We start from the raw sequence: 72,089 nt of genomic DNA, 5'->3' as shown, positions 1-72,089 counted from the left end.
GGGGCACCCGGGTCCTTAAGCTTAGGAGGTGTGTCATTCAACAAGATGGAGCTTACTTGCTCCGTGAGTAAGACCTTTTGAGACACATGTGTCCTAGATTTACGCTTTTACGTACAAAGGTCCTTCAGAAATTTGACATATGATGGTACTTGCTTAATCGCCTCCAACAGGGGGAGGTTGATTTTTACCTGTTTAAAGACATCCATCATTGCCTCCATAGATGCCGCCTTCTTATTAAAAGAAGGCGGTGTATCGAGGCATTGGGGAAAGGGTGCCTTAGGCACATATGGAGTGCTAGGGACTAACTCATCCCTCTTAAGTGTTTCCCCCTCACCCTTGCTCTCATTAGGTGTACCCCCATGGTCACCCTTCTTAACTCTAGTTGCATCTGGCGCAACTGACTGAGGCTCTAACTCCCTACCACTTCTCAAAGCAACCACCGCCTGCACTTGCTCATGTTGCTTACCATTCCCACCCGAACTCTCTACCCCGTATTGTCCCTTAGGGTTGGCCACAGTTTGACTTGGTAATTTTCCCTCCTCTCTCCGATTCATGTAGTTAGCTATTTGACCCAATTGGGTCTCTATCTTGGCACTAGAGTGAGTGTGGGAGTGAACTATCGGTGCTAACCCCTTAAGTTCTGAGAGAACTTCCAACACCTGAGTCTCAAAGACAGAGTTGCCTTGAGGAACAAGCGGGGGTTGTGGTTGCCAGTACAATTGTGGGGGTCAATAAGGTTGCGCTGTTTGGTAGGATGATTGGTTGGCAAAATTATTGAAATTCTGCCTTGGTGGAGGAGGATTATAAGAAGTGCCTTGTGAAGGGGGTCTCCATGAGAAGTTAGGGTGATTTTTCTATCCCGGATTATATGTGTTAGAGTCTGGGTCATTACTCGGGTTGGAGAATCCTTGAGCCACATTCACATGCTCTTGGACTAACTCTGGAAATTGTGATGCCGAAGGGCACTCACTCAAGTCATGAGCAGGGCTCGCACACATAACACATGCCTCACGGAATTGAGGCTGATCTTGCTGGGTAGGGGCATGTCCCGTAGCTAATAAGTGGTCTATCTTGAACTAAAAATTAAAATAAGAATGTAACTTTAAATTAACTAATTTCGCCAGAAGTCCCCGGCAACGGCGCCAAAATTTGATGGGTCATTGAACACACCAAAATTAAATACTAAACTATACCAAATTCTATCAGAATAATGGCAAGTCCAGGTATCGATCCACAGGGACTATTGTGAAATTAAACTAATTTAATTGTCAAATTCCTAAATTAATTTTGATGAAAAGATTGGTTTTTTATAACCTAATTTAATAACGAATAAATTAAACTAAAGAATTAAATTATCAATAATAAATGAAATTGGGTTTACTGAATTAGGGAAAAATCCTAGGGTAGAGAATTCACTACTAACCACATAATTAGGGTTTCCAATTGAAATCAATTATGCTATGGTTTGAACAGATTAATGCTTCGCAACTACAAGTTCAAAGCATTTAACAAGAAGATCATCACATTCAATGTACGAGCACGAACCATCTCAAGTAATACGAACCGTTCACTCTAAACTAAGGTAGTGATACGACTCGTTCCTCGTAGTATGGTTCGTCCCATACCTTGAATGTGAAGGAAAAGAAAACAATTGTATGGATAACATTTAGCAATCACAGAAAGTCAAATATTCGAAAGAATAATGAAAATTATATAAAACAAACTTCTAAATCACCATACAAATGTTCAAACCTTTACATAATTAAAAATCAAAAAGAAAACTAAATAATTACATGGCTAGGGTTTCATCAAAACCCTAGAAAAATGAGACTAGCCACTCATGGAGGAGTGAAAGGAGGTAGATGGAGAAGAAACCACCATGGGAGACATCCTTGAAGTTTTTTGTTTCTCTTCCCTTCAAAACCCTAGCCTTTCTCTTTTGGTCAAAACAACTTCCGACCCTAATCCAGCCTTTTACTTGCCTTTTTAAACTTCCAAGCTCATCCAAACAGGTTTAAAACGTCAGTTTGACTTTCCCAGAAAAAGTCAACGCACGTGCGGGAAAGTCAACGCACGTGCGAAAAAAGTCAACGCACATGCGGGAAAGTCAACTCTGCCCAAATTCTGTCTTTTTTCTCATTTTATGCTCCGACGATGTACAATCTGATTGACACTCAACACACATAAAATATACAGTTTGACCAGCAAGTGAAGTTAAGAGATTCTAATTAACGGCCTCAATGATGTACATTTCGGCCTTAATCAACAGCCCGCAAGTGTTCCTCGTGCTCCTCCTCAGAAGGTGAGTAAATAAGGATGTCATCAATGAAGATGACCACAAAGCAGTCTAGGAACTCTCGAAAGATCCGGTTCATCAAGTCCATAAACAAGGCCAGTGCATTAGTTAACCCAAAAGGCATCACTAGGAACTCGTAATGGCCATACCGCATACAGAATGTCGTCTTCTGGATATCCTCCTCCCTTACTCTCAACTGATGATAGCTCGACCTCAAGTCTATCTTAGAGAAATAACAAGACCCCTTCAACTGATCAAATAAACCATCTATACGATGCAATGGGTACTTGTTCTTAATAGTTACTCGGTTCAAATTTCGGTAATCGATAGAAAGTCGCAATGCACCATCTTTCTTCTTGGCAAAGAGAGTCGGCGCTTCCCAAGGCAAAGTTCTAGGGTGAATAAAACCCTTATCTAACAATTCTTGGAGTTGAATCTTCAACTCACTCAACTCGGTATGTGCAAATCTATATGGTGCCATAGAAATCGATGTCGTGCTAGGCACTAAATCAATAGAGAACTCAATCTCACGGTGAGGTGGTAAACTAGTGAGATCCTCGGGAAAGACATCCAGGTATTCATACACTACCCTCGGTAACTCAACTCGGACCACATCACTTTCAACACCCAAGAATGTAGCAAGAAGAAGACTAAGCTCACCCCAACCGGATCGAAAACAGGTAATGCGGCTCTATCAACTCTTTCCCCCATGAAATAAAAACAATCACCACTCAAGGTACATACAGTAAACCTTTGGCGGTAATAATCTATGACAGCCCAATACGATGACAACTAGTCCATACCCAATATAACATCAATACTCGACATGTCAATCAACACAAATGCAAAAGGAAATCGATGACCGGCAACCTCTATCTCAAAACCGTCACACCCCTGTAACAATACAATCTCACCACCAACAGGTGATTCTACACTGAGTAGAGATGCTAACTGAGCCAATTCTAATCCCAATGCCGATGCAAATGCAGACGAGATGAATGAATGGGATGTACCCGTATCAATTAATACATTGGCAATAGAATTACACAACAACAAGTTACCTCGCACTACCGAAGGCACTGGCACTAAGTCTAGCATGGTAACAGCATACACATGCCCTATAGGTCTTTGCTCTACCTATCCACCCCTCGGAGCATAAGTCTGATGCACTAACTAAGCCAAAGAGGCCCCCTGATTGGCTCTCAAGGCCTATGCTAACTGTGTAGGCTGGTGGTTTTGTGTCTATCCCAAACTAGACACACCAGGTGTGCCACCTGACTGAGGGCAAAACCTCATCACATACCCTGACTGCCCATACTGATAACAGGTAGGCATCTGCCTTGTCACAACCCAAACTCGCCCCTATAGGTTTAGTGTCGTAACTGGCCAGTAATCCGTGATTACCAAATGCCTGCTTAACAGTAATAATAATAATGCAATAATAGGGGCCGGTGAAAGCCTGTAAATAATAAATATTTCGTCCAATGAGTTGTGAGGACTTAAATGAACAACTTTAATATCTACATAAGCACTTAAGTCCATAACATACTTATATACAAAAGAAAAACAACAGTTAGGGAATTCAATTCCCTTACCAAAACAGTAGTAACAAAAGTTATGCAACATTCACATTATCTTAAGACAGTGTCAAAAGGGTGAAGTTAGAAACCACCCAAAAGCCCTTAGAACATGATGGTTCGGAACCTCATAGTGAGGCACAATAGTAGGCTTGACAAAACAAGGTTCAAGTTGATGTTGTTGAGATCGATCTGGCGCTTGATCACCTACATACATATATAAAATAATAAGCTAGAGCCCAGTGAATAGTCGCAATGTAAAGAGGTTAAATGAATGAGATTCATAACTTATAAAATCAAACAATGTTCTCAATATGAGCAAGGTATTTTCCGGATACATGTGACAATAAATAAAATTCCTCAAACCTTTAGAGAACCTTGCATAGTTTAACTCATAGGTCATAGCACAGTACATTTCCAAAAGCGTTATTACACCTTTGCCAAAAGATCATACAAAACGTCTACGACGAAACGTCACATTTATCAGCTCTCTCTCTCTCTTTATATATATATATATATATATGTAGAATTCATAAGGTTCATCAAAGCATTCCAAGTTACTTACATTTCATGCTATATCCCAATAGTACTAAACAGAATATTAGTAAAACGACCACAATGGATCGAGGACATAGGCATAACGACCACGATGGATCGACATATACACAACGATCACAACAGATTGACATATACATAACGATCACAACGGATCGACAAAGACATAATAACCACAATTGATCGACTTAGACAAAACAACCACGACGGGTCAACGTAGACATAACGACCACTATGGATCGACATAATCATAACAGAGATTTCTGAACATTCAAGCATATGTTCATGGGTGTCACATTTGATAATCAAAAAGGGGATCTCATTCATTCTTATCAAATATATCGTATCGTACACGATTCAAAGTTTCAAAGCATATCTTAACAGTTATAAAGCTCTTAATCAAAACTTTATCGTATCAAACATTTCATAATAAAACATAGGTTTCACATATTATCGGATAACATGGTACATATACGACAATATCTTTACAAAGAAATTACTCACAATGTTTCGCCGAATGGTACTCCCCGTGCAAGCGACCTACACAGCCATATTTAAGTACAAGAACTCAATAATTACATTCACTTTGGTTAGTCAGTTAATTGTTACTTATTCTTTTGTTTCAAACTATTCAGTCTCTAATTTCTTTCATGCTTATGATATGTCCATGATATGCATTTGAAGTTCATGAAGTTGAAATACACATAAAAACCATACAAACGGAGGCCCAGAAGTTGGAAAAACAGAGCGACAACGAAACCAAGAACTTCTTGAAAATCGCACGTGCGGGAGCACTGGCCGCACATGCAGGAATGCCACCGCACGTGCACTCCACATGTGCAATTAAAACAGTGTGTGCAACTCTGTGTGCCCTGTTTTCCGCATGTGCAGTGCCCCAGGCAGCACGTGCGATGCTGCTCCAAAAACATTCTGAAATCTGCTCTTGTTTTGGCAATGCATTCCCTTGCAAAATTAACCTTATTTTTATGCAATTCACTCCCAAAACTCATATAAACATGCTGGACTTTGAGCCTTAAACACCAAACACAATTCATGGCTTTAAATTAAACTCAATTTTCCTTTTAAACAAATCAAATTGTGAAATGAATGTAAAGTTAGAAAACTTGTAATCTTGAGCTTCAAAGTCTCAATTCCCATGAAATTTCCCTTCACTTTTGAAAACCCATGCAAGAAAATAAATGTATGATCATGAAGTTCAAGAAAGTATGCCATGCAAGATGAATTTAAGAGTTAATTCACTCATTCCTTTCATATGAAGCCATGCATGTAGTAAACTTCTAATTATATGAACCAAACTTTATATTTCTCTGGCTAGTTTTGAATTCCATATGTCATGAGCACAATTCTTCAATTACATGAGATTAGAGAGGAGAATTCTTACCTAGAGTGAGTGAATTATGAAGAATAAAATGTAGTTACAATGTTTTCTTAAGCTTCTCATTTACCGTCTTTTTCTTCTCTTCGTTCCCTTTGTTGAGCTCTCACTCTCAAAGTCTCTCCATCTCTCTCTACGTGTATAATGTAAGACTACTCAACAAGATCCACTAGTTCTCTCTTCTATATTCATTTAATGAGTAAAACACTACTTCTTTTAGTTTAGATGCATTAGGCTTAAATTAAATAGGCTAATAAATCATATTAACTAATTTAGATCAAATCCACTCAAATTAAATTAATCCTCATCATTTTATAACTTAAATTAAACTAAAATTAGTTGTACTAATTTGAATTAGGCTCTAATTGCCTATCCCAATATTTAATTTTACCTTGTTAAAATTACTGAATTAGGCAGGTTTATTTCATCTCTTTACATATATGTTCACAATAACACTATAATACAATCAATTTAATGCATAAAACACATGGCATATAATTCACAATTAACACATAATCACGTAATTAACACTAAGCACACAATTAATATAATTAATTTACTTAATTAAGGAGGCGGTTGTCACATGCCCTCTCCCTTGAGTCTGCCTCTGAGAACGAGCCGCAGACTGTTGCCCTTCTTCTCCCTAAGGGCAAGCTAGAGACTTGTGACCCAACTGGCCACACTTAAAACAAGAGAAGTCTCCCTGATTACCTCTTCCTAAACCCGAACTTAGCACAGGAAAGGTGGATCTTGACTGTGCAATCTGGGACTGCTATGGAGTGGAACCCCTCTGCCTCTTACTGTCTCAATTCTCCCCCTGAACCTCTTGACTCCACCTGGAGCCCCTCATCCGCTCTTCATCTGCCTAAACCACGGTCTCCAGATGAGCTGTCGCCTCTACAAGGCATCTGTAGTCCCTAATCATCGACCAGGCTACTTTGAAAAGAAGTTCGGTCTTTAATCACTTCTCGAACTCAATACAACGACATTCTTCTACAGCCACGAGTTGCGATGCAAATCTAGAGAGGCTAGTGAAAGCTGCCTCAAACTCAGCTTGTAACAACCCTCATACTGTTTACTGATTAATGACTGATTGATTACCGTTAATCACCGATTGCCGTTAAACTGAATTGATTATGACTGATAACTGACTGATAATTGAACTGATTAAAGTACTGAAACGACCGACTGAAATTGGAAACCAAATTGATTGAGTATATGTTAGTTAAATTTCATTCTATCTGTTTGACTGTATGATTATCTGTGCATGCTTATATGTTTAAACTGCTAATTGAATGCCTTATCGGCGGCCGAATTAGAAACCGATTGATGTTCCATGACCCTCGTAATTAATGTGATTTTATGGTGTATTTACCTGAAAACTGATTAGGTATGATTAAATTAGATTAAAATAAGTTAATTAAAGAGTTGGACTTAATTACCGAATTGCCACCCTTAGTGGTCCACTCAAATACACACACTTGAGCCTTGTATATACTTTAATCAGAGCATTTCATCAGCTCATTTCTTGAGCTTGACCGACCAAGAGAGGGAAAGGGAGAGGAATTGAGTTTTATCATGTGAATTGCTTGGAAATTGAAGGAATTGGAACATAGGTTGCAAATTTAGCTTCCTCACCTTGTAACTAAAGCTCTAGGTAAGGAATTCAACCCCTCTTTGTTGTGTTTAAGCTCATTCATGTAAGATTCTTGAGCCTCTAGTGATTCAAGTCTAGAATTGGTTCATTGTTGTTGATTTGGAACTCATTTCATGCATGCATGTTTGTAATGTAGATGTTTGAGTTGTTTTCATGGCAAAAGGTTACATGCATGTCCATCTTTTGGTCATACTCCATGAATTCATCATGTTCTTGAAGAAATGAGCCCATTTGAACAAGCTTTGAAGATTGAATTTGGTTTTGAATCCATGCATGTTTGCATGTTTTTCATATTTTTGAAAATGGGTTTGAATGTGGTTTTAATTGACTCACCTTTGGGGCTTGAATTCATAAATTGAGCTTTGAAACTTGTTATACATTGAATTTAGTTATGTTTTCCAGAATTTGGGCCCAAGAGGTCGAGTTTGGAGTGGTAGAATGCTTGGTTTGAGCTTGGGAGGCAGATCTGGAAATTCCAGATTTGGCTTCCTCGCTCGAGCGAAGGATTCCCCGCTCGAGCGAGCACCTTTGTCCAGGGCTCCGCTCGAGCGACCATCGAGCGACCATCGCGCGTAAAATCTCAGCATCCAGTATTTTTACTGTTTTGCAGACCGCTCGAGCGAAGGATTCCTCGCTCGAGCGAAGCCTTTGATTTTGGACTTACGCTCGAGCGGAGAAAGTCTCGCTCGAGCGAGGCTCCTAGTTTCAGCAAACTTTGCAAAATGTTTTCTAAGCGTGTTTCTGCATCCTCATCCCATCCTAGGCATCTTTAGGCCTAGTTTAAGACATTTAGATGAGGATATCGTTGTAGAACACACCAAGGCAAATCAGGGATTAAGTTATGTTATTTCCCAACTGTGTAGCTTAGTGTGTTCAACCTGTGAACTGTGTAGGGTTGGCAACTGGGGAGACACGCTCTAGCATACTGTAGCCCAGAACTCTGTGAGTAACAATTGTGTAAAGATATGTTCAACTGATTATCTTTTGAATACTGAACTGAACTGTTTACTGAACTGGTATTATTTACTAAATGAATGTATGTCCTTTATTTCTGAACTGTACTGTGGCATCCTTAATACTCACTGTTTACTGTTACTGTTACTGCGACAGAATTCTCTGTCGGTTCCCTCGTGGAACCACTACTGTTTACTGACTGATGGCCATCATTACTGTTCGGTCTTTTAAGACCTACTGTTACTGTTATGCTAATGGATGTACCACATATGACTGTTTACCGTACTGAACAACTGAGATACTGATTGAATTGAACTGTTTTCATTACTGTAAGGACATTCATTCTAAACCCCTTTACGCATTGTGTTATTCACTGGGCTTTAGCTCACTGCTCATATATATATGTAGGTGTACAGGCACCAGATCGGAGCTAGGAGCGTCAGGGTAACTCCAGTTTTGTCAAGCCAGCCTATGTGCCTCACTGCGAGGTTCCGAGCCTATTGTGTTAAGGCTTAGGGGTGTTTTACAATTCCCCCTTCTGTACTGTTTTACCGTTCTGTATAGACTGTATGTTACTGTACCGTTAGATAGGGTCGAGTCCCTAATCTGAATGCTTGTAAATATCGTGCATACTGTTCTGTACTGTTATGTATAAATGTATGAAAAATCTTTTTGGCATACAGACTGTCACAGCTCAATGGACATTATTTATTTACTGTATTGGCTTCCGCCAGGCCCTGTACTCTGTTTTATTGTATTACTGTTCTGCAGGCCTTCGGTAATCTCGGATTACTGGCCGGTTATGGTACTAAACCCATAGGGCCGGGTTTGGGTCGTGACACAGCTACTGGCAAATTAAGCGGCTTGAGCTTCAAGAATTGGTCACTCAACTTCTCCCTAACAGTGGGAGGCAAAAATTTGTCCTAGAAGGCATTAACAAAGGCCTTCCAAGTTACTCCAATGCGCCCACACGTATATTTCCACCATTGACCCGCATCTCCCTTTAACTAGAAGGATGCCAAGGTCATCCTTAACCCGTCGTCTTTGATGTCAAGCATCTCAAACGTCTTTACCATATGCTCTAACCACTCATCCGCCTTCAGTGGCTGCTTCGGATCTCCGAAAAACTCATCTGGATTAGACCGAAAGAACTCCCTCTTCAAGAATGATGGCCCCGCTTTAGCAACTTAGGCCTGGACTTGATTCTTAACCCTGAGAATGTCCATGGATTTCTCGCAAAGCCCTAGCCATTTCATAGGCCAAAGCGTCCATGGCCTGCTGACCCACTAGTTCAGCCACATTGGCCTAACCAACTCCTTCTTCCTGTGCCGAAATTTCATCTAGTAATGGCACCTCATGCCATCTAGGCCTACCATGTCCACATCCTGACATCCTAATGAAAGTAACAAAAGAGATTAGCACATTCACAAACGTGCCGAAGCTAACTCACTCACATCCTAATGCGATGGACAATAATTTATTCACTCCATATAAGCATATAATCACATAAACACCTACGAATTTCCTCTCTAGATAATGATCGTCAAGTGACGTTGCCAGAGTTCCAATTAGAAATAGCAGTGATCAAGTGCTCTTCTAATAGGACTTCTAGAAACACGTAGACCCAATCAATATCTTAGAAATTAAATTGCACACCAACATAATCAAATAAGCATGTTATCACATAAGCATACCATACATACAAATATCCCTATCAAACGAGATAAACACATTGTGGTAAGAACCACTTCCCATGTACCCAAAGTATTCAAACCCGATATGCTTTGATACCAAGTTATAACGCTCAAAAATAATAACTATAAACCATCCCCAATATTAGTTACATACGACATATGATAAATATAATTATCTTCCATTAATCCCAATTACTTGTACAAAAAGATAACATATGCAGATATATATTTACAAATCTAACTCTAAATCTATAGCATATGTTACAACAAGAGATAAGATATGAAAGTAAAGCAGATAATAAATGTCCTAAAGGCTTACAACTTTCCAAGACGATGCTTGGTTTTAACAAAAGTGGATTTACAATCCAATACAGTTGAAGGCCCTTAGCCTGTACAAAACATATACAACAATTAACAAAAATGAAACTCTTGCTCTAAGCCCTCCCAAGCTATTGCCTTGGTGGAGGCATGTCATCAACACTTGAAAATATTTTTCCACATAGGGTGAGCCAAAACCTAGTAAAAATAATCCAACACAATATATGAATCTTGACAAAGATATGAGATGAATGCATATGCAATGCTCGTGACAAAACATTTTTATATCTCTTTCTAAAAACCATGCAATGCCAAATCAATATAATAGTTCATAAATCATTTCCTTTACAATAGAAAAACAGGACAGTGAATCACACTCTAGGAATCTCAAAGTCAATACAACCTTGCACGGAAATTTCGTTCGCCAAAAACCGTAAGCCGGCACCCATGTAAACATAGGCTATACAAGCACTACTATTGCCATTTTACATATATTTCGTCCGCGGGATCAGTACCCATGTATACGTGCGGTTTTTAGGACTTTCACCATGAACGCTCAGGCCAACTTATTTCAATGAGTCAACATATACTTTCCAGATTCACCCATTTTCTCAAAATGATTAACATTTCCAATATATAGATATGAATTAATGCCCAATGTAAATGGATGAGAAAATAGTTTCAATTCTCCTAATTCTCATGCAATTTCTACAATAATCATAGCTATCGTCCACCGATAGCCCAAAACAGATATTTCTAAACAGATAAACAATTTTCAATAAAGATAAACTTTCTAAATTTTCAAATGTGAGTGATAATACATATCCAACTCCACCATCCTCATCAACATCAATCCAATCTCACTTTTCCAACATCAATTTCATTATTTATATAAAATCAACATTTGAAGCATTTAAGACAAAATCCCTTTTTCTTCCAAAATCAATCCCAAGTATCAAAATCAACCATTTTATCACAACTCAACTTTATTTTCAACACCACAATCATTTACAAGAATCCATTTGAAAAACCCTCTTTTGGTCTTTAACCCAAAACCCTAGGTTTGTTTCAAAAATTTCCAAAATCACCATACTGTTTAGAAATAGCAAATAACTAAGTTAAAACTCATAGAATATGCGAAAAATCCCTATCTCAAGTTTAGAACGCGAGATAGATAGTGTAGGAAACTCAAAGATGCTGAAAACTAACTTTGCTCCGATTAGAACGAAGCCCTTGTTGAGCTCTACCTTTTTATCAAAGGGACACGAATGAAAAGATCAACGGATCTAAGCGGATTTGGGTGAAATAGATGAGTTTTAGAGAGAGAGTGAGAGAAAGTAGGGTTTTGAAATGTTTAGCGAGAGAGAGAGAGGTGAAAAAGTGACTCAGAAAAGTGACTTTACGAACTGATATACACGCAGATCGCTCGAGTGCAAGAAGTGTCGCTCGAGTGACCAGACACATAAGTTGCACCGCTCGAGCGCAAGAAGCTTCACTTGAGCGAATAATACAAACTCTCAAAAGTTTTACAGACAGAAGACCCACGCTAGAGTACAAGAAGCACCGCTCGAACGAGCATCGCTCGAGCACAAGAAAGACCGCTCGAGCGAAGAATACCAACTTCCAATATCTCTGTAGACCTGCAAAAGTACTGGAGATTCACAAAGACCGCTCGAGCGCAAGAAGTGTCGCTCAAGCGAAGGAACAAAAGTTTGGGCAACAATAATTTGAAAAACAAGCTACCAATATGTTCTAAATGCAACCAACACATCCCAAAGCCAAACTCAAAGAGAGATAGGGGAAACAGGACAAGAACAACTATATACAACAATAAAACCCAGATCCACAGCATCAAATGAGTCGGGTCTAAACCAGGATCGTTATAGAATTTATTTGTGGTTCAATTTCGTTGTTTGCTTGTCTTTCGCACTTTCTTCAGCCTCTTCTTGGCCTTAATTAATTCAACATGCTCTTTAATATCCTCCTCTAAATATTCATCATATATTACAGGTAAATCCCAATCAATGTGCAACTGTAACGATGAAGATTTTGTATCTGAAAATATTTCATCAGATTCTTCTTTTACTACAACAACATAATCCATAAATTCTTTAAGTTGTAAACAAACCTTGAATTTTGGGATGTCAAGTTTGAAGCCTGACTCCCATTGATTGGATGCACTATTCACCATTAGACGCCTTCTCCATGGTCTGTATGCACCAAACGGGTTCTCATCTTCATTCTTGACAGCATATATATCCTCTTCCTCCATAAATTGTGGATTTGGTTGATGGTTACGAAGTTGGTTCCTAATGTTATGGCCTCGAAATGCTCCAATAAGGTAAGCATCCTTTCAAGGCACTCTAAACATCGAAATCGCCCATCTATTCGGGCATCTCGTACCGCATCATCTCTCTTATACCTTTCTTTAACAACAACATATTGACGTCCACGTACTCTTTGTCTTGCCATGGTCAAAATCGAGCCTCCACTTTGATACCAACTGATGCAGAGAAGCGTATTGGAAAAAAGAGCAAACAATAAGATCAAACCATGAACAAATCCAAACTACAGATGTTCTCTCTAAGAATGAATAATTTTGAGAAAACTCTCAATTTTCATTAATCAAATATCAACTTAAACTCCCACAGCCCTGAGGCTGCAACTTTATTTATAATTAACCTACTTCTTAGAGAACAAGAAACTAATAAAATAGGAAATACTAATAGAATAAGAAAATTGCATCAAATTAAATTAAGAAACTAAATAAATCTATCCTATTCTATACTAAATTAAATATGCCTAATTAAATATTAATTATAAATATAAAATAAAAATATATAATATTTTTAAATCTCAATCTGCATCATTGAACAATATTGAGAAAACTCTCAATTTTTATTAATCAAAAAGATCTGAGAGGTGAGCAAAAAACAAGAAACTAATAAAATAGAAAATAAAAATCAAAGCTAATAGAATAGGAAAATTGCATCAAATAAAATGAAGAAACTAAATAAATCAATACTATTCTATACTAAATTAAATATACCTAACTAAATATTAATTCTAAAATATATATAATATTTTTAAATCTCAATCTGCATCATAAACCAAACCAACCAGAGTACGAAACCTATTTATGTTAACATGTCTTAATCTAATTGGTTTATTACAATGGACTTGATTGCACCTAATAATTTCCCACATACAAGAATTATTAGTTGAACAAAGGAAGTGCTAAAAGCTTGAGCTGGATTTTGCAGTTGATTTAATTTTTATTGGTTGTATTAATCAATTTAATTTGTATTGGTTATGTTTAACTTGAATTGTATTTAATTTGAATTAACTTACATTAAACAATATTTTGCTATTTATTTGTGTTATGCGAAAGACTTATTTATTTTAATTATTTGTTATTGATTGATTCACTTATTTTTAATATAGAAGAACCATGTTCCAAACCAAACCAACCCGAGATACATTGAATTCGGTTGGGTTGAATTTAGTGCATGATTGGTTTGGTTCTAGATCCAAAAATTCAGAACCGATCATGATTAGGTTGATTCTAAATTTGGTGTTAAATTGAATCAAACTTACCGATAAACATTTCTAATCATAACACTATGATGTTGTAAAATTGTGGAGATTTCTTATTCTCATTACATGTTTCGTATCTCATGTATTATGTTTCATATATTCTTGTGAAAATCTCATAAAATTTGCATGGAAATAGCAACTTTGCTTAAGTTATGGTACTGTGGAACTTGTTTCAAAATGTTGTAAATCCCAAAGTTGGCTTTAGAACCGTTGATTTAGAATTTGGAAATGAATGTGGTTTGAGTACAAAAATGGATTTTCTAGATAATAGTGAATTCGGGATCAATAATGCTATATAGTACAAGAAATTTTATCCTAAATTTTACTAAGAAACAACAATCTATGGTTGAGAGTCATTTCATACTTGGACTCACATTACATTTATTCAATCTCCACCAAAAAAACACCCTAAACAAAAAAATCAAGGACATAGTATCTAGGTCCATTGCATTTTTCATTCGAGGTAGTGTATAGCGATGATAAGATATTTTTAAGTTGGGTTGAGACTCCATAATGAAAGACTATAAACCTTCGTGAAGTAGGTACCAAATTTTTTTTTTTCCTAGCTAGTAACCGATAAAGTGAGACTATCAAGCCAAATTATTTTCAACCTCAACTATACATGACCCGAATTCACCACCATTATCCAATTAAAACCATATTGTTTCAAAGTAATTAATGCAAGACATGCAACCATCCAATTCTCACAAAATGTACTCCATGTACCTCCGTTCAACAACGGGTTTTCATTTTCATAATATCAAAACTTCCAACAACGTAATAAACGAATGGCTTTTTGTTAACCTATTGTATCAAAGTCTACAATAATGCCATTCTCTACCAATGGCCAATACAATTATCTCCAACAATGATATAATTTCATAAATTATATGCACTCAACATTAATTTCAATATATAATTGCCAATTTCAAGTTTGCACAATTTCACAAATTAGGGTTTTTCATAAAATTGGGCTTTCTCAATTTATAGCACCCTCATGCAATTTTATACAATGAAAATAAGTTTAATAAGAAAATTATCCAACCAATCATCAAACCCTAACTCCCTATCATATCATCTCTCAAAATCTTTAATAATATCTCAAAGTTTCTCTACCAAATGGAAAAGGAGAGAAGTCCAAAAATCGAAAAGGCATCGGATGGACTTTTGGCTTTAATGATCTTGAAGCCCTCGTCGAGCTCTACTTCACGATACCTTGGGTCAAAGATAGATTTTCACTCTAAGGTGGTGAAATCCAAGCTTTAATAGAGGGAGTAATGGTAAAGAGAGAAAGTATGGAGAGATGAGAGAAATATAGAGAGAATGAGTGGTGGATAAATACCTAAGGTCCCTATACATAATAGAAGCATTAAAGTAGCTTTGGGTCTCACAAATTTGGCCAAAAGTGCAGTTTTCATGCACTAAAGTCAAACAAACTGCTCGAGTAGTCAAAAGTGCACTCGAGCGATGAATTCGTGCTTTCAGTAACTTAGTTTTTGGAATATACTGCTCGAACGGTGATTGGGTGCTTGCAGGATCTTAGTTTTTGAAAATTAGAGCTGTTTAGATCTATGGACCACTCGAGCGGTCAAAAGTTCGGTCGAGCGAACTATACTAACAACTTAGGTTCTCAAACTTCGAACAACCGTAACTCCCTCGTCTGAACGCTGTTTTAGGTCGTTCTTGTGTCTAAATTGAAGCCCCGAAAGTAAGAATTCTAATGGTTCTAAAATCACATTAAGATTCAAAGTGTGGGAGGAGAAAAGGGCAAAAGAGCGAAGACTACGCAAAAATAAATATCTGAATTTGAAGTATTTGGTCCAATCTTGCCTACCCATAGGGGTGCAACTTGGGCGGGTTTGGTCCGGTTGGGAGGTTGTCCAAGCCCAGCCCAAGTTGTACTGATACCTGCCCAGGCCCGCCCAAGCCCAAATTGTAACCCGAGATTGCCTGTCCAAGCCCGACCCGAGTTAAACCTGATTTGCCCGAATTGTAAATGAATTTCAGTTTTTTTTTTTTTTTTTTGTGCAATTGCTTTATTAAATTATTAAAATTTGACTCTATTTACATTTTTTTTATATAGAAAATCATTAATACTATCAAAACAAATAATTTATATAATGTAAGAGAGATACCGCTATAGTAGTTCTTACAATTTATGAGTGAAAATAAAAATAAAAAAATGTATGATTTTATGTTATTTGCATAAAATATATATTCAATATGATTTAATAATCTAAATTACTTTAATATCATGTAATGACTAATAATTTATATGTATATTTAATATTTTTATTTATCTATATATGCATAATTCGGGCTTCAAGTTGCTTTGGTTATTCGACATCTTTACCCAAGCCCGTCCAAATTTAATTTGGGTTTTTGAATTTTTGCCCGAGCCTGTACCGAATTTGAAAATATCTTGTCCAAGCCCTAAGAAAATTCGGGCTAGGCTCGGGTTGCTCGGGTTGAGCCCGCCCAAGTTGCACCCCTACCTAGCCATCATGCTAACACCTCAATCAACGTTCTAAACATCTTGAATGATGTCTCAATTATAATAATTAAAATTCAAATGCAAATATATCATTACCATGAGTTCGGAAGCAATACATAACAGGTATCAATTAGCATAAACAAGTCGGGTTTAAGACCCTGGATGCTATAATAAGTTTTGTAATTGAGAAATTTGCATTTCAGATGAATTTTGTTAAATGGAAATAGTTGTTTTGAAATGAAATTCGATTTCAAATCTTATTATGTTTATTGTACACCATCATGATCACGTGTATCATATTGTTAGATTAGATGCATTCTTTATTGGACCTTTGTGTTCATCCCGTTGTTATTTAACTTTTTTTAGGTGTTGATAATGGACCACGAACTTGAGTTGGCAACTTGGAATGGAATGTGAATGCAAGCCATGTGCTCTTTTTGTAATGGAATAGGACCTTGTTTTTGTACGGTCATGTTAATGAAAATCAAAATTGAAACCAATGAAAGCGTGGCCCTCGAGAGCTCTACGACAAACGTTCTGACTTGGAAGCAAAAATTTTGCATTAGCGTGCTCAAATCTTGAGTTTTCTTGCTTAACATGGTTCTAGATAGAGAAATAGGAGAAATGTATAGAAAGAAGAAGATCTGAAGTTAGGAAGGAAATCCTCTATTTTTTGTTCGAGAATCATGAATAAAAGTGAAGGAAAGAAATATATCAATTGTCATGTGAATTGTACACCTTTGCTCACGCACCTACGACTGTACATTACAATTTGTGGTCACACATCCTCACAGACAAATCAAACTTTTGGCCACCCTTCACTCAAGCCATCCACTTGAGGCAATCCAAAACTCAACCAAGTGTATACAGTCAAATTGGCAGTATAAACTAGATATAATAATAAAGTTGTAGTAGAGGATCCAAAATCAAAAGGTCTCTAATCGACAACAGATACTAAAGACTGAAAAAGCAAGACTCTACTACAGGAATTAGGTATGGTCTAAGACCTGAGTTATCACAATCTACTCATCTTAGGAACTTTCGTTTATGAAATTCGTCTAGATTACAACTACTCTCATCACAACAACTAGAGTCTCAATTCCAAATACTCAATTCCTCATTGAAAAACTTGCTCAAACGTCTACCCAACACAAACTCACTTTGAGGAATTCAACACTCTTTTGATCTCTCTAAAATAATAATAATAATAATAATAATAACATTTAAGCTTTGTTTAGCATTAGGCTAATATGCCACTATAAGTTGTCACACTCTCTCTCTATTTTTCTGTACATCTTTTCAAAAAAAGGTCACTAAAATAGCCAATTTCCAAACGGGCCCTTAATAGCACAACCTACCACACAGAAGCTTTAAGAAAGAAATTAAGTACGGTCGATAAAATTCCTTCACATGCATAACATGATAAATTACACCATTTCATAATTTTGCAATAGAATAAAACTCCACACATTGGTTTCAAAATTTCATATAAATCAAAGAGAAGAAAATTCCTACTTCAAATTAAAAAGAACAAAACCCTTACTCCCCACATGTCGACGAAAATCAAAATTGAAACCAATGAAAACGTGGCCCTTGACGAGCTCTACGACAAACGTTCTTGACTTGGAAGCAAAATCTTACATTACTTGCTCAAATCTTGAGTCTTCTTACTTAACATTGTTCTAGAGAGAGGAATAGGAGAAATGTAAAGAGAGAAGAAGAAGTCTAAAGTTAGATAGGAAATCTTCTATTTTTCTATTCGAGAAACATGAATAAAAGTGAAGGCAATTAATATATTACACTAATTGTCATGTGACTGTTAGGACTATGGGACATCAAAATCAATCACACATAATAACACAAGAGATTTACGTGGTTCGGCAATTGCCTACGTCCACGGGAGAGATATCCACTATAAAATTATCCCGGAGAGAGATTACAGTACTCATACCTCACTCTCTCTCTATAGCACTCTCACTCTCTTACACATATTATACACTCTGTGTCTCCCTCTCTGTGTTTTTGCTCTCTCCTTCTTAGCCTCTCTTCCTCACCTCACATTTATACAGAGGAGGAGGAAACAAAGTCAAAATGAAACAAAAATATTAGGTTGCCAACTGCCAACTGCTCTCTTCCCTTTTCCCACTTTTTCTCCTACTCCTTGACTTGGAGTACGAGGCTTTTCCCAATATAAGCCTTTTTTCCATTGTATTTCCAAAACTAGGTCAACTTCTGACGGAATTCCAAAACTAAGCTAAAACGCCATTACTATTCGCGCTTTTACTGTTAGGAGGCCAAAAGTTGATGAATAGTGAAATCGCTATTTGAAATCGCGATTTTAATTAAGAAAACGCTGTTCCAAATCGCGCTTTTAACATAAAAAAAATTTCTGAAGAAAACGCTATTTAAAATAGCGCTTTTACTGTGCATATAATAATAATTTTTTTTTTTTTTTTTTAAAAACGCCATTTGAAATGGCGTTTCTACTACCAACCAAAGCCAACCCACACAATGACACACACACACCAATGGCCACACCCACAACACTCAAGCATTGAAATAATATAATTTTTATATATAATAATAATTTATAATAATTAATTATATAATTTTTATAATTTTCGTAAATATAAATCATTTTTAGGTTATGAATGGTTTGATTTATAATACGTATGTATGTAAGGATAAAAATTTTTATAATCAAAAATAATTTTTATAATTTTTATAATCAAAAACAATTTATAATACGTATGTATTATAAAAAATTTTATAATAATTTATAATACGTATGTATTATTTGAATCTTTACATTTTTTATTTAAAATTTTTCACAGTAAATCCATCTTCACATTTTATAATACGTATGTATTATTCAAAAATAATTTATAAAAATTTATAATTAATACGTATGTAAATAATTTAATACGTATCTTCACATTTACATTTACAGTAAACCCATCTTCACATTTACATATGTATGGTTTAAGGGTAAATTTTTTGATAAATGACTTAAATGATAAATCAAACCATCCATAACCTAAATTTTTTTACCCTTACATACGTATGGTTTAAATAATTTATAAAAATTATTGTCATACGTATGTAAAAATCGATTATAAAAATTGCAAAAATTATTCAAAAATTATTACAGTAAATCTATCTTCACATTTAGATTATTTATAATTTTAAAAATTGCAAAATATAATTTTCGTAAATATAAATCATTTTTTTTACCTTCTATTTATAAAATAAAGGGTAAAAAAATTGTAAAAATTGTAAAAATTAAAAAAATTTTAAAAATTATAAAAATTATATAATTGATTATTATAAATTATTATTATATATAAAAAAATTTATAATCAATTTTTGCAATTTTTATAATCGATTTTTACATACGTATGGCAATAATTTTTATAAATTATTTAAACCATACGTATGTAAGGGTAAAAAATTTTAGGTTATGAATGGTTTGATTTATCATTTAAGTCATTTATAAAAAAATTTACCCTTAAACCATACGTATGTAAATGTGAAGATGGGTTTACTGTAAATGTAAATGTGAAGATACGTATTAAATTAATTACATACGTATTAATTATAAATTTTTATAAATTATTTTTGAATAATACATACGTATTATAAAATGTGAAGATGGGTTTACTGTGAAAAATTTTAAATAAAAAATGTAAAGATTCAAATAATACATACGTATTATAAATTATTATAAAATTTTTTATAATACATACGTATTATAAATTGTTTTTGATTATAAAAATTATAAAAATTATTTTTGATTATAAAAATTTTTATCCTTACATACATACGTATTATAAATCAAACCATTCATAACCTAAAAATGATTTATATTTACGAAAATTATAAAAATTATATAATTAATTATTATAAATTATTATTATATATAAAAATTATATTATTTCAATGCTTGAGTGTTGTGGGTGTGGCCATTGGTGTGTGTGTGTCATTGTGTGGGTTGGCTTTGGTTGGTAGTAGAAACGCCATTTCAAATGGCGTTTTTAAAAAAAAAAAAAAAAAAATTATTATTATATGCACAGTAAAAGCGCTATTTTAAATAGCGTTTTCTTCAGAAATTTTTTTTATGTTAAAAGCGCGATTTGGAACAGCGTTTTCTTAATTAAAATCGCGATTTCAAATAGCGATTTCACTATTCATCAACTTTTGGCCTCCTAACAGTAAAAGCGCGAATAGTAATGGCGTTTTAGCTTAGTTTTGAAATTCCGTCAGAAGTTGACCTAGTTTTGGAAATACAATGAAAAAAAGGCTTATATTGGGAAAAGCCTCCTTGGAGTACTCCTCCATGTGGGCTGGAGCCAACAGTGACTAGCACAACTCTACCCACGCACCTGCGGCTGCACATTGCAACTTGCAATAACACATTCTCATAGACAAATCAATTTTTTGGTCACCCTTTACTCAAGTCGTCTACTTGAGGCAATCCAAAACTCAATCAGTAAGTGTACACAATCAGATTAGCAATATAAACATGATATAATGATGAAGTTGTGATAAAGGACCCAAAATCAAAAGGTCTCTAACTGACAACAGATACGGCTTAACAATCTTACGACCAAAAGCGCAAGACTCAACCACATAAATTAGGATGGGTTTAAGACCTGAGTCATTACGATCTACCCACCTTAAAGAATTTTACCCTCAAAATTCATCTAGATTATAACTACCCTCATCACAACTAGTTGAGCCTCACTTCCAAATACTCGATTACTCACTGAAAAATTTCCTCAAACGTCTATCCAACGCAAACTTGCTTTAAGGAACTCAACATTCTTTCAATCCCTCATCTCACATAAAAAACATAATATTTAATGGCACGACCTACCACACACAACACAAGCTTTAAGAAAGAAGTCAAGTACGGTAAGAATTACCCAACATTGCTATCCTAATGACATTTGTATAAAAAAGAATCGGACGAGCATAATAGAAACAACATTTCATAATAGAATGACTTGGAGCATTGGCTTTTTAACTAAAATAATTAAAAAATTAAAACAGTCAATTACATCTCTCTATTTTTATGTTTTGCATATATATTTTGTTTTAATTTTTAGAAAGTCAATTAAAATAAGGAGAATTTTATTATACAAACCCTCTCATACTATATGCAATCTTAGTTACATTATTTTTTTTTATCTAATTATGATATTATTTTGAAATACTTAATTATAACTCAAAAAAATAAAAATAATTATACCATTTTCTTCTATAATTATAAGATATATAGAGATATATACCATAATCTTTTCCATAAAATAAACACTTTCCAAAAGAATTTTTTTAAAAAATAAAAATCCAAAGTGTGTGCAATTAGAATTTTCCAAAATTCTAGATCTGGAGGAATTTTGGTAATGCCGATCATATCCCCCGTGTGGCGCATGGTAATTGCCAACCGAAGACTGGTCTGGTCTGTACAACCACCCACCAATACCATAAAATCCAAATACAAAGTCAAAGTCCGTCACCTTCCTCGCTCCTGCCTTCTTCCCCATTCTCTCTCTCTCTACATTCTCTTTCTACATAGTTGTACACGCGTGAATTCATACATACATCTGCAATTCAATTCAATTGAACCAGTCTTTGATTCAATTGATTGATGTCGAGGAAGAAGAACAAGGCGTAACAGAAATCGAAGCATCATCGAATCGAAACGGAGGAGAGGAGGATGTGTGGGATATTCGCGTATTTGAATTACAACGTCAACAGAGAGAGGCGTTACATTCTCGAAGTCCTCTTCAATGGCCTCAGGCGTCTTGAATATAGAGGCTATGACTCCGCCGGCATCTGCATCGACTCTTCTTTCTCCTCTCTTCCTCTCTCTCCTCTCGTCTTCCGCCAAGAAGGAAACATCGAATCCCTCGTCAAATCCGTCTACCAAGGTTACTTCTCTCTTTCATCATCATCATCATCTCTTTTGATCTCTTTTGTACATTGATTTATCATTCACTTTCGTTTTATGAAAAAAAAAAAATTTGGGTTTTTTTTGTGTGTGTTTGATTACTGGGAAAATGCAAGAGAAGAATATAATTGAAAAAATTGACTAGTAAACTCTGTTTGGTTGTCGAGAATGTGGAGGAGATGAAAATTAGTCAAAACCCAAATTGTTGGGTTTTTGTCATTTGGGACTGAACAAAATGATAATTTTTACTCAATGGAGCTTGTTTAAGCCAGTTTTACTTCTATTGGAATTCAGAACAACGTGTCCATAACCGTCTATTATCTTTTACTTGTTATTAATTTTCTCAGTAACTAAATGTATGTTTGGTGTTATATATTTAATTTTTGGAGCTTTGATCGTATTTAACTTCTTGTAGCACTGAATTCCTGGGCATTGTTGGGTAGAAGAGTGGACATATACTAGAGCTGTACAATGAAAGCACTAAATACACGCCCACACACACTTACACTGGTATTCATGTAATTAATAAGTTAATTACTTGTACATTGGGTCTTACACTTTTTGAGCCTTATCTTAGTGCATTTCGGTTATGGATGTATCTAGTTTCTAAGCTTTTAGGGACATTGGTTGGTGCAATGGTGTCATTTATAGCCTGGGCTTTGAAGTGTGACATCACAGTGAGAGCTGCAATTTTTTGCAAGCAAAATCACAATTTACCAACACAAATTGGTGGGCCACACTTAGTACCTAAACTCATCTAACTTTAAATTAGAATTCATAATAATGTTTAATGACTTTCCTATGGTGAATATGTTACTCAAAAATCTAAAATGGAGTAATCTGGGATAGTACTAGAAAACTTGGAATAGTGCAGCTGGCAATTAGTTTTATGATGTGCTCAAGCTAAGGGAAGTTTGTAGGGTTAGGGTTTTTAATTGTAAAAGCAAGATTGTGGGTTTCTAGATTGGAAAGGATTGAGTTTGGATTTTTTTTAAGGTGTTTGGCTACTATGGGACTTACACGTAGGTCCTAATAGGTGGACTTGTTGTCCGATAGGTCCTGTGAGAATTAATGGTGTTTTTCATCAAACACTATTAAAAAACGTCACCAATTGTTAATTTTTAGTGACAGTTTGAAAATTGTCACAAAAAATGTCTCCAATTATAAGTTTTAGCAACAATTTAAAAAAATCGTCACCAAAAAATTCACTAATTTTCAAATTTTAGTGACAGATTGAAAAATTCATCACAGAAAAAGTCACTAATTATAAGTTTTAGCGACAATTTATAAAAATCGTGACAAAAAAAAGTCACTAATTGTCAATTTTTAGCGACATGTGCAAAAAATCTTCCCAAAAATTTATTTTTAGCGATTATTTTACTAGAACTCATTTTCAATAGAACTTGATGGGAATGAAGTCAAACTATTAGGACCTATTAGTAGTTTATCCTTAAGGTAGTGATGGTTAGAAATACGGCTGCAACCTAGGAAGTATGGAAGCAGAGACGATAGACACAACGATTTTAAAAAAATCATAGACACAATAGGGATATGACAACAAAATATTTATATATATTTTTATTTGTTATGTATATAAATATTACATCAATAAACAACAAAAAATAATGAAAAGTAATACTAATTTAAGATAAAAAAACAAATTAAATTTAAATCTATCGGAGATTAGATCTATGTTGTGTTAGGCTCTAGGAATCATTGGAAGTCAATTTCTTAACTTCATAATCGTGGTTAGATCTGTGTTACATTGTCAATTGTTTGATATGAGTTCTATATATATATATATATTAAAAAAACAAATTCAACCCTAGTACTTTCAAATATTATAATATGACCAGCAAAATTGACTTAGAAAAATTCAAATTAGACACAATCGTGTCTCGCTGTCCCAAAGCATGTTCCTATCGTGTGCTTTGAAAAATTATTATTAAAAAAATGGATACGCCACGTGGTGTGTCCCATGTGTCCCCACTATGCTCGTGTACCATACGTGTTCAATGTAGCTATGACTCCTCTTTTGAAGTGTCGGCACTTCATAAGCTTCATGGGCTGCAACCAAGGTTTTAAAAATGGGCCATAACTAACGGTTTCGGTAGTTACCATCACCTGTTATGGCCGCTATAGTAGTGTGACTGAAATTCACGGCCGTAATGGCCACCATTGTTACGTGAAGGTCATGATAGTCATTACAGTACAATTATGGCCGTTACGACCGTTATGCTTCTGTTTTTGATAGATTTTGTATATTAGACCACTTATTAGTATTATTATTATTATTGTTAAAATTGATGTATTATTGATTGATGTATGTTATGTTTACAATGAGTCCTATATATAGAAGATTAGAGGAGGTAGGTATGTAGTAGGTGGAGTAGTAGGTGAAGTAGGTGGAGTAGGTGAAGTGGGTGGAGTAGGTGTAGTGGTAGGTTTTGGTAGGTTTTAACAGCCCCCTGCAAACTCAAGGGGGATAGGAACTAACCAACTTGAGTTTGGAGAGAGTAACAAAACAAGAAAATAGACTAATACAGAAAATAAAAGAGGATAGGAGACACTGTATGGTCGTGTCAGACCGGTGGTGAAGACACTGGATGGTTGTGTCATAACGTTGTAGAGGACACTAGATGGTTGTGTCATAACGTTGTAGAGGACACTGGATGGGTGTGTCATAACGTTGTAGAGGACACTGGATGGTTGTGGCAGACCGTTGTAGCAGATAAAGTCTGGACAGTTGACGAGGTCACACCGGACCGATGGAGAAGCTAACCGGAATCAATGTCGGAACAGTTTAGGGGGTCATGTCGGACCGTTGTAAAATACACTGTAGGATGGTGTATATAGGCTGCCCAAATATATATATACATGGATATAGATATATCGAGCCCTCAAAAGTCGCGCCCTCAAAAGGCGCGCCCACTTCATCAAAAGTCGTGCCCGACAGAAAGCGTCGAGCCATCAAAAGGTGAGCCGGAGACGCGGCGAGGCACGTGAGCGACAGAGCGGCGTGTCGGCCGCGTCGTCAGTGTCGATATAAACCAATGCGGAGGCTGTGGAAACCAAACCAGGCTGAAACCTCTGAACATTGTCATTTTGAAACACTCTGTAACCAACCCTTTCTGACAGTACCAGTCGGAAATCGCTGCTTCTCTGAAACACTTAGCAACCCCAAAACATGGCCTCTTCTTCCCGTGGTCTGCTCACTCTCTTTCCCGACCTCAACGAGTCCACAAGAGAGATAACCGGGGCGGTGGCCCGAGAATCCCAACCAAGCGCCCCTGGTTTTGCTCCGTTGAACTTTCCGATGCGGTCTGTGGAGCAAAAAATGGCAGTGCAAACGGATATTGAAGCCAATCAATATTCATTGAAGTCATGTGTGGAAACCATGACTGCAGTCACAAACTTGTCGCACCGGCTGCAAAGTAGGACAAATGAGGTGCAGCAGTTAAACGCCCAACTGGCTCTGCTCCAACGCATGTATAAGGATGCGCGAGCAGAGATAAGTGTGCTAAAGGCGGAAAATAAGGAGCTGAAGCGGAAGGCCACCGTTATGTTCCGATTTGGAGGTCCGCCATATGTTGTAGTGGAGGAGCAGGGTGGAGTGAACGTGCTCGGTGGCGTGGGAAACACGGAGACAACACCGTCAAGGGCCGCCCAGGACGGAGGCAAGAAGAAAAGACCGGCGGAATAGGCGAAGAAGTGAGGTCGGTGGGTGGCCGTCTGCAGAAAAGAAAACAAATCTTTTGGTGTTTTATTTTTATTTTTATTTTTGTTTTTGTTATTTTTTTTTTGTTTTTTTTGTTTTGTTTTGTTGTTTTTTTTGTTTTTGTTTTTTTTTTTTTTTTTGTGTAAAATTGTGATCGGGGTTGATCCCGGAGATGAATAAAATATGGTTTGGTGTGCAAAGCTATATGGTATGAAAGGAATTTGAAAAAGAGTAAAAAGAATGTGAAAGAAAAATAAAGAAAGAAATAAGAAGAATATATTTGAAATCAAAATGAAAGAGGGGGAAAATAAGAAAAGTGGTTCACGTGGTTTCTTGTCCCACGGGTTTGTGAAAATCGGCAATGGTTTTTTTTTTTTTTTTTTTAAGATAAAAAGTGGGGCGGTGGAAAGAAAAAAAATATATATATATATTTATATATATAAGATAAAGAGGGTTTGGGCGGTGGAAAATGTGATGATGGTTTTGAGTGGAGAATATTTTAGAATAGAAAAGGTTATATAATATATTTCTCTCTCCAATGTCCCCAAAAGCTGTCCGAGCATTCTTTTATTTCTATTAACCAAGCTTGGGTCCTCATCCTTTGGCAATACCCTTGGAACATGCTCTGTCGGAGGAACTTCAAAATCCATCTTAGATGGCCTTTGATTGCCATCCCTCCTTGACAAATTGGATGGCTTTCTCTCACTCCGGTTTGCTGTGACACCACCACTGCTACTACCTTCCACGGCTGAATCCTTCTTCTTTGCATTATTTGTAGCCTCGGCAGCATCTTTCTCAGCTTCGATCTCAGCAACGATGGCGTCGATTTCCTCTTCTTCAAGTTGCCGCAAGCCATGCTCCTTCGTCATCACAGCAACTTCAATGTTCTTTCCCCCACTCTCAACAACTTCGAGCAAGGCGCGAATTGCAAGTTTGACAATTTCTTGCCCAGAAGTTTCTTTATAATTTTTCTCCAAAAAATCTCGCATTGAATTAGAGTTTCTCCCAGTTGCATTAGCTTTCCATGCAGAAAAAGTACCTGATGGATCTGTCTGATATAGCGATGGCACACCAGTGTGAGGGTCAAAGCCCACAATCAAAGTTGAAAGAACAAACGGTCTGCCACCACTTTGTGTGTACTTCTGTTGAAGACCATCAGAGGATGGACCTTTGCTGGCACGCAGTGGCACTGCTTCTTGAATGATCACAGCCTCAAGAGCAAAGTGAGGCTGCTTTGAAAGTTGCAGCACAAACATATGGTGACGGAGGCTCTTGAGAGAATCGTAACTCCAACTGTTGCGAGACAACGACTGAGATTCGAAGAACGACGAGAACGCATCCATTTTTCTTGAGAGAGATCGATCGATTGATTCGATTACAAGTTTGTATCTATGTAGGTATGTATATTTATGTATTGATAGAGATGACAGCGGAATAGGTTGAGGTCCGGCGGGCGGCTAAGGTGAGGTTGCCGCCCGCTGGGGAAGCGAAAATACTAGATTCTAAACCTGCTCTGCTCTGATACCATGTTAAAATTGATGTATTATTGATTGATGTATGTTATGTTTACAATGAGTCCTATATATAGAAGATTAGAGGAGGTAGGTATGTAGTAGGTGGAGTAGTAGGTGGAGTAGGTGAAGTGGGTGTAGTGGTAGGTTTTGGTAGGTTTTAACAATTATTATTTTAAAGCTGTTAAAATTATAAAAAAGACGCATAGAGCTTATGCATAAATCTTAGATTTACATGCTTTGAGTGTCTAATCTTAAAGTTCTAGAAGATTTGAAATTTTGAGTTGCTTTGAAGGTTAGATGAACTATTTCTCTTTTCTTTCCAATCATTCATTATTTTGGTTTTTTTTATGAACAAACTTTCGTTACTTTCTCACTTGATTATTTAATTATTATCTTATATCTATTTTGTTTTACATTAAATTTTTTAAACGAAACTTGGATATCTTTTCCTGTAATTTTATTTTACATTAGTATGTTGACATTTTATATTTTGAACTTATGTTTATGAGACTATCATTTTTAATATTAAACCACATTCATGATATTTTCTTTTTCCATAATAAGGGAAACTTCCGTAGTAAACTAATAAAGTAAAAAATTTAAATACATCCAAAAAAAGGAAAAATCTTTATGGTGACTTAAAACTAGTGTAAAATGTAGTACAGTATTGTGTCATGTTTAAAAACTGAAGACGTGATCGATACATTGGGAATCACGAGACATGGCCGTGATTTTTTGATAAATTATTCACAATCCCTTTAAAGCTCAATGATACACAATTTTTACTCCCCTAAACTTAATTTCTCAAATTTTAATTAATATATTGATATTTCTAATGCTTTTTCTATGTGTATACATCTGTACTTCACCAATCGCTTGAAGCTCAATTGAACAGTCACAAAAAGGTAGAAGCTATAATGAATCCCACATTGCTGGTTTACTTTGCCTTTAAGGCATATGTTACACATAAAAACAAGCAGCGAAATTTAGATTTTTCTTTGGGTAGAGGATGAAGCTGTGAGGCATCAACCAGCAAAAGAAGCCTAAGGACTCCTACACCTTTAAAGCTGCTGGTGCCCACAAGGAGACATATGTTAGGCCGAGTGGCACGGCTTAATAATAGTATTTTTTTTGGTGGTTTGAATCGGCCAGTTTGCCCCAGTTTTGGTATTTTATTCTCTTCAAACTTCTTTGTCTTGGTAAGCAGCTGGTTCGTTTGTGATTTTCATTGGTGAAGGTAAAGCAGTGAGTATGATCGGTGGGCCAAAAACCCAAAATGTATTGGCTGATCCACAACAAATTGGCTGAGTTTTAGAGCCATGCTTAAAATACAAGGAACATAAATTAAAGTGAACATTAAAGAAACTTTAAATAAATGTAAATTACAAGTCTACTCAATACCACGGACACTATCCTTTGGACTAAAGGGACTTCTTGGATGACATGGGCCCACATTTTTTGGTTTAGGCTTCTGAAGCATACTATATTTTTAGCAATCAGATTAACTGGGCACCACGGATAATTCTATACTGAACTATGATTATAGTTAATTACTTTCCTAGAACTTTGGTAACCTAGGAGAGAAAATAAAAGAAATGACTATGTAAATTAGGAGAGAAAAGAAAAGATTGTAATTTGTTTCCCATCTTGTTTGGTTAAGATATATAAAAGATAAGAAAAGAAAAGAAAAGAAATGATATCATGTCATATTACCAAATTAATCTTTTATAGGAGTTAGTCTTTTTATTTCTTCTATATCTGAAAGGGTAGTTTTGGTATTATAACAAAATAGTATTTAGTTGGTTTCTTTTCTCTCCCAATCTCTCCACTTTTGGAGAGACTCAAAATAGGGGTTATGAGAGAAATGAGGTTCTCTCAATTTTTTCCCATTTCATTCCATTTCCCTCATCTTTGCTTATCCAAATTAGTGATATTTTCCAAGAGAAATGCATTTATTTATTTTTATTCCCAAATCACCCAATCCAAACGGACTGTAAGTGGGAAATTTGACTTTAAAAACACACTTGTGTATTGAGATTATGGGGCAGTTTGCATAATTAATTTGCTATGCTTGTAGAAAACAAAAGAACATTCTAGGTGGTGTTTTCAATTATATGTATCACTCTTTTAACCTTTCATTCTTTGTAGATTTGTCTGCACGATCGATGTTTAAATTGATCGTGAATTTGGTGTTTTTCAGAGGTTGCCGCTACTGATTTAAATTTGGAGGAATCCTTTTCTATTCATGCCGGAATAGCACACACCAGGTGGGCAACCCATGGGGAGCCAGCTCCAAGGAATAGTCATCCTCAAACCTCTGGTGCTGGAAACGAGTTCTTAGTTGTTCACAATGGAGTTGTCACTAATTATGAGGTTTGCTTAAGATTCTATAGTTAGTTTTGTATTCTTATTTAAATTATGGATTGTGAATTGTGATTATCATAAGCATAACATTTTGCAAATAGATATTCCTCAATACTATCTCAAAGGTGTTATTTGTGTTCATGATACATTTTAATTTTCATACATTAATAGCTCTCCATTATAACATGAATTGCAGTTTGTCATTGGAAGATATTTTGGAAAACTCTTGGTTTGAAACTATAACTTTTAGGTTTTAGAAGTACAACACGAGAAAGCCTCACTCTTCGCACGAAGTAAATAAATCCATGTAACATGGGAATAACAATCAATGAATGTGACAAACCACCAATAACCATAAATAAAAACAACACAAGGACCTCAAACATTAGTATGAATAAGCATAAAGGGAAAAACACTTATTTTATTAACAAAAGGATAAGAAGATCGTTTAAGCTTTGCAAGCTTACAAACATCACAAACAAAATTATTCCTAGGACCATCTTTCATTGAGGAAAAAGTTTCCCTAAAATGCCAAAAGAAGGGTGACCTAGATGATGATGCCACTAATGTGAGATGAAGGGATGATCCAATAGTAACTTGAAGAGCCTAACCAGAGGATGAAGGTAAAGGAGTCACGATATCCAGAAAGTACAGACCACATTGTGCTTTACTACTACCAATCGCTCACCTCCTATCCAGTTCCTGAAAGTCACAATGAGTAGGGAAAGAAGTTACATAACAGCTCAAAGAAGTGGCAAGACTACTAATAGAAAGTAAGTGGAAAATTTAGGCACATGAAGAACAGAGGAGAGAGAAATTAACGGAGAATAGTGAATAGAACCTTCCCATATACAGAAGACAAGGAACCATCAACAACCCTTACCTTATCCTTACCAAAACAAGGAGAATAAGAATAAAAAAGGGTAGGTGACTTTGTCATATGGTCAGTGGCACCAGAATCTACCATTTACGAAGTAAAGAGGAAGCACTAACAGAACTAGGAGGAATACTTGTATGAGCAAATTTCGAAAAAGAAGCAAGTGTAGAAGTTGTGGTAGACAAGTTGAGCCATCAGATGCCTTTTGCAGCTCTTCTGAAGAGTATCAATGTCACTAGTAGAACAAGCAAAAATCTCGATACATGTGCCTTTGAATGCATACCACCACCACGACTAGTACCACGGCCTCAAGTAGGTCGACCATTCAATTTCCAATAGTGTTCCTTATAATGTTTCTCTTTGCCACAATGATCACAATTGAGTAGATTACGATCAACAGAATTACCCAGACCTCCAAACTTAGGCTGACTTGCTTTACCGTCTCAAGCGATAGGGATAACAACGAAAGTAGAGCAATCTTGATGAGAGGAATGTACCAGGGCACTACATCGACTCTCCTCTTGCTAAACAATCGCATAGGCTCCTTGCAAAGTGGAAAACGGAGCTCGACCTAACACTTGCATGGTACCTAGATCTGATCATACTCCAAGTTAAGATTGGCAAGAAAGTCATAAACTCTCTCCTTTTCTACTGTCTGTTGAAACCAAGTGGCATCTTCAGAACAAATTGCCTAAAAGTTCTTTCTAAGATTTCGGTCCTTCTGATTCAGCCCCTGAATCTGTTATCATAATTCATAAGCCTACGCATCATTGCCTTTCTATAAATGTCTTTCGCCATTGCAGTCCAAATCTTATGAGCAGTATCTAATATCACAGGAGTTAGTAGGTTGGATGCAATTAATCAACCGGTCATAACTAGAGCATTCTCTGAAAGCCACTGAGTCCTGGCAAGCCCATCTTCTGGAGGTTCCTTGAGTACACCAATGATATACCCAGTCTGGTGATGTGAAGCAATAGCCAGACTACATGAACAATACCAAATTAAGTAGTTGGTACCATCCAGTTTAACAGGGCTGGTCTGAACAGATGGGCTATCTTCAAGGATCACAAAAGGACTCAACCAACTCTCCTCCTCACTAGCCTTGTTATCCTTACTACTTTCAGCCATCTGTACAAAGAACTAGTACAAAAACAATCACATGACTATTGGAATGGTGTACAAGGAAAAATTGACTCAAGCAAACCTCAACACCAACATAACATATAATTAACCAAAGAAAAGCTAACAAGTTTAACAACTCAAATAGGTGATGATGAAATGAAAACAACTCAGCAACTCATAGAGAAAGCCACCGAAGCACACTGTTCCATACATATAAACAAACTTGAACACTGTAGACCCTAAACAAGGGACAAAGCTCCACATTAGATGGTAGGGACTGCCTCAAATGTTCAAATCGGCATCTAGGGAGGGTGTTCCAACCAAAAGTTTCGTCTCAATCCGACCCAATCACTTATTCAAGGAAAATCGACCATTTTTCCTGAAAATAAAGAAAAAATAGCTAACTATCATAAAAAATTTTGAGAAAAACTTTGGGGATTACCCACCCCTAGTCGATAAATTTATTTATTTTATTATTATTATTTAATGTCTGAACAGAAAAAAAAAATGAAAAAATGAAAAAAGAAGAAAATACGAAAAAGGAGAAGAAAAAAAGTAGTAGAGTAGTCTTCAAGGACAAAGACCTTGCTCTGATACCATCTTAATTGTATAGAAGAGAGAGAAAAAAGAGGGAGAGAATAGAGAGAAAGAAGAAAGACAAAATACAACTTAATGAGAGAGAACCAAAAAATTATGGTTCTTTTCTTCTGCACTCATCTTTATATTAACAGGAACCAAAGTGCATAAATACCCTTCCAAAAAATAAAATACGGACTCCGTAGCACTTAACACTAGGGAAGGTGGGTTTTTTTTTTTTTTCAATTGCCTATTTCTAATTTATGTTTAACTATCTTTGTGGATGGGGTTCCTAAAAGGATTTTAGAGAGCTCTGGTGGATTGAGGAAAGGAGATCCTTTGTCTTTGTTTGTGTTTCTCTTTGTTATGGAAGCTTTGAGCTAGATGATAGGTGGGGCTGCTAATGATGGATGCTTCAATGGCTTTAGGGCAGGGGTTAGAGATGTAGCTATGATGTGTGGATATCCCATCTTTTTTTTCCTTTAATCTCATTTTAATAGAGAAAGAAACCATATGTGAAAGGTGTGGAGTTCTTGGTTGTTGGGTTGCTATTGATTGTTTGCGTGGTAGTGCAAATTTCTTCTTGGTGTTTTCTCACTTTTTGTTTCTATGGGTTCTCTCTCTCTCTCTCTCTCTCTCTCCCCCACCCAAAATGATGTTAAGATCTTGGGGCACCTTACTCTTTCTATCGTGGCTTTGATGACGTTCCATGTTTTGTCTTCTGATGTACAAGATAGGATGTACTTGATCAAAAAAGAAAAAAGAAAAAAGAAAAAAAAGAAGAAGATAGGATGTACGTATCTGTTCTTTTATCACTTTCATTGACTTTTATAGTTACTGCTCTACAATTGCTTGCCCCAACAGCTGAAGTCGTTAGAGATAAGGCTACTAAACAACGTATATGAAACTGACAAGTTGTCACTCTCTTCCCTTATCTGTGAAACCAATAGAACAAGCAAAGAACAAGGGGGTTAACATACAAACAAAATACAATGCATATGGTTAAACACAATGGGAACACAAGTACAAATTGAGAGAGCTTAGCTCAAAATCTCCTAGAATCAAAACTACCATGCTAGACAAAAACTACTCCCAAAAACTGTAGTTGTGAATTAAAAATAAAAATGGCTTTCACATTTAATGAAATTATAGGTTGTACTTTTGTAAAATGTCTTTCCGTGATGTAAAATTAATCCTTGTGCTTATCAAAATGAAATTATCACATGAGACCTAATCAACTATTATTAAACATAGTTCAATAAATTTAGTTGGGTTTAACTATATAGTGCACACAAATTTCGTATCCTGCAATTAAGATAGAAAATAAATGCACAAATAATGAATTTTATTAATTTAAATAAAATGGGTACAATTCTCTGTGGGTTACACCAATTACAATGGTGATCCTCTTATTTAATCTCCTGGTATGATTGCAACCCAATGGTTGTAGAAGCTTGTTGTTGAACCGAATGAATTAGCGACTTTCTTCAAGTCTTCACACAAAGAAGATTGAGGAAAGAAGCTTGATTGATGACTTGAACAGCTTGATCTCGAACAAACAACGAATCAATCTTTTGGCGGGCTTGATGCTTGAACACGTAGGAGATGTGGCACATCGTCGATGTGCTTGATGATCTTCTATTCTATGCTTCTTGAAAAATGCTTGAAACCTTAAGGGTTTTTGAAGAATGCTTCAGAGCTTCTACAAAGTCTTCAGCCCAAAGTCCCCTTCTCCATGAATGAGAGCCTCTATTTATAGGCTCAAAGGATGGGGTGTTAATTTTGGAAATCCCATAAATCAATATTTGATTTGATTGTGACTTCCAAAATGAGATAAATTTGTCTCTTATTTTATGGAAGTGATATGATTTTGAATTTGAATTTGAATTTAAATGCTCCACAACTTCTTATTTATTAAGAGAATTTGACAAGTGTCTCTGTGGGACCCACATCCTCGGGTTGACCCAACCACTTGATCCAATTATCAAAACGGGTTGTCCTTTTGCTCTTGGTATGACCCATGATAAAAATGGGTTTAAGTCCAATAATTTTGGCAAGACCCACATTACATTGAGAATTTTGATCTTCTTGAATTTTGATCGATCAAGATAATTTAATTTGTCTTGATAAATTGAACGGTGAGTAAATCATCTTAAAATTTCAGTGCTTACAATATATATTGCTGAAAACAAAGAAGAAATACATTCATACCAAATGCTCTTTGAGTATATGTAATTAAGCCAACAAAGACTCTTAAAAGTTTATTTATATAATTCATTTAATGTTTAAATAATTTAGTTCAAAGAGAGAAACAAATATAGAGATTAATGAAATAAGAGAGATTACAATGATGGAATAAGGAAAGTTTTCATTTATCCATTTTTGTTGCTGTTTATGCAATTTTTTGTGTTTGGCTTTTTATGCCCTCATTTTTTATTCGTGTCGTATAAGATATTTTATGCTTTTCTTCTTTTTCTTCCCTTTTTCTCTACTTACTCAACTTCTTACTTTCTAATTTTCTCTATGATTATGTAGATGTTTGTAATTTCCACCCCATGTTTATGCCCTTTGGATAATGTTCCACCTCTAAAGCATTATTTTTTATCAGTTCTTTCTTATTGAGCAGCTTCCTGTTTAATTAATGTGCTGATGCTGATGCTGATGTATTGTGCATGTAATCTTCAGGTGTTGAAGGAAACACTACTCCGACATGGGTTCACCTTTGAATCTGAAACAGATACAGAAGTGATTCCAAAGCTTGCAAAATTTGTTTTTGACAAAGCAAATGAAGAAGGTACGATTATAACCAGATTAGAGTTTGTGTGATAGTTGTTAATCACCCCTAAAAGTTTACTCTTAGTGAATGGACCCAAATTTGTATATCATGCTCTAACATCCTTGCAGGTGTGAAATCCCATCTTGCATGTGGATTTAGAAACAGATTGAATTGGGTGCAAATGCACAAATAGAGTCGAGTCCATAACATAAATGGGAAATAGATGCACATGGGACTTGAACTCATAACCTCTTCAAACCTATGAAGCACTGACACTTAAAAACAAGTGCCGTATCCGTGTCGGACACACGGACTATTCGGGGACACGTATGGCGTGTCCCCTTGTTTAATTAATTTATTTTCAGAGGACACGCCAGGGACACTTCGGGGACACACTAGAGACATGCCAAGTTGTCTTTTCTCCCATTTTATTTAGTACTTTTGATGAATGATGAATGTTGAATGTTTATTATTTTTTTTCTTAGATTTAAATACTTAATAGATCATCCATAAACAAAATATAAACCGTAAGTGTTAATTTAGAAGTGTTTTTTTTTTTTTTTTTAAAAAAAAAAAAGAAGGAAAAAGAAAAGAAGAAAAGAATTAGAGTTAGTTTTTATTAATATCGATTGTTTGTGGATGTAATATTAATTTAGATAGCAAATAAAAATATATGAAAATATATTTTATTGGTATCCCCCCCATGTCCGGGTCTCCATTTTTTTGAAATCGTTGTGTCCCTTGTCCGTACTTCTTAGCTTAAAACTAAAGCTTTGATACTACGTTAGATCACCAATTGACCCAAAAGCTTAAGTTGTTAAGGAATGGGGGCCCAAAATGTATATTAAGCTCTAACAATGATTTTAATTTTCTTCAGGGGTTTGAAATTTTAGCTACATTACTGCCAGTGATGCCCTAGCCAGCCTGGGTGTTATGATGGAAATCCAACTCCTAGGTGAAGTGTAATGACCAGTGCCACTTACGTAGTTCCCACACTGATTTTTCTAGAACTCATTGTTGATTGTGCAATATTTATGGAATCACGTATGTTTGCCTTGATGGCTTTTGCCTTGAAGTGGTGATATCCTTCGTCTGTTAGAGCATTAATAAAGCTCTCTGGAGAGTATCCCCTCCTTCATACTTGTATCCTTTTTCTTTCAATAATATTTTCTTTTAATAACCTTGAGATTTTCAAGTCTCGGGACAATCACTTTGTGCACTATGTCAAAGGTTAAGTGTATACCCAATCATTTCCCTTCCAAACACACATTAATGTGTACTATTTGGGCGTTCTTTTTTAATATTTTCACTTACCCCAACAAAAAAAAGAAAGCTCTTTCCTGCGCCTAAGTGCTTCATGCAATAAGAATGCTTTTGAACTAATGGATCAAAAACGATGTGAGTTCTTTTGAAACAAAAGCTTCAAAGAGTCATAATTATCCTTTGGTGAATGGACTTTGGATGTGTGCTATTGTTTTTGACAACCAAACCAAACCAAACCAAACCAAACCAAACTAAGCCTTGTGTCCCACTTAAGTGGAGTCGGCTGCATGAATCCTTTTCGCCGTTCACTCTATCAAGGACTATATGCTCTGATAAATTAAATAAATTCATATATGTTTTTACTATCGTATCCCAAGTCAGTGTAGGTTTTCCCTCCTAACATTTCCCTTTACTATTGTCAATTGATACTACTTTTGTCATTTCACAAATATATTTGTATCTAAATTTATCTTTCCTAATCTTACCACACATCCATCTAAGCATTCTCATTTCAGTTACACTCATTTTATGAATATGTTTTTTCTTAGTTGCCGAGCATTGTGCCTTGTAAACTTATAGTGGTTCTATAAATAAAACTTACTTTTTGCAATTTAGTTGGTATTCGTTGATCACATAATATGCCAGGTGCATTCCTCCACTTGAGTCACTATGGATCACATCTCGCTAACCTCACCATCCTTTTTAATAATCGAACTTGGGCAACAAAAATGTTCACTATTTGTTATCTATTTTGTTGTTTATGATGGAGAAACTAAATGTGCTTCTTATTACTTTATAATGAATCACTTTGCAGTGAAATGCTTTTGATTGCACATAAATGTCTATGATCACTTTAAGATTTCAAATGAGTGCAACTTTGTGTTGCAGGTGATCAGACTGTCACCTTCAGTCAAGTGGTGCTTGAAGTTATGAGGCATCTTGAAGGAGCCTATGCTCTCATTTTCAAAAGCAGGCATTATCCAAATGAATTGATTGCTTGTAAACGTGGTAGTCCATTGCTCCTTGGTGTCAAGGTAAGTTATGTTTGAACAAGATCTTTGTTGCAAAAATGAAGTTCATAAAAGTATTGATATTTCAATAATTCAATTAAAGACTAAAATGTTGTAGCATTGATCGAGTGAAGCCGCTCTACAATAGTGAAGGAGTGGTTTGTCTGTCTCATGGCAGACAATTTACTTTAATAGAGTCATCTGTCACCCTCTCTTTTTTTTGTGTCTTTTCTTTGCTCTTTTTTTTTGGCGTACTGGGGCCTTTTTGTATTTTGGTTTGCTGATACATCTTGGTTTTTGTAAAAGTAAGTCAATACTGATGTCTTTTGATAATCAGCATCTATCATAGTTTCTTTGCCTTAAGCTAGAATTGGGATCTGGTTAGATACAGTATATACAGCTGGATATGGATTTTGACATATGATAAAGTAATTATGTGACCAGTTTAAGAGAATTATTTTGTATTTGCACATCATATGAAACCTCAAGAAATATATGATCACATGTGCCCTCACATTTAGCAACAATTGAAGGAAGTGATTGTATAGGTTACTCTAGTTAGATGAAGTTTTTGAGATTGTATATTATTGTTTTTCACATTTAGCAACAAAAATTCATGGAAATTTTATTTTTCTTTTCTATAAAACTATTGTTTTTACAAATTTTAAATGATTGTTTGTTCATTGCCTTAATGGTATTGAATTGTTTTGTTTGGATGGGCAACTTTCATTTTAAATGGAAATGGGACATTTGTTATGACCGGGAAAATTCTGAACTTTTCTTTAATCTAACTGAGTCCTAGTTAAGTTTAATTAATTATAAATAAGCTCACAAGTTTCTCTATTCATTTCAATTCAAACCTCCGTTAGTTCATTTTCGGCACAACTGATCGTCTCGGTTTGTGTGCATTGATTCCCGAGCCAACCCGGGTCTCAAGAGGCAGACTCTCCGAGCCTAGTAGATGTGTGTTAATATGATCATATGGTCAATCATGTACAAATAGAATTTAATTGCATGTTGAGAAAGGGAGTGCAACAATTGTCTCAATTTGTGTGCACCCGGGCCCGAACTAATATGAGATTCGAGATATGGATTCTCTTGGCCTGATAATTATTAATTGTGTTATTTATCTGTATTTTATTAATTTTAGTTGACCAAAAACTATCCAAGAGTAAACATTTTTGTTATCTAAGATCAATTATCACAACGGTTGGGGAGATTATAGCAAATGTGGTCCATAAAGTTAAGGTGGGATGGCTTAAATGGAGGAGTGCATCTGGGGTACTATGCGATAAACGAATGCCCACTAGTCTAAAAGGAAAGTTCTATAGAATGGCTATTAGACCAGTGATTTTGTATAGGACGGAATATTGGGCAACTAAGAAACAATATGTACATAAGATGAGTGTTGCTGATATGAGGATGCTAAGGTGGATGTGTGGCAAGAGTAGAAAAGACAGAGTTAGAAATGAGTCTATTCTTGAATGGGTAGGAGTAGCACCAATAGAAGATAAGCTAAGAGAGAATAGATTGAAATGGTTTGATCATATACAATAGAAACCATCAGAGACAGTAGTGAAGAGATGCGATACAATAATGGTAGATGTAAAGGTTAGGGGAAGGGGCAGACCTAGATTGATGTGGGCTAGTGTAGTAAATAGATATATGAATCTCCTTATTTTGACTAACCAAATGGCCTCTAATAGAGTCAAGTGGAGAAGAAAGATTCATGTAGCCGACCCCATTTGATGGGATTTAAGATTTGGTTTGGTTTGGTTTGGTTTGTGTACATAAAGCGTATAAAAACTGTGTAGGTTACACAGAAATTGTTGTTCGGTAAATGGAAACAAGGGAGACTGTAAGTACTATACAGAATTACACAGAAAATCCGTCTATTCAGGAATAAAACCAGCCCTCTCTTTTCCCTAAGCCTAGCATGTGAACTTTCTTCCTTAACTTACACATTTTTACACCTTTCACAAATGGGGAAAGTGGGGTCACATGGGCTTCACCAAGCTTTACACACATGATCTATATGAACAAAAATCTGATTTTGAATCTAGAGTGAGGATTTGAGGGGTTTTCAAGATTCAATCTTAGCCATTAGTTACAATTTTGATTAAGGGTTAACTTGGGGTTAATTTAGGGTTGTTGGGGGTTGAGTTGGAGGGGAAGAATCCCTCATTTCAGCGACTCCATCCCCAAAAACGTGACTCTCTCTCTCTCTCTCTCTCCCTTTCTAAATTTCTGTCCTCCTCTTTCTAGAATTCTGACACAAAACCCGTGGCTTGAATGGTTTTAGTGTGCTTTGAAGATTAAAGTTAAAGGACAAGTGATGCAGGACAAGTAGTGGATTTGCAAAACAAAGGCTATTTGACGGCCTAAACAGTGTGTACTTTAGGGTTTTAAGCTCTGTTATACAGACTCTTCAAAATAAATCAAATACTTGTATCGGACATTTGATACTTAGATAAGGGTATGTGATATCTGTCGAATACTTTTTAATGGATACTTTTTATATAATTGTATATAACACTATTATTAAATGTACATATTGTTGTATAATTGCTATGAATGTCTTTTTGACACTATAAATTACATATAGCACTATTTTATCTCACATAATTGATTAAAAATATAAAAAATGACAATTTTTTTTTTGCCAAGTTCGGGTACCCTTAAATTTATGGTTTGATGAGTCCAACATCTAGATACATACTAGTACTCAACACCCGTATCCGTACCCGTACCCGAGTCCTTGTGATATAGGTTTTAAGGGTGAAATTAAAGGCTAATAGGTAGGAAAAGGAATTAGGGTTGCTTTGGGGATGAATGGATAAGGTTTTGAAAAGTGATCTTTTAGAGGACTGTGAATAGTAATCCGAGAATATTAAATTGAAATAGAAAAAAAAGAAGAAAGAAGAGAAGAAGATAGGTCTAGTATCACACCTAGATTCCATAACCTAGGGTTTGATTGCATCACACAATCCATAAAGAAGCTTCAAAACTCTCAAATTTTTATAAAATATCAATTCCCTTGAATTAGAGGCATTACATGACTTTATATAGACTTTAGAGGCTTCCTAAACCAACTCGAACAAAAAAAAGAAACTATTATAATATCTTAGACTTCCAAAACTAATTTAAAACCAAATAAGAAACATAAATAAAAACTAATTAAATAACTTGACCCATAAGACAACCCATGGACGACTCACAAAACCCATATTTAGAACTTTTGCAAATTACCAAAATACCACCAAGCTTAAAATCCTAGAAAACATAAATATAATTATAAAATAACACTAATAATACTAGAAACATGATTATGAATGGTTCCTATTAGTTTTTCTTTAAAATCATGCCAATTTCCAAATTTCGCCACTTATTTGAGTTTACTTTTCCTTGACCTTCTTATGTTCTGTATCAACAAGGCTTGTTCTTGGAACATCTTTCTCTTTCAACCTCTTTCCCCCATTGTTTAATTGCTCAAGCTTCAAAGAGGTGGGCTTTCTTATCACTTGCTTAGAAAGCATGCCAGGTTTTTATTTCAAAATTTATGGCATGATTTTATCTATGGAAGCATGATTAGTGTGTATTTGTTCTACACCAAGAGTTATTTAGTTGATTCATGCCTTCTTGAGACACTTTTAAGTTAGAGCTGGATTTTTGTCTTGAAATCTCTGAAAGTGTTCTTATTATGCAATTTCATGATCTTTTAATATAATATTGCCAATACTTATCTTGAAATCATGAAAAGTATTAATTCATTAGTTTAGGGCTTTTTAAGTGTAATCTATGGCATGTTTAATGACTAATGCCATGGTATGAAGAACATGTGATTTGGACTACTTCGAATTTTTGATAATTATTTGAAGTGTTGAGAAATTGGGGAAAATGATGTAGTTAGATTAATCATGGGTTAAAATGAGTTAGTCTAAAAGATGGTGTGGTTTAGAATTGATTTACTATTCTTCCCATAATTTTTACCTTAGTTTTGCTTACTAGTTTCTTAAAAATATATGTTTCCAAATTCCATGACTATTTTATTATTTTGGTTGTGTTTATGAGTTACTTTTATAATTGTATTATTTAATGAATTTGGGATTTATAAGGGCAACAAGGTAATTTTAACACTTTAGGGGTAAAATAGTCATTTGGGAATATTTTGAATTATTTGATTGAAATTGCCATGTAGGAAATTAACTTGGGGTTAATGAAGGGTATATTGGTAATCTCATGCCTTGAGGGCATTCTAGTAATTAAAATCTTAGGGGTAATTTGGTAAATTGTGCTTTAGAAGCATATTGGTCATTTCACATATATTACTATTACAGCCCTAGGGGAAAATTGGTGAAATTGGCTAGAAAAAGCATTGCTGATAAAAAAATATTTTGTGTTGGAAATTACTCAAAGTATGAAAAAGTGGGAATCTAACTAAATATTAAATAACTGGTGTTGGTATTTACTATACTTAATTGTTTTCTGGGCATGTCCTGGTATTATTGATTTTACGGGCTTAGCCCGGGTTATAGCCGTATAGCCGGTATTGTGGTGTAGTACACTCGAGGAAGATAGTGCATCCAACTATCTGCTAGTTAATCCCTCAGACACTACGCAGTTTAGAGGAGTAGGAGCCCCCGATGGTTGAGTGAGGATGAGTTTCTTTGTGACACTCAGCTTGGAGGGAGCCTGGGGTGTGATTAGGGTAGGACCTATTATGTACTTATTTACAGTTTGGACGCGGTATATGTTGGCGAGGTTGGGTTTATTGCCTTGTTGGCAAGTTAGTGATGCCCTATTGGCAATTATTAATTTCAAATTATTTCTTTTATTTAATTATCCTAGTGTGAGTTAATTAAATAAGATGGACTTAATAAGATTAAGTTAGTTAATCCAGAAATTGGGCATTTCATTGCATAATTTTACTTGTCACAACACTAACATGTTCACTTAGTAAGAAATGATATTACTATAGGGGGAGTGTCAATACTCACCCTTCCTTGCATTGTGTAGGTTTCAATGGACACCCGCCGGCATGAGCGTTGGGATGTAATCTGTTTTGTTAAGTTTAGCCCTAGGTTAATTGGGTCAACGTGCCTTTACACCTTTTTGTCGAATTATTGTATTAATTAATTTTGGGTTTGTAACTTAAACATCATTGTATGATGTACTTCATGTTATGGGTTTACGCGCCAAGTGAGGATGCGTTTAGTGTATGAGAGAACACTAGAATTTTTGAACTTAAAGGCGGATTATTTCAAAAAAAATTATCAAACAGCTTCCCAATACAAGCCAAATTTTATCAAAAACACTTTGTTTGCCACCTAAAGTTAAATTAGGCTCTATAAAGGAAAAATAGACATATTTTCTAACCTCATACAATCTAAGGCCATTGGACACGTTTTACGAGATAACCACTTAGAAAATATGAGGAAGAAGAACTCCGAAAATATGAGGAAGAAGGAATATATTTCTGTTATATTCAAAACTTCTTATCTTACAAGACCAAATGACACTCCTTATATAGGAGATATTACAAACATCATTATAACCCATTATATGCCACTTACATATTATATATTACCACTATCTACCACTATCATATTATATACATGCCACTATCTACCACCAACACCACTATCATATTCTATACATGCCACTATCTACCACCAACACCACTATCATATTCTATACATGCCACTATCTACCACCAACACCACTATCATATTATATACATGCCACTATCTTATTATATGCATTAACACAAATTTCCAGCACTCCCCCTCAAGCTGGTTTGAAAATATCTTCCATAGCCAGCTTGCTAGTCAGCTTATCAAATTGCTTCTTGTGTAGTCCCTTCGTTAGCACATCAGCTAATTGTTCACCTGTTGGAAGGTAGGTCATACAGATTATGCCAGCATTGATTTTCTCCTTGATGAAATGTTTATCCACTTCTATATGTTTTGTGCGATCATGTAGAACTGGATTATGAGCTATAGATATAGCTGCTTTGTTGTCACAATAGACCTTCATAGGTGTCGGGTGAGAAAGCTTTAATTCTTCAAGAATTCTTTTAATCCACATTACTTCACAGATTCCATGGGCAACAGCTCTGAACTCTGCTTCTGCACTACTTCTAGCTACCACATTCTGTTTTTTACTCCGCCATGTAACTAGGTTCCCACCTACAAAGGAGCAGTATCCGGATGTTGATCTCCTGTCTGTAACACTTCCTGCCCAGTCTGCATCTGTGTATACTTCAACTTGAAGATGTCCATGTTTCTTGAACAGTAAGCCTCTCCCTGGAGTTCCTTTCAAATATCTTAAGATCTTATAAACGGCCTCAAAGTGCTCTGCCCTTGGTGAGTGCATGAACTGACTTACCATGCTGACTGCAAAGGCAATATCAGGCCGCGTATGAGACAAGTAAATCAATTTCCCGACAAGTCGCTGATATTGTTCCCTCTCTTTGACTTCTTCAGCCTTAGCAGCTTGTAACTTCAAGTTAGGCTCGATCGGAGTCTCCACCATCTTACAACCAAGCATACCTGTTTCTCCAAGGAGATCAAGAACATATTTTCTCTGATTAACGAATATACCTTCCTTGGATCTTGCAAATTCCATTCCGAGGAAATACTTAAGGGCTCCCAGATCCTTAATGTGAAATTCTTTTGCGAGTTTCTCTTTGAGGGATGCTAACTCTGCTTCATCATTACCAGTTAAAATGATGTCATCAACATAAACAATCAAAATTGCAATTTTATTGTTTTTTGAATGTTTATAAAATATTGTGTGATCTGCTTGACTCTGTGAGTAGCCACAACTGATAACTGCCTTCCCAAAGCGTTCAAACCACGCTCTTGGTGATTGTTTGAGTCCGTATAATGACTTGTTCAATCTACATACTCTGTCGCTTCCAAGTCTCTGCTCAAATCCCGGCGGTAGGCTCATGAACACCTCCTCTTCAAGATCACCATTGAGAAATGCATTTTTAATGTCAAGTTGATGTAGAGGCCAATCTGAATTTACTGCAAGAGATAACAGTACTCTGATGGAATTTATTTTAGCAACAGGAGCAAACGTCTCCTGATAGTCGATCCCATAAGTTTGAGTGAAGCCTTTAGCCACCAGTCTCGCCTTGTATCTCTCAACGCTTCCATCTGCGTTACATTTTATCGTAAACACCCATTTACACCCAACTGTTTTCTTGTCTTTGGGTAGATCAACTATCTCCCAAGTACCACTTCTCCTTAAAGCATTCATCTCCTCCATGACTGCTAATTTCCAATTCGGATCATCTAATGCTTCCTGTATATTCCTTGGAACAAACAAGTGTGAAATCCTAGATATGAAAGCTCTATGGTTTTTAGACAGTCTTTGATAGGAGAGGTAATTTGCAATAGGATGTTTAATGCAATTTCGGACACCTTTCCTAATTGCTATAGGAACATCAAGATCGGAAATAGAAGGAATAGGATTACCTAAAATTTCGATGCCAGAACTCGGGTGGACATTCGGGTCATTAGGATGGACATTCGGGTCATTATTCCTCAGATGAAATCGCTTCCTAGTATAAACCTGAAGCTCAGGATTTAGATCATTTTGTAGTACGTCTCCCCCTAAACAAGAATCTTCTTGACTAGGCACCATAGAACTTGGTTCTCCTAAGTGATCATTATCAGACAGATGTGGTTTTTGTGTAGGATAAATGACATTGGGGAGCGGGATAGAAATATCCCAAAAACGGTCTTCTACTCCACTTGTCTCCCCCTGAAGAGAAGTGTTAGGGAAATAGGATTTTGTTTCCACAAATGACACATCCATACTCACATGAAATTTCTTGGTTTGAGGATCGAAACACTTATACCCCTTTTTGTTTGAGGAATAACCCAAAAAAACACATTTTATAGCACGGGGGTCAAGTTTTGAACGAAATTGACTGGGAACATGAACATAGGCAGTACATCCAAAAACTTTGGCGGGTAAATCAGAAAACAACCTCGTATCAGGAAAAAAAGTTTTGAGACAATCGAAAGGTGTTTTGTATGTTAACACCTTTGTAGGCATCCTGTTTATCAAATAAGAGGCTGTTAAAATTGCTTCACCCCATAAATATTTAGGAACATGCATGTAAAACATTATAGCACGTGCTACTTCAAGTAGATGTTTATTTTTTCGTTCTGCAATGCCATTTTGTTGAGGGGTATCCCGACATGTAGATTGATGAAAAATCCCCTTTTTTTCCAAAAACTCACCCAACTGCTCATTGAAATATTCTGTTCCATTATCAGAATGTAAAATACCAATTTTGGTTTGAAATTGATTTTCAATCATATTGTAAAAATTTGTGAATAAATTTTTCATGTCAGATTTTTTATTCATCAAATAAATCCAACATAAGCGGGTATGGTCATCAATAAATGTAACAAACCATCTTTTACCAGAAAGAGTAGTGATTTTAGAAGGGCCCCAAACATCACTATGAATCAAATAAAAAAGTTTGGAAGCCTGGTAAGGTTTTGGCAAATAAGTAGAGCGATGAAATTTTGCAAAAATGCAACTTTCACAATGAAAAGAAGAACAATCAATCCCTTTAAATAATTCTGGAAATAAATGTTTCAGATAAAGAAAACTAGGATGTCCTAGCCTATAGTGCCATAGCATTATTTTTTCTCGAACAGAGATTGAACTAGTACTATTAAAGCTCTGAGCTTTTTTATTACTAACAGGTACTTCATCAAAGTAGTAAAGACCTTCAAGCATCCTAGCACGCCCAATCATCATCCCCGAGTTCTGGTCCTGAAATTCACAATGGGATTCAAAAAATATAACACGACAATTAGAATCCTTAGATAGTTTACTGACAGACAAAAGGTTACAGGCTAAGTTGGGGACGTGAAGAACAGCATTGAGATTAATTTTCTCAATTAATTTAATAAATCCTTTTCCTGCAATAGGTGAAAAACTACCATCGGCTATTCTGATTTTGTCATGACCAGAACAAGGGAAATAGGTACTAAATAAATGGGAAAAACTAGTCATGTGATCGGAGGCACCGGAATCTATGATCCACGGAGAGAAGTTTAGGCAAGAGAAGGCTTTAGGATTTCTACCTGTTTGTGCCAACAAAACACTAAGAGTACCGGATGAGGAGTTGGATTTTATCAGCTTTAAGAGTTGATCAATCTGCTCTTTGTTGAAGGGACCTGAATCGGCTTCATTAGCGGTAGGAAAGCCATGATTCTTCTCTCCTTGTTTGCTGCTTTTCCAGTTGACAGGTTTGCCATGGATCTTCCAACACGTTTCGCGTGTATGGCGAGGCTTGTTGCAAAAATCACACCAGACCCGTGGCTTATCATCAAACCTGCGCTGGTAATTTGCAGCCTTGTTGGCTGCAGCATCGCTAATTAAAGCAGAAATTTCAATTGATTCACCAGTACCTTTTTTCTTAAGCATGACGCTCCTTCGGCTCTCTTCCCTTCTGACTTCGGCAAATACTTCGCCAATGGATGGGAGAGGAGGTCTGCCAATAATTCTTCCTCGCACTTCATCGAACTCAATGTTGAGGCCAGCAAGAAACTTGTAAATACGGCTGTCTTCCACAGTTTTCTTGTGGTGGTTGCAGTCGTCAACCGATTTCCATTCGTATGTGTTGAAGATATCAAGATCCTGCCACAACCTTTTCAACGAATTGAAATATTTGGTGACGGAATCATCTCCTTGACGAATCTCTCCCAACTTCAAAGTTAATTCGAAAACTTGAGATTGATTTCCTAGGTCAGAATACATCTGACTAACATTATCCCACAATTCTTGTGCAGTAGGATAGCACATGTAATTAGAGCTTATATCCTCCTCCATGGAATTGACCAACCATGTCATAACCATGGAGTTTTCAGCGTCCCAACTGTCGAACAGCGGATCATTAACAGCAGGAGCCTTCTTGTCACCAGTGATGTAACCGATCTTTCCTTGCCCACGGATATACATCCGGACAGATTGTGACCAGCGGAGAAAATTATCACCATTTAGGCGGATGGTGGTGATTTGGACAGAGTGAGAGTTAGACGTTTTCACCGGAATGACAGCGGTAGGGGTTGAAGTGGTTTCGGACGTGACTTCCGACATGGCTATGACGGTTTTAGGGCTGCTGTGTTTTTTGTTGCTCTGATACCAACTTAGAAAATATGAGGAAGAAGAACTCCGAAAATATGAGGAAGAAGGAATATATTTCTGTTATATTCAAAACTTCTTATCTTACAAGACCAAATGACACTCCTTATATAGGAGATATTACAAACATCATTATAACCCATTATATGCCACTTACATATTATATATTACCACTATCTACCACTATCATATTATATACATGCCACTATCTACCACCAACACCACTATCATATTCTATACATGCCACTATCTACCACCAACACCACTATCATATTCTATACATGCCACTATCTACCACCAACACCACTATCATATTATATACATGCCACTATCTTATTATATGCATTAACACAAATTTCCAGCATAACCCTAATTTGATAATTGAGTGAGAATTAGGTAAGGAAAGTGATTTTGAGAATGAAGAAAGTAATAAAGAGAGTTTCTACTTAAAAACCTCACTTTTAGTTTAATTGGTTTCCGCCTAATTGATCTATGAAATTCGGGCGTGACATGATTCTCATTAAGTTTCCATTTGTTGTAGTATGTTGTTACTTAGGAATGGTTGCATGGATAGATCCAAACTTTGAAGGCGAAAAATTCCGCTTTGGGGACGTTGTCTAAGAAATATTTCTTTGTTGAGATTACATGCTATTATTTCAAGACTATTGGTTAAAAATTTAAAGGATTTTTTTAGCTAAAACCCTCTTGTTGGGCCCCTTTTTAGTGAAAAGGACAACCTCAAGTTTTTTAATTTGTAAACCCCGTCTAGAACATACATTTCCTTCATGAAGGACAAAAAAAATTGTTTTCATTTTTTCATGGACAATCCTACCCTTCGATATATATGGTATAGATTTACAATAAATCTTTTAGTGGTGTTGGCCTCCACCACCGTCAAAGAGACTGTTGCCATGGTGGAGGCCATTCACTACTCTCCATCTTCGGTGTTGTGTTATGGTGTTTTTCTATTTGGAAGATTGGATTGTTGTTTTGTATCTTGCTTTGTCTTTTGGAGTATTGAGTTGTGTTGCGTATTTGATTTTCAAACTTTAATGCAAATCTTGTTTGTTGTATTTCAATAATTGTTTGGATCAAAATTTGCGATTGAGCCATACAAGAAATGTGTATTTTGTTTGTTTCTTTGGATGAAATAGTGAATAATTGTGAGATTGGAGATTAAACAATGTGTTTTCATTTGTTATGATTATTTTTTTTTTATTGAATATAATTGAATAATGATGTTTTGTTTGTTGTGAGGTTAATGACGAGAGGATTCTAAAAATACTAATTTTATAAAAAAGCGACATTTAAATCAAAAGTTGTATCATTTTAAAGTTTAAAATATTAAATTACTCACTAAGGATATTTTGGTAATAGTGATCTATGTTGGACTTTTCAATGAAACTTGTCCCTAATGCATGAAAGTTTTATTATGAGGGGGCTTTGACAAAATTACCCTAAATTAAAAAGGGGAGAAATTTTAGATTTTATTTTTTTGGGTGGTTATTATTTTAGTTTTTTTAACGTTACCCTGGTTTCATCAATTTAAATTGCTGTGATTACAGGAGTTTAGAGAAGAAATGAGCAATGGCCCATCCTTTCATGATGATAAATTTCTTACAAAGAATGAGCAACCTAAAGAACTCTTCCTGTCCAGTGATGCAAATGCTGTAGTTGAACATACAAAAAAGGTCTTGGTAATCGAGGATGGTGAAGTTGTTCATCTGAAGGTATTTTATTTTTCCATCACTCACAAGTGGTTGATATTGTTCTTGTGGACTTGGTATGCATCTCATTCTCTTTTGAGAATGACAATATCTGTGCTTGTTTCTTCTGTGTGTTTAATTGATTTTGGGAGGAAAAAGGAAGGGGAGAGAAGTAATGTTGTTTGGAGAGAAAGGAAAGTGAAGGGAATGGTGGAATATTTTATTCCTATGTGTATGTAAGGGTATTGCTAGAATTTTTTTTAAAAGGGAAACATCGGTAATCACTAGTTCTCTTCATTTCCCCTCCAAAAGCTCTCAATTTTGAAGGTGAACAAAAGGTGGAATAAAATGGTTTTGACCATCCCTTTGACCCTTCTCATACTTTTTAAAAACTCAAACAAGGAAGGTCATGCACTTCCATTCACATCCCCTCAATCCAGACGTGGCGTCAGTATTTCATGTCACCTGAACTCCATTCTATCCTAGAGAGCCCTGATACCACATGAATCTGTATTTTCTCTATTTATCTCTCTATTCAGCGCTGTATCAAACTTTAGTCACCTTTGAGGTGAAAAAATTTTAGGTGGAGATGTAATGCTAGGAATTGGAAAACTTAAACTATAATGTTTGGTACAAAGGATTGCAATCTTGAACTTGGTAATGAAACTAGTTTGTGGTCATGTAACCTTGTGAAATTTCAGGGGAGCCAAGATGCAATTTTATCCCGTATTATTCAGGTCTAATGAATTTTGTTCAATAGAAATCATTATGTGGAGCACTGGATTATCTCGAGACACCAAAGGTGTATCCTATAGAGAAATGGTGAAATCTTATACTACATAAATGAAACACTCGAGATTGTGCAAAAGAACAAATGAAGAGAATTCTCTTTGACAATGTTTGGGGGAGGATAGTCCTGATGTATGATTGTATATCTCGGGGCCCTGCCTGGTTTCCACAAGATGAATTGCTCTATCACCAGTTGACTTTGGCAAAATATACTGGGGGAGTGCATCGTCCTTTAGATGTGATGATGGATGGAATGAGAGGATTACATTCTATTTATTCTATAGAGGCAGAGAAAATGAGAGTACTTGTTCAGTTTTGTTTCTGATTAAAAACCTGAAAATCAGCTATCACTATTTTTATTTATTTTGTATAATATTTAGATTATCTATTTTATTTTTATCTTGTGTACTAGTAACTGTATTTCACAAACTAGTTTTCTTGCTCTGTGTTGAAATCTACCAAATCTCAAAGATTTAATCTTTTCTAAATGATAATGTCTTGACGAGCTGATTTAGCACCAGCAGGGAGAAGGATAAGAGAGAAAGAGAAAAGGGATAAAAGAAAGAAAAGAACAGAAGGGAAGAAAACAGAGAGCAGGGTAAAACAGGGAATAGTCCCAAAGCAATATCTCAATCTCATTTAATCAATACTCAAACCTAAGCCTGATAAACCCTTACATAAAAGCCATACATGTAAGTAAACCAAACAAACAAAAACTACGAAATAAAATCCTAAACAAATTCATTTTCCTAAATAAATTAAAACTTCTAAATAAATAAAATTCCTAACCTTCAATTATTTCTTATCCAATTTCTGTACGTTCCCTATCAGGAGCTTCTACCGAACCAAGTGCAGCTGTCAGTTCTTGGAGGCTTGTGGCTGTCAGTCCTTAGAGGGTCCTTAGGTTTTTGATCTTTGTTTGCTGTCCAATTTGGAAGTGGTTTCTGACTGTTTTGTCAGTGTTAATAGAAAGTCCTTGCTAGGAGTCCTGAAATTTGAAGCTATAATTTTGGTTGACTATGCCCCAGTAGTCCTGCTCATACAATTCAAGAAGGTTGACCAATAAAAATTCTCTTTCAGCTTTTTGCTTTTTTGCTTTTTAATGATGGACTACATTAATTCAAGCTGCAGATGTGCAATTTTCTAGGATACACTTGTTTGTTGCTGCCATAGACACAATGCTATATCTCAATTTTCATGGTTGGGTTCAGAAAGACATCTCTGTGTTGTAAAGTAGTATTAATGATAAATTACTAGTGTTCTCATCGAAGAAAGTGGGTCAGTGAATCTCAGGGATAGGCAACCAAGTACACTGTGAAAGGGATTTCAAATCTCCAACTAAGGGTGTTCACCGGTTAGGTCGGACCGGGTTTGCCATATACCCGTCACCCTAACCGATCATCTCGGGTTGAATATGAAAGAACCTAATTTTGACTGGCTAGATGCTCGAAACCAAACATATTCAGGTTGAATAGTTTCGGTCGAAATGTCAAAACCAAAAAATCTTCATCACATTGCAGATCATAACCCCAAAAAATTAAAACAAAATTTTACCTCGTATATATATTTTTCAGATGAAAAAAAAAAAAAACAAGGATTAGAGAGGAATGGGAAAGAGACCTAATTTAAGGGAAGAGCTTTGGGTGTGAGGGAGAGAGGCGGGAAGGCGGAGGGGTGAGAGAGGAGATTGTAATGACAGAGAGGATAAAGGAGAAATTGAGATCTGAGACAGAGAAGTGACGGCAAAGGGATCTCTAATGGCGAAGGCGAAACAGCGGTGGAAAGCAGCATCAGCAGTGGCAAAAAGCAACAGCAGTGGCCAAGCCTTAGTCAAACTAAAGGTTACCGTGGTTCTATTACAAGTTGTGACTAGTCTTCAGCAACAAAATGAAAATATGAGAGAGAGCTTTGAAATGAAAAGAAAATGTAATGATGATGGGGAGACGGACAGTTGAATAAAGTGTCATTATGATGTGAAGATGAAAGGTTGAATGAAGTAATAGTAATTATGATGTGCAGGTGAAAAAGTTGAATTATGTGTAAAGAAGTAAAGAATGTGATAATGATATTTGGGGTTTCTCAAAAAAAAGGAAAAATTGTTTAATATTTTCTGTCAAGATGATAAGGTTGTTATACTCCAGCTAATAAAAAGAAGTCTGGCTGGAAAAATACATTTTATAATATTTCAGTTGGGTCGGGTTTCTTCGTTTTTTGATCTATTCATCCAATAGCCGACTGCAAAAATAAAAAACCGCAATCTTAACTCGTGGCCTACCAAAATGGTGGTCAAAACCGTCTGTGAGCTGTCAGTCCGGGTCGGGTTAGTCAGGTTGGATGGATCTTTGAACAGCCCTACCTCCAACTTTCATAGATAGTATAAAATTAAGCTGCAATTATGTTAATGAAGTTACAGATGTTAAAATGAAATGTTTTCGTTCGCTAGTGTTAGATTAGTCCTTACTCATTCCACATTGGAAGCATTTTGTTTTCCAGTGCTTACCCAAATCCCCAAGGCTATAGAGTGGCAGCCAGTATACTTACATTATTTTTGTAAAAAAGATAAATAAAAACTGCAGCCCTGGATGAGAACTGCTAATACTAACTAGCAGTACAACTAGATTAATATCCAGGTGTTGATCTCATTGTCTTACAATCTGCTTATTTATCTATGATCAGGGGCTTGAGATACCAAGGTGCCACAAAATCCTCGCTTGTTCAGTAATATGATTGTATAGGGATTTGTAACTGCTTTTTTAGGTTTGATATGTCATGAAAAACGTCCATGTGTTTTTTTAATTGAGCTGTTTTATTTACCATTGGTTAGATTCTTTCCTTGATCACTTTCTTTCGCTTTTATATTTAAACGATCTAGTGTTTTGAGCTTAGCAATGTGTTCACTAATTGTGAGGTTTCTATTATGATTGATGTCAGCTAGTATAATTACTTCGAACACACGTATATAGATATGGAAAAATCTATTGATACATAAAATTCATACAAAAAACTCTCACAAGAATGATGTGGCAATGCCATCTTCATTGTTGTTATAGTTTAAAGTGAAAAGTCCATATTGCGACACATCATTCTGTATGAAAATTTTGTATGAATTTTCTGTTAGCATATAATTACTCTATAGATAGTAATTTACTTTTGATGGTGGTTGCCTCAGGATGGAGCGGCGTCAATCCTTAGGTTTGATCATGGCAAAGGAAAACACAGTGGCAGCCTTGCTAGACCTGCTTCTGTGCAGCGTGCATTATCCATTCTTGAGATGGAGGTTGAGCAAATAAATAAAGGAAATTATGAGCATTATATGCAGAAAGAAATTCATGAACAACCAGAATCTCTGACAACAACAATGCGAGGCAGACTTATACAAGGAGGTTCATGCAAAGCGAAACGTGTTCTTTTGGGTGGACTGAAGGATCACCTGAGAACTATCAGGAGAAGCAGGCGTATTGTTTTTATTGGCTGTGGCACAAGCTATAATGCTGCTTTAGCTGCAAGACCTATATTGGAAGAACTTTCTGGTAAGTACTTTTTGCATGTCATGTCAGCAGATTTTGAATTTGATGTTATCGATTAACTTAAAACTATTTGAATTTTTAATATTCACAGGTATTCCTGTTACAATGGAGGTTGCTAGTGATCTGTTGGATAGGCAGGGACCAATATACAGAGAAGATACAACTGTTTTTGTTAGTCAATCTGGTGAAACTGCAGATACATTACATGCATTAGAGTATGCATTAGATAATGGTGCACTATGTGTTGGCATTACAAATACTGTTGGTAGTGCAATTGCCAGGAACACGCACTGTGGTGTCCATATAAATGCTGGTGCTGAGATTGGTGTGGCTAGTACCAAGGTATAAAATTTTGTTTTTATTTAATTTTTTTTTTTTTTTTATCAGTGTCATATTTTGAGTTTATCTCATTACCTCTGCCAACAGGCATACACTAGTCAAATAGTAGTGATGGCTATGCTAGCACTGGCAATTGGTGGCGATGCAATATCTAGTCAAGCAAGAAGAGAGGCTATAATAGATGGCCTATTTGAATTGCCAAGTATGTTTTATTGATTTCTTTCCTTGTCATGTTGCAGATTTCATAGACTTTCAATTTAGGGGAAAGTGAGATCTAGTGAGAACAACTCAAAATAATTGCACATTCATAGAGGTACAAGTGGGTGTTGTGCCCCACGCCACGACTTGCACTTGCACCGGACATAGACCCACTTGCAACTCTATGAAAATTGCATTTATTTTGTATGGTTCCCACTAAACCACAATTTCCCTTTCTATTTATGGTCAAGGTGGTATGTTGTTAAAAATGCTCATTTTGTAATATCTGGACATTTTTTTTAATTATTTATAATTTTTTATTTTGCAGGCAAAGTCAGAGAGGTGCTGAAGCTTGACCAGGAAATGAAGGATCTTGCGAAACTATTGATTGCTGAGCAGTCATTGCTTGTGTTTGGGAGAGGATACAACTATGCAACAGCTCTTGAAGGGGCCTTGAAAGTGAAGGAGGTGGCACTTATGCACAGTGAAGGTATACTTGCTGGTGAAATGAAACATGGTCCTCTGGCTTTGGTTGATGAAAATCTGCCAATTGTTGTTATTGCTACCCGTGACGCTTGTTTCAGGTTAGTTTTGCTATGATAAAGAACAGTTACATCTTTTGAAATTGCGAATGTCATTTTCTGCTGACATGTTCTTGTTTGTGCACAGCAAGCAGCAATCAGTTATTCAGCAACTTCATGCTCGCAAAGGTCGACTCATTGTTATGTGTTCGAAAGGAGATGCAGCATCTGTGAGTGTGGGTGGTTCTTGTAGAGTAATTGAAGTCCCTCAGGTTGAGGACTGTCTTCAACCAGTAATTAATGTAGTTCCATTGCAGGTAATTTAATCAGACCATTCTAACATATATTTTGAAGTGTCTTTCGTCATTTACGTTTACACTGGGTAGATAGTTATCAACATTAATTGTAGTTGTTCAATCAATCTTATATGTTTTATTTGAAATTAGTAATGTCGTTCAGTAGTTTTACTACAGAGTCCAGGAGCCTTAGCTAGAAACTTTGATCTCTTCAAGATATTTATCGAGAAGCTTTGCATAAGTATTGGTGTTTATCATGTGTATGCTAACTTGTTAATTTTCGCCATGGCAAAAATACTTACATAATTCATGTACTAATGCAAATTATGGAAAATATATCTTTTTATAGACTTACCTGACCGTACCCGTATTCTACTTGTAGGTTTTGTTGTATCGACATACCCGTACCGTACCTGCACCCGTGCTTCTTACGCTTTTTTACTAGTCCTGGCAACCTTTTAGGGCACTTTTAAGAACTATTTTGACTTTTTTTTTTTCTAACAGTTCTTTATGCTTTAGATTTTTGACAGTTTGGCATTCCCTTTTGGCAGATATTATTGTGTACTTCTATATGTTAACTTTCATTGGCAGTATAGCTCTTCTGTCTAGCACTTGCAGGGAATGCATCTTCGATTGAATACACTGTCTTTGCTTCATGTGTGATTGGAGAGGGCTTAAAATTCCTTGACGACTCTTCTAATTTTCTTTTGACAATTTCCGACCATGCATTCTGTCTTTATCTTTGTGTGTGTGTGTTATCAATACATAAGATTTGTGGTCAAAGGAGTTTCGAATTTTAACCTCCCCCTCCCCCAAATACTCAAACACTGTTAAGGATTGCCACAATCAAACCAAGTGGACGGAGCATCTCTGGTTCTGAATAGTTCCTGCTTGCCATTATAATTCAAATCGTAAATATTGTAATGTGACAATGTCTAGTGCTAGAAATGATCAAACCAGCATGAAATCCCTCCCCTGTTGCATATGCATTTAAAGCATTAAGAAACAATAAGATCTATGCTAGTTTCCTTCAAATCTGTTCACCCTATTAAGATATGAATCAATTCTGCTCTGTTTTGATTATCCAGTCTAACTTTATCCACGTTGAATCATTAAGTTTATTTTATTTGTCTTCTGGTGCAGTTGTTGGCATATCATCTCACCGTTCTACGAGGCTACAATGTTGACCAGCCTCGCAATCTTGCAAAGAGTGTTACAACCCAATGAGGAAGGTTCGTCTCACTTTTTTGAAGGGCTACATTGTTGACCATCTTCACAATCTCAGAAAAATGTGGCAACCCAATTAGGGATCTTTATCCATAGAATTCTAATGGTCCTCATGTTTTAGAATATTGTGAAAAGCAGGATTTCCAACTGAACCCTTCCCTTCTTCTGGGCTCATAACCCCTTCTAACTTCTTTAATACAACTATTGCTTAGTTATGCCACTTTTCATTTAAGTTAGTCAAACACAGGTCAATATTACCCAACTCATACAATGATTTTGTACCTTCATCATAAGTTAATTTCATATTATGTGGTTAAACTGAAGTTATGGTTTCTAAATAATTGCAAGTCATAACCTGAAACTCTCCTCTCCTCTCCACCTGTTCTTTGTGACTCTCGCAAAAACAGTTAAAAAGTAGCCACTCACCCCTAGGGTCACTTAATTAGCAAGTCCCTTCTAATATTACTCTTCTACTTAAATTATTATCATCACCACAAAAATAAATATATAAATATATAAAAACTACAAGTAAGTGCATATTTCTTAAAAAAATGTTACTCTCTTATAACATGATCCACAAAATCACCTCTAATGATGTAATAAGGATTTAGTTTTGCACGATTGATTTTTAAACTAATTAATAATTGATATGGAGAGAGATTGTAAGAGAGAGGATTGGTGGGGTGCTTGGTTATGGATAGTAGAAAATGTTATTTGTGGTAATGTTTTCAATGGCCCTAATTAGAGGTGTAACAGGGCAGAGACTCTAAATGCACCCCAAATTGTTGGTTGAACACTCTATTTTTTAATTTTTTTTTAAAATACAATTTTGTCATTTAATTAAGGCCTTGTTTTGGATAAATTAAAAAAAGTTAAAAAGTTATTAAAAAAATTAAAAAGTTTATACTATTCGAGGGTAACTTGTGGAGAAAGTTACTAGGTTAAAATTATTATTTTACTTTTTGTATTTAATTACTTAAAAGTTAAAAAATCAAAAAGATGAAATGATTATTTTGATTTTAGTACAATATTTTATTACACGATTTTTTGTAAACGATCAAAAAATTATTTCAAACATGTATTTTTTCTCTATTTTTTAATTAAAAAATTAAAAAATACACTGATATAGCACATCTTAAATAATTATTTAATTTGAAAACTTTATTCTCACATCCACTAAATTTTTTCTTCTTATAAAGTATAGATGTCATGGTCAGTGGTCCAATGAGAACAGAGAGGAGAAAGAAAGTGGTAAGAAAAATTGCTAAAAAAAGTCCCACCCACCTATCTAAGGACAAGATAATACAGCTGTGCTTTAAACAGTAATAATACAGAGCTTTAGCGGAATTATTCTAAAAAGGGTAAATTACAAACACCCCCTTCAAGTTTGGTAAAAATATAAATTTTCTCCTAAAGTTTGAAAAATTACAAATTGTCTCATGAGGGTCAAATTTTCATAACAAATTAGGGAAATTAGGGAGGAATCTGTATGAAAATAAAAATCTCATGGGGCAATTTGTTATGAAAATATAAACCTCAGGGGTGGAATGTAATTTCTCAAACCTCAAGGGGAAATTTATATTTTCACCGAACCTCGAGGGGGTGTTTGTAATTTACCCTTCTAAAAACAATTCTACTGAACTAGTACTTTTTTTTTAAAGTTCTACAATATTTTCCTGCTTTAAAATTGTTGTGCGGGGTTGAGAAAAATGCTAAAAAAAAGTCCCACCCGCTCACGACTCAAACTCTAGAATAGTCGGTTGTCGACTTGATTTAACCTAATTTATAAGAAAAAGACCTATTATCGAGACATCAATGAATCTCATCAACTATTCCTAATAAGATCAAGTTTCAATCAAAATGCATCGCGAAATTTCTACAGTGAATCACTCAAAATTATCTAACATTTGGCGCTCTTAAAGAATCAAACTTGACTCTTTGTTAAGAAAGGCCCATGCGTTCACCACTAAAGCAACCATTCCATTAGTCACCCACCCACCTACCCAGGGACGAGAGAATACAGCTTTGCTTTAAAGTTGTGCCTATGGGGTTGATATTAGGGCAGATTCAGGGATCATTTGGCAATAATTTTTTTAGTTAACTTTTTAATTTTTTTGGCTTTTTAACTTGATATTTTTTTATTTATTTGGGTTTTTAGCTTTGGAATGACAAATTTTTTTGTTGACTTTTTAACTTTTTAAATTTTTTTTTTTTGTCCATATGTGATTATTTAACCCAAAATCAAAACCAAACTGGGGCTTAAATTAATTAGGTTTGTTTTAGCAATTAGGTTAAAAGTAGTTTTTTTAATTTTTTAATTTTTTTTGCCATATTATCTCTTTATTTTTTTATTTTTTTTAAAAAAAAATTTAAAAAGTCAAAAAATTAATTTTTAATCTACTTTTATATATTGTAAGATTTATAATATAAAAAAAAAATCAATTCAGCATGTGTAACTATATATTAATATTATATTTATTTAAAAACATAAATAAATAGTAAGGCTTTGGGGGTATTTTGAGAAAATGATTAAAAATTAACTTTTTAACTTTTTAAAATTTTTAATTTTTTTAATGAAAAAAAAATGTGTTAAAAGATGAAAAGTGCCTTTTAACTCCCTTTTCAAAATAGGTTTTTGTTTGGTATCATTTGAAATAAATTAAAAAAATAATAAATTACAATTTAAAAGTTTTCAGGAGGAAGGGGTGCCTGAGAAGCCTTGCTTGAGAAATGACGAAATTGCCCCTGATTTGGAACGTTGCCACTGATTTCTGCCTATACTTATCATCACTCTCTTCTTCACGAGCAAGACAGAGAAAAGCAAGAGAGAAAGAATATAGTGGCCACAAATGTCGCGCAACATGTGCAGCTCTGTCAAGTGAGGTGACTTAACAACAGGGGCAAAAATACCATTTAAAATATGAAAAATGTTTGGAATCTATTTTTTTGAGATCTTACAAATTTTTTTAAATCTCAATCATCGATGTGTATATATAGAATCTATTTATATACGTGTGAGATCCATATTATTAATGGTAAAAATTTAAAAAGGGTTGTAAGATTTTTAAAAAAAAAAAAAAGTCTCAATCATTGAATATTTACATTGGACTATTTTAAGAAAATAGTTAAAAATTATCTTTTAATTTTTAACTTATTTTGACTTATATTATCTCTCATATTTTTTACATATTTTTTTTAAAAAGAAAGACAAAAAAATTAAAAGTCAGTTTTTAATTATCTTTTTAAAACAACCTATTATTTAATATCGCGTTTTCTATAAAAAAAAATTAAAAATATTTTTAAATATATTAATTTTTTTTCTATTCTTTTAATAAAAATTAAAATAATTATTAAAATAATTTATTCCTAAACAACTTCTAATAGGGTATTTAATTTTTAAATTTTAATTATATGATTACAAATAGGGGTTTTTTTTTTAAGCTCCCTAATAATAACAATTTTCTGCATAAAGGACATTAAAAAATGTAATACTGCCTCAGGTCCCTAACCAAAATACCTGCGCATTTTATCAATTTCTTGGACCAAAATACCCTACGTCTGTTCATCTTCATCTACTGGATATTCTCCTTTGTGATGTTGGTACTGGTGTTGGGTATTTTCCGGCGAGTACGAAAACAAATTCAGCAAAACAAAAGCACTAAGTTTGGCAAATTTGATTTTCTGGGTAAACAAACAGAGTGGAGTGGAGTTGATAGATGTATATATATATATGATACATACATATATATATATACAAAATCTGTTGCTTACTGTCTTGACTAGTATATATATGATAATTAATCAATTAAGACCATTTACAACCATAATCAAACAGTCACTCTTAGTTATCTTATCTATGGTTGCAAACATATATATATATATATATATATATGATACATACATATATATATATATATACAATGTCAGCACATATATATATATATATATCCAGTGTTGAATATAACATCTTCAGGTTCAAAATTTCTCTGAGTGTTGAATATAACGTCTTTTGATTTTTTGGGTTTAGTAGAATTAGAGTTGTTTTTGGAAAAGCAATATTTGGACCCCTACTTGAAGAATATTGGAAAAAGAAGCTTGAGGAAGAGGCATCAGTAGAGGAAGGCTTAAAGTGATCCAGAGAAATTTGAATTTTCTCTGGATTCAACCCAGAGAAATTTCTCTGGATTCAACCCAGAGAAATTCATACCATTAAGTCTAAAGAAAATCTATCACAAACTCATAGAAGAACTATTAATTTGTTTGTGTAGGAAATTGTAATTGAATCAACAGCAGCAAAGCCAATGACAAATTGATCAAATCAGAGTTTTATCATTCCAGAGAAATTCTGGACCAGAGAAATTTGAATTTTCTCTGGGTTGAATCAGAGAAATTCTTTGGAAGTCCAGAATTTCTTTGCTTCCAACTGATGATGGGTTGCTTTCCTTCTAACTGTCAAAATTGAACTGCTTTCTATGCATTCGGGGCTTCTTATTGAAGCTTCTTGTGTTCTTGTTTTTGTAAATTTCTCTGGCTTGCTACATTTGTGTTTCTCTATTGTGTAATTTTATCTGGCATGTTTATGTTTCTTCATTATTTTCTCAAGCAAATTATCTGTGGCTTAGTACTCTATTGGTGTGGCTAATTTTCTCTGGCATTTATAATTTTCTCTGGCCAAATTACTTTTCTTACTTGTGTGTCTAATTTTCTCTGGCAGCATTTATAATTTTCTCTGGCCACATTATGTTTATGTCTTGTGTCTAATTTTCTCTGACATATTTATTTTGTTCAATGCTCCATTTCCTCAAAATTTCTCTATTGTGTAATTTTCTCTGTCATGTTTATGTTGCTACCTTGTAATTTTCTCTGTTGTGTAATCATTGCTACCTTGTAATTTTCTCTGGGATTTAATATTTATGTTTTCATTCTATAGAAATGGCAAAGCGCAGAAGCAGCACAACCCCAGAAACCCCGAAAAAGAAACCAAAAGTCTCTGTGTCTGCGTCTTATGATCTTAGATCAAAACGCAATAGCAGCACCAGAACACCACAAAAAAAACAAGTCTAAGTTGAAGAAGCAATAAGCATCAAGATCAAGACACCATCTTCAAGGGTGATTTTCACTCAACTACAAGCTTAACATTTTCTGTCATTTTCATTGGATTATAATAACAAACCTACGATTTTCTCTATACTACAAAGAAAAGTCCAGAAACATGAATAGTGCAAAAAAAAATGAAAAGTGCAAAGAAAACATATCAGAAAACTTTGAAAAGTGCAAACATATAAAAACACATAAAAACACAACATATAAGTCTAGAGAAATTTGTAATACTTATCATTTGTAATACAATCATATGATTTTCTCTGGACTACAAAGAAAAGTCCAGAGAAATTTGTGAACTTATATTCACTTTCAATATAACAAAAACAAAAACACATTAACATAAAGAGACAAAAATATATTAAACACAAGAACATAAAAAAATCACAGAGAAGATCTGTTATGTTCACAAACATTCAATTCAAAAAAAATTTAAAAAAAAAAACAAAACACTTACTACTCTATTGCTACGTCTGTAAATTTCTCTGCCTACTTACAATTTTCTCTGTGATTTTCAGTGCACTACAAGCTTACAATTTTCTCTGTGATTTGAGTTCAATTATAGTAACAAACCTGCAATTTTCTCTGCACTACACAAAAAAATGCAAAGTGAACAAAAAACAGAGCACAAAAATGCAGAAAAACAGAACACCAAAAAGCAACTCATAACCATGTTGACAGAGAATGAAAAAGCAACTCCAAAAATCAAAATCAACTCTATCGAAAATTCATCAATAACAGATAATGAAAAATTAACTTCAAAAATAAAAAACAACAACACTGAGTTTGTCTCTCTCACATTGATCAAAACTAAAAACAAAAACTTAATTCAACACCTACACGATCAAATCAAATAAAAAATTAAAAACTTATCTAATTCAACTCCACATGAAATCAAATCAAACACAATGAATCAGATTTCAACTCCTACATGATCGATCAACACCTACAAACAACGAACATGATTTCAACTCGTACAAGATTTCAACACCTACAAACAACGAACAGGATTTCAACACCTACAAAAACCCTAGAAAATCTCCACAAAAATCTGAATCGTCAAGTTCATCCTCACGTAATCTCCCACAAAATATCAATATAATTTTTAGCTGCCAAATTCAAAACAACGTATATTATAAACAAGGGTAAGACAGGTATTTTACACTCTAAAATAACATTGAGGGACCTTAGACTACAAAAGAACACATTATAGACCTAATCCATTACTAAAAGTTATATAGGGACCTTAAACCGATTTTTCCTTACAAATATTCAATTTATAAAAAAAAAATTATGAATACACTTTTTGAACTAATGAATGCACTCTATTTGACAACCACAGAGCATCAAAACAAATTTGATATCGAACCCATGAAGGTTATAGTATTATAGCAAGAGGCATGAGCAATTATTCATTGCCGCAAAGAACAATGTTCCAAAGAGTTACGTTAAGGCATTTTTAATGGTGTATCATATTTTTTGTATTAAATTTGAATAAAATATTTATTTGATATCAAAATAGGAATTTTTGAAGCTTTATTGGAACACTCGTCGACCCGACGGACGACCAGGCAAATATTCAGCTGGTCGATCAGTCAGTGTAATTTTTTATAATTTTTTTCTTTTACGTGGTTATCCGGGGATATCCGGTGATGAAAATCTAATAGTAATGAACAGTAATTTAATGAAAGGCACGTTGATCCTCAATTTGATAAAAAAAAAAAAAAAAAAAAAAAAAAAAAAAAAAAAAAGTGAAATCCTGAATTTGACACAACCGTTGGAGCAAGAAAAGAAGTTCTTTTTCATCAAATTTAAATTTAATGACAGTTCTGAGTAACCATTGGAGATAGTCTTAGGGATCTCAAACAATCTATCAATTTTTTACCAAATTTTTCATATGGGTGTGAGACCCATACATATGTAGGTTAGTGTAAATTTGACACCCATACGAAAAATTTAGTAAATTATTTAGGGACTATAACATTTTTCTGTCACAAATTCATCTAACCATCATTTTGGGAATACAATTATAAGCTGCGTTTGGTTGCATACTCAAACCCCAAAAGCAGCTTTTTTGCCATAAATTGATTTGGGATTGTGGTTATAAGCCAAAAGTTAAATAACGAAACTACCCTCCATAAGTGGAAAATGAGCTATATGGTGAAAATGTGTATTTTCTACCTTGGTCAGGGGTATTTTGGTCAATTGACATTCTTATTTGGGTTAAACTATATAAGTGTACTTTTTTACATGAGTAAACTTATTTGGATCATATTAATCAATATCTTCTTTCTATTTTTTTACACATCTTTTTATAAAAAATCAAAAAATATACTGTACGGGGAGCAAATATTCCGGCGAGCCCGTACTCCTTTCTTCCGAGCTCCGTCGATGTCCGATCACCTGCGAGCAAGCAACGGTGAGCTACCCGGCGGTGTGTGGCCGGAAAAACCCTCCGACAGTCAAGTTAGCACACACCTTAGGATGGATAGAGAGAAGGGAGAGAGTGTTTGAGTGTAAGAATTCCTTACAGAGGTGTTCGTGTGTCCCGTATGGGGGGCGCAGACATGCTTATATACCTTTTGAGCCCCATATCCACTCCCAGTCATCTCCTGACACGTGGCTCTGCTATCCCATCTGTCAGCATAGATCTTGCTGAACATCACCTAATCTCAACTGCCTGTCATCACAGCTGGAGCTCGGCAGCCGAGCTGCCCTATGCGTTGCTGCGCCGTGCCGTGCTTCATACCCAAGCACTTCCCTGGCAAACTCCAAGGGGGGACCGGGCTAGGCGGCATCTCAGCAAAGCCTAGCCCGAAGCACCCCGTGGTCAACTTTCACGTCGGTCAAACGGTAACCTCGGCCGACCGTGCCATTCCGGGCGCTGGTCACTCGGCCTGTCTGGCTTCGGCTAACCTCGGACCGAGCATCCTGGTCCGACCGAGCTCTGCCTTACCAAGTTGCTTCTTTACGGTCTGGGGCGGGACGCACTCGGCCCAAGTTCTGCCCGGCCCAAGTTCTGGCAGCCCTTCTCTGGGCGAACGGTCGATCATCTCGGCCCAATGCACTGCTGGGCTCTCAACCCGCTCGGTCGATACCTCGGCCCAACTCCAGATCATAAATCACCCTCTCAATTGCCCCTTAATTCCGTCCGCGAAAGCGTGACTGGGATTACTCACTTCGACCGAGATAACACTTCTCCGATCTTCAAGACGCCGAACCTCGACCGGGCTAGTTAACATAATTGTCTGCGAACTTGCCCGGTTATATTCCTCGGCTGACATCCTCTTCGTCGAAAGTAGCTCGGTTGGCTCTTCGTATTTGCAACCCGTCGCTTCAGTCCTATCATAGCCATAAATGCGGACACGTGGCGGGCTGCCATTGGTCATCGGGCAGCCAACCCGCCGTTTTTGCCAGAATTTGAATTTGGGCGGTCTCCTTCGCCTATACATACATGCCCTTCTCAAACTCCAAATCTTCCTACTGCCACTTCGATATTCGACCTCAGAGCTCTTGCATCTTCATCCAGACTTGCTGCCATTCTTCGTGCTTGAAGGATTAGGTCCTGCCCTTCACTGGTAAGTCACTCCACCCTCACTTTGTTGCTATTTTCTTCATAATACACACATTAGGGCACAAAAACATAGCTATTAGGGCATAGGTCGTCGAATCCGCACCTAACCTTCCATTGTTCTTGGTGTTTTTCATATTCATGAAGAACACTGAAAACCTGGGGTGAACCGGGCTCCTGGTCCTCTTTTGATCCAAAAAACCAGTCCAACCGAGAAAATAACAAGTTTGTCTCGACCCCAGCAAAAACCGAGATAACAAAACGACTTGGTCGCTCAACCGAGCTAACATCTGGTCTGCTTGGGCGACCGGGCTCCTTAGATAGAATAAACAACCGAGGTGGTTTGGCAGCCTTAATCACCGAGCTAAAATCCAGCTCCTTTTGCGTGACCGCGCTAACACTTAACACTTGCCATCCTTTTCCTGCAAAGTCCAAGGGGACCACTGTCATTCCTGAGGCTCTCAGGACCGAGCAGCATCCAATAACCGGTGCCAAACCCCTCAGCCGGGATACACTAAGCCGGCCACAAATGGAGAAATTCCGCTTCCTAGTGGATACTCCGGTCGCGCTAGCTGCTTTCAGAGAGGATTACGGCATTCCGGCCGATGTTCATCTCGAACTGGCTGAAGAGGAGACCACACCCTGGGGAAGAGTTGACCAATGCCCCTTCACCGTGCTCTCAATCGTTGAAGAGGGCCTCCGTTTCCCGCTCAACCCTCTTATAACCGAGTTCCTTGGCCGCACCGGGCTGGCACCCACCCAAGTGTCCACCAATACCTATAGAATAATCAACAGCGTTCACGAGTTGAACAATCGGCTAGGCACCAACTTGGGTCTAGCCGAGATATTAAGGCAATACACAATGGGCCATACCGGGGACGGTTTGGCTTATTACTTGAAGATCAGACCGGGCAAAGAAAAAATTGTGACCGGCACCCCGGATAAAGATCTTCACGACGATGATTTTTTCTGGGTGTCAGGCAATTACGAAACAGCCGAGGTGTCGGGCTGGTTCATAAACAAGGACTTCGGTTCTTCATGTAAGCCACTCAAACTTGCTCGGTTAGCTTAATTCTTTACTTTGTAACTAACCGGTTTTCCTGTTTCTTTTGCAGCAATCCAAGCCTTGCAAGCCAACTATCAATTTCCCAACGTCGAAGCAATTCGGGCCGTGCTTAGGTACCGTCACCGAGATTGCAACGATTTACTTGGCTATACACCGACATACAGGTATTTTGCTCCGCGCCGGAGTAGAGTAACTGACTTCCTTCACGCTCCTTCGCCGCCTCCCGATCCTTCCCTTCCTGACGTTCCCCTCATTCGCCTGACCGAAGAACAAGAAATGGCCAAGCGCAGCAAAATCAAGAATCTGCTCACCGCCACATCCGCCGAGGTGCCGAGCGTAGTAACTCGGTCGCCAGCCGCCGGTCAATCCAGTGGCGCCGTGGTCGCCCTTGCCACTCAATCCGCCGGGCAATCCAGCCGAGAACCTTCTGCTCGACGTACCGGCAAAAGAGCTCGGGCAGACCCGTCCGCCGAGCTAGTCACCGAGCTTACCACCGAACATCCAACAGACTCCCCCGCCCCAGTGCCGGCCTGGCGCCCACATTTGAAGCACCGGGGTCAAGATATCCCGGCGACGGCTTCGATCAAGGCCGACAAAGAACATCTGCTCGCCTTCGATCTATCCAAAGCTCTGCTACTACCGAGCGACGTAGTCGGCAGCGACCACGTCCCCGACACTCGGTTGGTCAAGTCGTCGGTGAAGTCTATGGCCAGGGTAAGTCGATGTTCCTTTGAAATTTTGCAAGTGTTTGCTCGGTTCCGTTTTTGCTCGGTCTCCTATCTAATCAATTTTGCTTTCGTTTTTTTTTTGCAGGCCATTCAAAAACAACACCTGGTCTTGGAGTGTATCCACAGACTTAGGCAGAAGGCCAACGACACAGCCAGCCAGGTAGAAAGCCTTCAAGCCGAGCTCGGCCGGGCTAAGTCTTCTCTTGAGATGGCCAACTCCGACAACAACAGATTGCTCGGCCAGCTGGATGCAGCCGAGAAAAAACAAAACGAGCTCCAGACCGAGGTGGATACCCTGAAGAAGTCGAAGAAGAAAGCTTGCCGGGCTGCAAACACCGCCGGCTTTAACGAGGCCGAGGAGAGCTACAAGAAGCAAGTCTTTGCAACGCAAGACATCTACTTCAAAGCAGGCTGGAAGTCTGCCTGCGAACACCTCAGCCAAGGCTCCGACACCGACGTATTTGCCAACCCTCCTCCAGCTTCGCTACCGATCTACCTTGTGCCTTACGCAAACGATGTATTCAGCGCTCTGCAAGCGGAGGCCGAGGAAGGACTTGAAGATGGAGAGGATGACACAGATTCTGAGGCAGAGGAGGCCGAGGTGCAAGAGCAGCCCGGCAATGCTGAGCCCGGTGCCCAAGACGTCAGTCCTACCATCAATCTTGATGCTGGCGAGGACGAGTTCACCAATTTCTCCCCCCTAGTTTAGTTCTCTTTTTCCTTGTTTTTGTATTTTTGCTTCCAACTTTTTTGATGTAACCGGGCTCTGTCCCCACCTTTTGTAATGATTTTCTTTTCAATGAGAAACTCAAATTTTTCTAAATGTTTGCACGGTAGTAATCAATTCCATCTTCAGCAAAATATCTCGGTATAACTCATCGTTTGAACAACACTTTCTCGACCGGAATCCATAACACGGTCGAAGCACTTCAGCAAAACGAGTTCATGAACCGAAATACCCATCTCGGTTGTAACAAAGTTGAACAAATCAACATTTCCAACCAGAGTACATCATCTCAGTTGGGAATCCTAAGTTGGACAAGACACCAACTCTTCCAACCGGAGTACGTCATCTCGGTTGGGAATGCTAAGTTGGACAAGACACCAACTCTTCCAACCGGAGTACATCATCTCAGTTGGGATGCGAAGTTGGACAAGACACCAACTCTTCCAACCGGAGTACATCATCTCGGTTGGGAATGCGAAGTTGGACAAGACACTAACTCTTCCAACCGGAGTACATCATCTCGGTTGGGAATGCGAAGTTGGACAAGACACCAACTCTTCCAACCGGAGTACATCATCTCGGTTGGGAATGCGAAGTTAGACAAGACACCAACTCTTCCAACCGGAGTGCATCATCTCGGTTGGGAATCCTAAGTTGGACAAAATACCAACTCTTCCAACCGGAGTACATCATCTCGGTTGGGAATGCGAAGTTGGACAAGACACCAACTCTTCCAACCGGAGTACATCATCTCGGTTGGGAATCCTAAGTTGGACAAAACACCAACTCTTCCAACCGGAGTACATCATCTCGGTTGGGAATCCTAAGTTGGACAAAACACCAACTCTTCCAACCGGAGTACATCATCTCGGTTGGGAATGCGAAGTTGGACAAGACACCACTCTTCCAACCAGAGTACATCATCTCGGTTGGGAATCCTAAGTTGGACAAAACACCAACTCTTCCAACCGGTGTACATCATCTCGGTTCGTAACATTAAAACAACAGTCCAAGTGCTAAAGCAAAATTACTTCTATAAATTGACAAAAAGAATTACATGCTGTGGTGCAAGCCAAAAAATTTCTTTGCACAAGAAAAGAAAGCAGAAGCTTAAAAATAATACAATTTCAAGTTGGCCGCATTCCATGGCTGAGGTATTGCTCTTCCCTCTAAATCCTCCAAGTGGTAAGCCCCCTTGCCCGCCAGACCAGTGATCATGTAGGGTCCTTCCCAATTTGCCCCTAGTTTGCCTTCTCCTGGCACCAGGGTGTTGCCCATAATCTTTCTCAAAACCCAATCACCAACTTTGAACGGTCTGGCGTGCACTGTCTTGTTATACTTCTTTGAGAGCTCCTGTTGGTAGGCGGCCACATGGATGAGGGCCTTCTCCCGACGCTCGTCCACTAGGTCCAGCTCCAAGGCAATAGCCTCGGTGTTCAGCTCGGGCTCAAAACTCTCGCTTCTGAGGGTGGGCATTTCAACTTCCAAGGGTATGACCGCCTCCATGCCATAAGCCAAAGCAAATGGAGTTTCCCCGGTAGAACGTCGCGGGGTTGTTCGGTATGCCCAAAGGACGCTAGGTAATTCCTCAGCCCATTTGCCCTTGGCCTTTTCCAGCCGTTTCTTCAACCCATCCAGTATAGTCTTGTTCGATGCTTCGGCTTGACCATTGGACTGCGGGTAGGCCGGGGTGGAGTTGTAGAATTCTATCTTCAAATCTTCACAAAATCCTCTGAATAGGCGACCGTCAAACTGGGTGCCGTTGTCAGAGATCAAAATCTTGGGGACGCCAAACCGCGTGACCACGTTCTGCCAAACAAATCGCTTCACGTCTTTCTCTTTGATGGTTGCCAAGGGCTCAGCTTCAACCCACTTTGTGAAGTAATCTGTGGCCGCGATGAAGAATTTCCGGTTGCCCGGTGCTGTTGGCAGTGGTCCCACTATATCTAGCCCCCACATGGCGAAAGGCCAAGGACTAGTGAGGGGAAGAAGTTCCCTAGCAGGCTGGTGGATCTGATGGGCGAATTTCTGGCATTTTTCGCACTTGCGGACATATTTTTGTGCGTCGGCCTGCATGCACGGCCACCAGTATCCCTGCGAAATAGCACGGTAGGCCAAGGACCTGCCGCCTATGTGGCTGCCACAAATGCCTTCATGAATTTCGTACAAGAAGGCCTCCACACTATTCGGGTGCACGCACTTTAAATAAGGACCAGTGAAGGACTTCTTATATAACGCGCCAGATGAAGAGAGCCAAAACCGCTCTGACTTCACCCGGATTTTGTGTGCTTCTTTCTTGTCAGTTGGAAGAGTCCGGTCTCTGAGGAACAAAATCAAGGGGTCCATCCAAGAGGGACCAAGTGCGGCGCAGAGTACATCTGTCTACCCGGCGAGTTCAATGCTTGGCCGCGGAAGAAAGTCAATCAAAAGAGGGTTTGGAAAAGTATTATCCACCATAGAAGCGAGACCGGCCAGTTCATCAGCTCGGCTGTTGTCTTCCCGGCCAATTTGTTGGACTTTAATTGCCTCAAACTGCTTGATATGCTCCCTGACCAGAGCTTGGTACTTCGCCATCCTTTCGTCCTTTGCTTCATAAATCCCAGAAACTTGGTTAACCACAAGCTGGGAATCACTGTACACCAGGAGCTCGGCAGCCTTCATTTGAATTTCGCTCTTGAGCCCGGCGAGAAGTGCCTCGTACTCAGCCTCGTTGTTAGATGCCGGGAAGCCAAGCGTGATAGAATGTTCAATGGTTAGGCCATCCGGGGATATAAGAACAATACCTAGGCCAGCACCATGGCGGTTGGACGCTCCATCAACAAAAAGCTTCCACATGTCCCCCACAAAAAGCTTCCAGCAGTCAGATGGGTCCTGAGAGTTGCGAAGGGCAATGGGATCACAACTGCTCGGCTGTGCGGTGTCAAGTTCGGTGTTGACCGGTTCAAATTCAGTGCCCCTTGGTGATTCGACACCGGACTCAGCAAGTTGTTCTGAAATGCTTAAGTCCGTGGGCGAATCATCAGGTTGGGGTGTGAAGCCGGCCGCAGGTTCTGAGCTGTGTGGAACCATTCCTTCCCCCCTTAATGATTCGGCACCGGACTCAGCAAGTTGGTTCGGAATGCCCAAGTCCGTAGGCGAATCATCAAGTTCTGAGCGGTGTGGAACCATTCCTTCCCCCCTTGATGATTCGGCACCGGACTCAGCAAGTTGGTTCGGAATGCCCAAGTCCGTAGGCGAATCATCAAGTTCTGAGCGGTGTGGTTCAATTTCTTCCCCCCTTGGTGATGCGGTACCGGACAGAGTGGATGGGTTGGTGATACACAACTCCGTCATCGCATCACCGGGTGGTATGACCGTGCAAACTGAGGGAACTTCGATGGTGCACGCTAACTCCGCGGCGCTGCCTCCTTCAACTGGTTGTTCCTCGGTTGGCATTGCGTGCATCTCATCATCTGCCTCGGCAATGTCGACTGGGCATACCGGATGAGTGCCAGGTGAGAACTCGGCGACAAAATCTGCCAAGGTTTGGGCTTTGATTGTGGTGCGCGGCTGGAACTTCACATCAAACTGTCCCAACTCGACCGCCCACTTTAGAATTTGGCCTGAAAAGTCCGCGCGTTCAAACAAAGCCTTGAGGGGAAACTCGGTCAATACGATGATGGTATGGGCGTGGAAATAGTGCGCCAACTTTCTTGAAGCCATCATCAAGGCCAGGGCAAGCTTCTCCAACGGCAAGTATCTTGATTCTGCTGGTAACAAAGTTTTGCTGACATAAAAAATTGGGAGGTGCTTGATTCCTTCAGCCCGGACTACACCGCACTTACTGCATGCTGGGAGACGGCAAGGTAAAGGTAGAGTTCCTCACCCGGCTCTGGTGTAACCAACAGCGGCGGAGAAGACAAATAGTCCTTGAGCTCGGCCAAAGCTCGGTCACACTCGTCAGCCCATGAAAACTTTAACTTCAAAGCTTGAAAGAAAAGGCGGCAGCGATCTGATGACCGGCTTATAAATCGATTAAGCGCGGCGGCCATCCCGACCAGATGCTGCACATCCTTAGCCGAGCTGGGCTGCTTCAACTCTTGCACGGCTCTGATCTGAGTAGGGTCTGCTTCGATGCCTCGGTTTGTGACTAGGAATCCCAAAATTTTGCCGGATCCCATGCCAAAGGCACACTTTGAGGCGTTCAAGCGCAGCTTGTGCTTCTTTAGAATGGCAAACATCTCGGCTAAGTCGGACAAATGGTTTGCCTCATGTCGGCTCTTTACCACCATATCATTGATGTAAGTCTCCATGGTCCGGCCGAGCAAAGGAGCAAACATTTTGGTCACCATCCTCTGAAAGGTTGCCCCGGCGTTTTTCAAACCAAAGGGCATAACTCGATAGCAGAAGAGTCCCCTTGGAGTCGTG

At 37.0% G+C, this 72,089-nt stretch overlaps 2 protein-coding genes across 2 annotated transcripts; one reads left to right on the top strand and one right to left on the bottom strand.

Moving 5' to 3' along the window:
- Window positions 1–21,926: 21,926 nt before the first annotated feature.
- On the top strand, window positions 21,927–56,813 carry GFAT (putative glucosamine-fructose-6-phosphate aminotransferase). Its single transcript, XM_028228890.2, has 11 exons — window positions 21,927–22,471; window positions 29,924–30,096; window positions 35,348–35,456; window positions 37,590–37,735; window positions 49,453–49,617; window positions 53,552–53,912; window positions 54,001–54,251; window positions 54,336–54,450; window positions 54,775–55,030; window positions 55,116–55,284; window positions 56,407–56,813. Exons 1-11 carry the CDS (start codon window positions 22,258–22,260, stop codon window positions 56,488–56,490), a joined length of 2,043 nt encoding a protein of 680 aa, XP_028084691.2. The 5' UTR covers window positions 21,927–22,257; the 3' UTR covers window positions 56,491–56,813.
- LOC145820358 (uncharacterized) lies at window positions 26,291–27,760 on the bottom strand. The gene has a single exon (XM_082915755.1). It carries the CDS (start codon window positions 27,550–27,552, stop codon window positions 26,641–26,643), a length of 912 nt encoding a protein of 303 aa, XP_082771881.1. The 5' UTR covers window positions 27,553–27,760; the 3' UTR covers window positions 26,291–26,640.
- Window positions 56,814–72,089: the final 15,276 nt, after the last annotated feature.

The sequence above is a fragment of the Camellia sinensis genome, chromosome 2 (genome assembly GCF_055761805.1).
Source record: "Camellia sinensis isolate YWXY chromosome 2, ASM5576180v1, whole genome shotgun sequence".
NCBI lineage: Eukaryota > Viridiplantae > Streptophyta > Magnoliopsida > Ericales > Theaceae > Camellia > Camellia sinensis.
Note: the sequence above shows the minus strand (reverse complement) of the source record. Positions and strands in the feature narration are given on the sequence as shown.

Excerpts from the sequence above, each read along its gene's own strand:
- GFAT (XM_028228890.2), top strand. The coding sequence starts at position 22,258 with ATGTGTGGGATATTCGCGTATTTGAATTACAACGTCAACAGAGAGAGG. Across the intron at positions 55,031-55,115 it reads ACCCGTGACGCTTGTTTCAG|CAAGCAGCAATCAGTTATTC; the intron begins GTTAGTTTTGCT and ends GTTTGTGCACAG. Across the intron at positions 55,285-56,406 it reads TTAATGTAGTTCCATTGCAG|TTGTTGGCATATCATCTCAC; the intron begins GTAATTTAATCA and ends CTTCTGGTGCAG.
- LOC145820358 (XM_082915755.1), bottom strand. The coding sequence starts at position 27,552 with ATGGATGCGTTCTCGTCGTTCTTCGAATCTCAGTCGTTGTCTCGCAAC.